The sequence below is a fragment of the Pteropus medius genome, unplaced genomic scaffold, assembly GCF_902729225.1.
Source record: "Pteropus medius unplaced genomic scaffold, Ma_sr-lr_union100, whole genome shotgun sequence".
NCBI lineage: Eukaryota > Metazoa > Chordata > Mammalia > Chiroptera > Pteropodidae > Pteropus > Pteropus medius.
The window spans coordinates 6,050,526-6,122,614 of record NW_024349505.1 but is presented as its reverse complement, the minus strand read 5'-3'; the positions used below and the strand labels follow the sequence as shown (position 1 = coordinate 6,122,614).

Sequence of the window (72,089 nt, the reverse complement as noted above, 5' to 3'; positions counted from 1 at the left end):
GACTGTAAAAGTAGATGCCTTGATTGTTTCCTCATTGATAAACCTGGAGAAGCCAATGTGATAGATATCCTTTAAGATCTAAACTCGGGCCGCTATTTGTTTATCTTAGTCATCAGTTTATTGTCCAGAGTGTTTTGTATAATCTTCATAAGTGCAGAAATTAAGTTGTTTCTTAAGTGCTTAGTGAAATTAATGGTGATGTTCAAACATTCACCTCACTGAAAAGCCAGGAAGTTCCCTGAGGACAAAGGCTCAAGGGCCTTACCTTTGTCTTTTGGTTTAATGAGTCCCCCAGCCCTAGTATAAAGAATGGTATGAGCCGGCAGTCAAAAGTGTTCAGTGGTTCTTATGACAGTAGAGTTTAACTTACAACTTGGTTTCACAATATGTACAACCTCCGTAGTCCGCGCTGCAAGGAACTGTCTGTACTTTTCTCGGTGGGTCACGAGGTCGAGGTCAAGTTCACCGACGCTTCTAGGGCTCCCTCCCTCCAGCGGGCGTCGCTGGCTGTAGCAAGGCGGTGAGAAAGGAAGTGGTCTTGGATCCGCTGTTCTTCTCGGAGGCTCTGCACTTCCGATCCGACTTCGCTCAGTGCCAGCGCCTGCGCCTGCCCTCGCGCCGCAGCAGCTTTTGGAGGGTCTCGCTCCGCCTGCGCGCACCCAGGGATGAGCCAGGCCTTCACTCTGGAAGGCGCGGGTTCGGGCCATGGCGATTGAGCGCCGAGCGCAGCTGGGAGAGAGCTCCCGGCGGGCGGGGGCGCTCGGCTAGAGCGATGAGCGCGCGCAGAGTGATCCGGGACCCCTTGAGACGGGATCCAGAGTAGCGGGTGAGGAGCGGGTGGAGCGTGGCGGAGTAGTCTGGGAGCAATGGAGGAGGTGGAAAGTGGGCGGAGGTGCAGCAGAAAACGCCCGGGGCCTGGTGGGGCCGGTCGGGCTAGGGGTGCGGTGGAGGGGAGGGACGGAGCGGCGTCCGGCTGGGCTGCCCAGCTCGCTCACCTAGTCCTGGCGGCGCGCCCCGAGGCGAGTCGCGGGGAGGGGAGCGGGATGTGTGGGCCTTGGGATTCCGGGACCGCCCTCTCCCGGTCCAGAGTCTGCGGGGAGCGGCAACGACGGCTGGAGCCGCAACGGCAGTATGAGAGCGGGCGCCGCTGCTCCTCGCCTGCGGACGCGCGGCCAGCGGCGGCGGCTCTGTCTGCGCGCGCCATGGGGGCGCCGTGGGGCCTCGTGGTCTCCCTGCATGGTCTGCGGCGCAGAGCCGGGGGGCTGCCATGGACTGCCTCTTTGCTGGCGGCCACCAGCCTGGTGTGCATGGTTCTGGCTACCTATGCCTGCTGGGGACAACTGCAGCCGCTGCCCTCGCCCGCCTACGCCCCGCCGCGTCCGGTGGGCGTGCTGCTGTGGTGGGAGCCCTTTAGGGGACGTGACGGAACCGTGAGGTCGCCCCCTGACTGTTGGCTGCGCTTCAACATCAGCGGCTGCCGCCTGCTCACCGACCGTGCGGCCTACGGGGAGGCCCAGGCTGTGCTTTTCCACCACCGAGACCTCGTGAAGGGACCCCCTGACTGGCCCCCGCCCTGGGGCGTCAGCGCGCGCACGGCAGAGGAGCTGGAGCTGCAGGTGTTGGATGACGAGGAGGAAGCTGCGGCGGCTGCTGCCGAAGACCTGGCCGCCTCGGGCCCCAGGCCTCCGGGCCAGCGCTGGGTATGGATGAACTTCGAGTCGCCCTCCCACTCTCCAGGGCTGCGGAGCCTGGCAGATAACCTCTTCAACTGGACCCTCTCCTACCGGGCCGACTCGGACGTCTTTGTGCCCTATGGCTACCTCTACCCCAGGACCCATCCCAGCGACCAGCCGCCAGGCCTGGTCCCTCCGCTGGCCCGGAAACGCGGGCTGGTGGCTTGGGTGGTGAGCAACTGGGATGAGCGCCAGGCCCGGGTCCGCTACTACCACCAGCTGAGCCAGCACGTACCCGTGGACGTGTTCGGCAAGGGCGGGCAGCGGCGGCCGGTGCCTGACATTGGAGTCCTACACACGGTGGCCCGCTACAAGTTCTACCTGGCCTTCGAGAACTCGCAGCATCTGGATTATATCACAGAGAAGCTCTGGCGCAATGCGTTCCTGACTGGGGCAGTACCGGTAGTGCTGGGGCCGGATCGTGCCAATTATGAGCGCTTTGTGCCTCGGGGTGCCTTCATCCATGTGGACGACTTTCCTAGTGCCTCCTCCCTGGCCGCCTACTTGCTCTTCCTCGACCGAAATCCAGCTGTCTACCGCCGTTATTTCACCTGGCGCCGGAGGTACGCCGTGCACATAACCTCCTTCTGGGATGAGCCTTGGTGCCGGGCTTGCCAGGCTGTGCAGAGAGCTGGGGACCGGCCTCAAAGCATGCGTAACTTGGCTCGCTGGTTTGAGCGGTGAAGCCACCCTCCCCTGGGTGTAACCCAGAGAGGCCAAATTGTAACTTTTCGATCCTCTGTTGTGCATCTCCTTGAGTGCCGAATCATGGCACTAAGTTTTCCAAACACACCATTTTACTTTATGGGAAGAAGGTGATTTACCAATTAATATTATTCAGCACAGAGACTGGATAGGAAGGACACTGGTTCTCATGATTTTTTGTGCAACTAGCAGTTGGGCTCCCTCTGTTGTTGATGGGCATCAGTGTTCAGGGCTAAAGGGGGTGCTTCCTCACCTTCTAATTAACCATTGTGCGGAGGGGAAGAAATAGCTTCACTACAAGAAGCTGTTGAGTCAGTTGCTCTGAATCTCATTGCCACAGGCCATATTTTTGGCCTGTGCTGAGTCAAATATGGTACACACTGCTCAACTCACATTTTACTGAGCCAATGTGCAGCAAACCCGTGATTTTATAAAGAGCCTTGTTGCAGGATAGTGGAAGGACTATGGCTGTAAGGGGTTTTTTTATTGTTTTTGGTTGGATTCCTCAAAGCCTCAGCTTCTGAGAAAGATGAGGAGGGTGGTCTTAGAATCCAGTTCCCCTACTCTATGAATGGAAACAAGATGCTGGATTGTCCTTGGAGAAGAGTTAAGATGAATATATAAGTGTACCTCACTTTACGCAGATGTATTCCTAAAAAGCTGCTTTTCAATCAAATCCCAAATTCACTGCCATAGGTGAGTTCAGTATTTAATAAAACCCTATGGAGAATCCCTTTACAATGTGAATAATCATCTCCTATTTTCTATGTCTATGTTTTTCTATAACCTGGATTTTCAAAAAAGCATGTAAATATTATAGAGGTGAAAATAAAGCAGAAACAACCTTCTCCCCTCTTCCCAGAAAACCAGAATGTGTTTACAAACAGAAGAGAAGGAAGCCACAGTGTCACTTTTCATAAAATCACTTACTTTGTGTCTTTACTGGACCTGAAATTTAAACTGGAATGTCAGTCCTCCAGGGGCTTGCATTACCTGTCTGCAGAACAATGAAAGAGATGGTACTACATTATGAAATCGTACAATAGGAAAAAAGTTTCATGGTATCTATTAATGGCAGTTTTTCTGTCAGTTTTTTGTTAAATGTTTAGTTGCTAGGGAATGGAATTACATTAGTGCCTGGGCTAATTTGTTAAAGACTAAATCTATATTTTTTCCGGGGCCAGGTTCTCCTCGTAGTCTAGATAGTAGTGTATATATCCTCACATTTCCAGGACTCTTGAGACTGTGCCATGGGACCAACTTTGAAAATATGAGCATTGACTTTTAAAAGTTTTTGAATGAGCAGCAGATTCAATAGGTGTTACCGTGTGCCCACTCTGTGCCAAACACTGGGCTTGGAGTGCCACAGGAAAGACAAAAATTGTAAGGCAAGTTCCCTTTAAGACTCTTACAATCTACTACTGCTAACAAGTTAATAATGAACTTTGATAAATCAACTGGCAGAACCTATTTGTTTTAGTGACGTTTTTAGTGATATAGACCATAAATGAAGTACTAGAAAGCCAGTTGATTTACAGCTTGAAATAATAGTTTATATTTCTCCTTGATTTATTATAATAAGGATCTTCAGTGACTAATTATTGTGGGTAGGGTCCAAGAGTAATTCGCTTTATACAGAGTTTTGCTGTAAACAGTAATTTTGCATTTGTCTACTACAATTAGCTGAATCATAAAGTTTTATCTCTGTGCATTTGTTGTAGACTCACTTAAAAAGCTCACTAAAATCTAAAAAGTGCTTCAGTTCTCTCATCTTTAAAAAGAGAAATTAAAATCCGTGGATAAAATTTCCTCATTAATATATTATAATATAGACAGAATTATAATTACAAAGGATCAGTTATCCAATAAAAAGGAAAAATTCTAATTTTAAAATGAGCGTTTATGAGATATTGGCCAATGATCTAGGTATTATTGGGAATCTACATGGGACAGTGGGAGAGAACTGTCTGAAGGTAATCTGGCTTAGATTTGAATTCCAGCAGTGTGACCTTGGGCAACTAGTAATAACCCTTCCTTTAAGGCATAAACTTTTCTTTCAAATTTATTACAAATTTAATATTTTTAGCACTTGATGACTCTAATTACATGAGTGCTTCTGAAATGATATTTGCATCAGGAAGACAATCTGATTTGCTTTCAGTATGCATAGGTCCTTTCTAGTTTCCAAGTCCTTCCCCGGCAGTAATTTAGAGATGCCAGGGCGGCTTCATGAATAAAGCCGCAATTTGGAGTCAGAACCTGAGTATGTGGTTCTGCCACTTTCTGCCCCTATGGTCCTAATTAGACAGAGCCTAATTGAACTCTCTGAGTTTTAGCTTCCTCATTTATAATGCATGAATGCCCTTACAAAACAAGGATTAAATGTGATGATGTACTCCAAGATGCTTTGTACATTGTAAAGCACTACACAGTTACAGGATGCTCTAAATTTTTAAGGCTCTAGAAGAGGGGTTAGCATACTTTTCTGTAAAGGTCCAGAGAGTAAAGATTTCAGGCTTTGCAGGCCATACAGTTTCTGTTGCTGCTACTCAAGTCCACTGTTATAGTGCACAAGCAGCCATTGATAATACATAAACAAATGGAGTACCTAAATTTGACTCATGGATCATAGTTTGTCAGTTCTGCTCTAGACTTTTAGAGATACAAGGAATTTGAGAACCTACCTGATGAGGGTTTCTTAAGAGGGATTTAAGAATTGGAATTTAAAATTTTTGAGGCAGCTATTCTTTGGTTCCTAGACCAGCTTTGCAACATTTCCTATTATCTTATTTTGAACAAGTTATTTAAGCTTTCTGTGTTTCGATAGTCTCATCTCTAATCGAAGGTAATCATGTATAATTTATGGAGGTGTTAGGAGAATTAGACAAGACACAAAGTACTCAGTACAGTGTCTGGCACATAGGAAACACCTAGAAGATGTTAGCTATGATTATTACCAGCCCATTTTACAGAAGGAGCCGAGGTCCAGATCCAGTGAAGGACTCACCTAAGGTTATAGTAGCAGTGGCAGAACCAGCTGTGCTTGTGCAAATCACAACCACTTTGAGCTTCTGTCTTGAACTTCAAAATGAGAGTGTTGAACAAGATCTCTTGGGACCTCTAGTTCCACTTGCCCTTATTCTACTAACTGGCACCCCAAAGCTTTAAGAACTAACTCACCTTCCAATGTGCCTTCCTTACAGTTTGGAAATGACTTACTATAAACAATAGTAAACTGACAGAAAACTAGGCATCACAGGAGGAGACTCTGATTTAGCATTAAAATAATTTTAAAGTGTCAGATGCTTTAGATATCAGGGAAGGGAACCAAGTCCTCGGTAATTAGCATGGTGAGTAATTGCACTGAATACATTTTGTCATTCTTGAATGTTTCTCAGGGACCTTTATGTTACACATTCTTATAACAAATCAAGTATTTATGTATACATGTTCAGGTTATTTTGACAAAATGATTAAAGTAATGAGATTGAAAATGACTCCTTGTTTATAATGTGTATCCCCACGCGCTAATGTGTTTAACCTTGACACATGGTAAGTTTCTTGGTCAAGGGGTTTCTTTAAGTTCATTGGTTCTAGATTGGTAACTGAAATGTAATGGCTTTGCCTCCTCTGAATTGCATCTGGTCCTACTCAGCTCATTCTTTTGTCTTCCTTGCCTGGCTTTCTCACTTTAACCTGATGACTCATCTCTAAGGGCACAAGTAGTATATACCTTTCTCTCATTCCAATTTATTTTACTAAGTGCTCTAATGCCCTCTGTGTACTGTCTCTAGCTCCTGTTCACTAAATTAAACAATGCCATTTTTTAAAGAGGTGGAATAACGTCTGGCAATGTGAGGGTGGGCAGAAGTATCTTTTTTAGCAACTGGACTCAAATTATTGAAAGGGGAAAATATAAAATTGGAAAATACTCTAAATATTTTCTCTGCCCTCACACACACACCACACACACACACACACACACTGCACTGCTGACATGCTCATTTCAGAACAGATTTTGAAAAATTAATAATAGCCAGCTTAGGGTAGGAGGAGTGACAAGAAAAGGATTTGGTAATGAATGAGTTAAAACAAAAGTGCACTACAGAGTAGAACAGATGGTAAATATAGATGATAAGTGAAGAGGAAAAAGGAAAAAGTAAAGACATTGGGGTAATTGAGTAAGAAGTGTTTGAAGAGAAAGCGAGATTAGAAAAAAAGGAAAGGGAAGATAAGGGCTCAATGACAATGAAGGAAGTAGGGTAAAGGAGGAACATATGCACAGAGAATGAGGGAATGGTGTAAAAGCCACCATTCTGTGACCCTTTTCTAAGAAACCTTTGTTCCGGCTTGAAATGCAGCATCTGTTGGCAAATGAGAAATGAAATCAAGAAGTCTGAACTCACTGGCAGGACAAGTCAGAAACTTAACAAGAAATGAACTAACATTTCAGCAGAAATGTAAAACTGTCCCATGATTCATTACAACAGATACTTGAAATCTTATGAATGCTGCTTTTTCATTTTGGAAAAAAATCCCATTCTTTGCAGTTGTTTTTTTTTTTTAAATTCCCAGTTGGCATACTTCAGTTGTACTCAACATCTACTGTTAGAGAGATTTATTACGTTTTTATATACCCATAGTCAACAAATGACTTTTTTTGAAGAAGAGCCAAAGGACTCAATACATTTAATACACTTACTTGTTTCATGTGGAACCCTATTATAAAACTATTTCAAGTTAAGTTATAAAAAATTGGATTTTTGAGATCTTTAAATTAGTGTTTTTATATTTTAAATATTTATTATATTTTGAATTACAGTTGGCATGTGATATTATATTATATATAACATTTATATAACTTACAAAGTGGTCATCCTGATAAATCTAGTATCCATCTGACACCATACATAGTTATTACAATATTATTGACTACATTCCTTATGCTATACTTTACATCTCCATAACTATTTTGTAACTACCAATTCATACTTCTTAATATCTTCCCCTTTTTTTACCCACTCCCTGTCCCCCTCCCATCTGGCAATCATCAAAATGTTCTCTTTATCTATGAGTTTGTTTCATTTGTTTTCTTTAGATTCCACATGTAAGTGAAAGCATATGGCATGGCATTTGTCTTTCTCTGTCTGACTTACTCCACGTAGCACAATACTTTCTAGGTCCATTCATCTTATTGCAGATGGCAAGATTTCATTCTTTTATAATATTCCATTATATATATGTACTACCTCTTCTTTATCCATTCATCCATTGTTGGACACCCAGATAGCCTCTATATCTTGACTATCATAAATAATGCTGCAATGAACATATGGAGTCACATGTCCCTTCAAAGTAGTGTTTGGGGTTTCTTCAGATAAATACCCAGAAGTGGGATAACTGGATTCTTATTTGTCCCTTGTATAGCCTTGTTTTAAAGTCTTTTATCTGGTATAAGTATCGCTACCCTAGCTTTTTGGGTTTTTTGTTTCCATTTTTAAGAAACATCTTTTACATCCCTTTACTTTCAGTTTGTGTGAATGTCCATGGCACCTTTTAAGCTGCTGTTCAGTGCTGGAACTCAGAGTGAGTGAATTCGTTACCAAGAAAGTTCGTGCACAGGCTCCTTAAGAAGATGTCTGTGATTTCAGTGACCCTATATCTCACTCAGCCATAATCTCCACTGGTTTATATAGCCAGAAGTTGTGGAGACTTCTCTTCTTGGCACTGGAACCCTGGGGCTGGGGAGCCTAGTGTAGGGCCTGGATCCCTCGCTCCTCCTGGGGAAACTCCATAGCTGAGATGTCCAATTTTCAAACACCACACATGGGTGGAACCAGCCTGTTCCGTGTCTTCGCCCCTCCTACCAGTCTTGAGGAGGTGGCCTCTTGTCTGTGTCCCTAATTGTAGGACTTCTGTTCAGCTAGACTTAAGGTGACTCCTAATGATGGCTGTTCTGTAGTTTAGTTGTAATTTTGATATGGTTATGAGAGGAGGCGAGTGCAGTATTTACCTACTTCACTCTCTTGACCAGAACTCCAAATTAATGTTTTTAAAAGTTACTGAATCTTACCTAAATATACTAAGAATAATATCCTATTAGACTATGAGTGTTAAAAATCTTAATCTGAATTATTTTTAAAAGGGGGAGAAATGGACTACTCAACAATACTTAAACATTTCTTGAGTGCCTTCTATGTTCAAGACTAGGGATTTGCTAGGACTTGGGGATGTAAATAAAACTAAGGCAAGGATTCTGCACTCAAAAAGTGTATGTTCTAGTGGGAGAAACAGACATGTTTACAGATAATTCTAACATATAAGTGTTGTTGTAATAAAGATATGTCATAGTAAGATGTATTAGATCATGTGCAGAATTACAGAATTTAAGGAAAAGAAAGCAGACTCTCAGTAGGAGCTTCAGAGAGGTCAGAGGATTACATGTCAGGAGTTAACTTTCTTCATCACAAACTAAATCTTCTTAATGTTCTTTCCAAAAAATACATATGTGACAGCCTCTGGTGTCAACACTTACCTACTTGATTATTTTTACTAATACTACAGTTAAAAATAACTGTCATTATTAAGCATTACCTTCAAAAATGACTATTCTCTCTAGGGATTTTGCTCTCCTAGCAACTAGGAACACCTGCTCCTATTCTACGTATTCTTGTTCTCATAATGTTAAGTAAACTTTTTAGAAATCTGTTCCACTACCTGAAACTTTTTCTGAAATACAATTAAGCATACCCATCTGAGTGATCAAACAGAAATACCTTTAGATAAAAATGAGTTTTATTTAATGATTTGAGCCTCCTTTTTTTGGAAGGTACAAATTTAAGGCTTTTAAACAAGGATTCTTTGCCGAAAACTGTAGTTCACTAATATTTGTTATTTATTAAGCTCCTACTATATGCAGGGTGTTTTCCTGATATTTTTTTCTGTTTCATACCCTTTACATTATAGGCACTGTGGTAGGCAGCCTCTTAGATGAACCCTTTTTGGTCCCTGCCTCCTGGTGTCCATGTCTTTGAGTAAATATCTCCCTTTGAGTTTGGTCTGGATTTAGTGACCTATTTCTAATGAATAGAATATGGCAGAAGTGAAAGGCAGAAACTTCTGAGATTAGGTTATAAAAAGCCTGGTTTTCCTTTTGGGGGGGTCCTTTCTGGCTTTCTAGCTTGCTTGCTGGGAGGGAAGCCAACTCAGGTGATGTGAGCTGTGGCAAGAAACTGAGGGAGGCCCTCTGGCCAACCCCAGTGAGGAACTGAAGCTCTCACTCTAACAGCTTGAGAGGACCCGAGTCCTGTGAACCAGATGAGCAAGCTTGGAAATGATTCTTTCCCAACTGAGCCTTCAGGTGAGACCCCAGGCCTGGCTGACATCTTAATTGCAACCTCATGAAAAACCTTGAGTCCGAGGTCCAGGAGAGCCACACCTGGATTCCTGACCCCCAGAATCTGTGAAATAACAACTGTCTGTGTTTCAGGATTGGTTTGGGGGTATTAGTAACACAACAATAGTTAACTAATGCAGACATTATCTCCACTTTAGAGATAAGAAAACAGAATCAAGGCCATTAATCACATACAATCATGCAGATAGTACTTGAGCAAGGATTCTAATGCATTCCATGTGATTCCAAGTCTTTCTTTCATTATAGCATTTTGTACTCTTTCTTTCATTAAGCCTAAATTTTGTAATAGCTGTGATGTGTGTATACCCCTGTATCCTAGTTTACATAAGTTTTTCACTAATCTTTAGCTGCTTATATGGGTGATCTTCTTAACTACTCTGAATTTGGATTTTCTCACTTGTAAAATAGAGGAGGCATATGTTTAGCACTGGCTTACCAGAAAGCTTGCTGGGACTTCAATGTCTAGACATTTAGAAAGAAGCAGGAACTAGGACTGGGAAGGGCTTAGACAAGGTCAGCTGACTCACTAGAGGCAATGACTTTGCGTAGTTCCCAGCAGCTCTTACCGTTGTTGTAGCCGCCAGCCCCTGAAAGACTCACGGACCACCAGAAATCAGTGAGTTAGAGGAAACACGCTCTTTATTCAGCCAGCTGGGTCTGCCAGGGGTACACAGACCCCAAATTAAGCAGCCCCGAAATGTAGAGGTACAGAGTTTTTAAACCCCAAATCCCATTCCTCATTCTGTCTTAAACACAAAGGTCTATTTTTCTCCTATTCACTACCTGTCAACCCACAGGTCTGATGTGCAAGCAGAGGTACAGAAGCAGAAAGCTTATTGTTAGAATGTTATGTTCCCATGGGCGATAGCCTATGTTCCTATGGGTGATAGCCAAGCAGTAATTTTCCAGCCAGCACAGAAGCAAGATCTCAGATGCTCCCTAAGAATAACAGCTTTGCAGTTTCTTTTATACATTTGGAATTAAGGAGGGAACATAGGAAGTTTAAATGAAGGTGAGGGAAAGAATGGTGGGGATTGATTCCAGGATAGTTACCAAGATTACTGCTCCCTTGAGTATGGTTACACCTCAGAGGGGTCTCAAAAAGAGGATTACTCTGACATTTCAAAGGTGTGTTGACCTAAATACACAAGAACAATGGGCAGGGCTTGCTTAAGGCAAAACCTTTTACTAAAGAAGCTATATGCCTGGGGCAGCCCCTCCTACAGGCCCTCCCAATTCCTGTCTTGGTTAAAATATGTCATTAATTTTGGCATTGGCAAAGGGTCGCTCTCATGCCAGGTTCCATCATGTCACTAGCTTTCTAGTTCTCTGATTCTCAGTGATGGAAGGGCAGGGAACACTGGTAACATGAAGAAATAATGCTGGCTCTAGAGTGATGTGGCGCCACGGCCATTGATTTTAGCTCCTGATTTATTGCAGCCATTGTTCTGGATTTTCTTGGATGCCCCAATTTACAATATTATGTAATGTATGCGTATTTATCTCTAGTTCCCAATTTAGGGTTTTAAAATGTGGTACTATAACTTTGGAGGACAGCCTCCCTGCTCATGGATTGGTGATTGAGTGTTTATATCATCTGTGGTGGATGCCCCCCACTTCAACAGGAACTTCTTTTTGGCTGTGACTGAATGGGAAGGAGAGGTGTATGCAAATTGGAGGGCCAGGGAGATGTTGCTGAACTGCCTGCTGCAGGCTTCTGATTGTTTCTTTGCTTTTAGAGAATTATAAGTTGAGAGCTTGACAAAGAGTTTATTCAGGAGATGGTCTCTTGAATTTAAAGTGCAAAATTTGAAAAAAAAAAAAAAAGCTTTGCAAAGGAATTGGGTAGCTCTCTATGACATTTTGATCTAAGTGTGATTGACATATTGACATAGTATGGATTTATGGATTTCTATTTACATGGGCTTCTCTGAAACCGAAACACTAGAACGTGTCTATCCCCTCCTAGATATCATATATTTCCTATCTTGTTAAAGTATCATTATTCTGGAATTACATTCGTAGCAAAATTGTCTTTGTTCTAGAATTATGTTTCTATGATTAATAGTTTTATTAATAATAGAACAGAAATAACTAGAAGCTATGATAAAATTTGGGCAATAGTTATTTCAATGACCAGAATTCAAAGTATTACACTGACTTTCAATACTATGTTAAGAATAACAGCTTGACAAATTGTTTGCTTTTTTTCCATACCACGTTAATGTGCTTACTTATATTACTTGAATTGTGTATTGTACCAACTTATTAAATTTAAAAGAATTTGGAAGAAACCATTGTTATGCCAAAAGTACATATTAAAAATACTCTTTTATTTTAGGGTTTTCCCTTATGTGTAGTTAATTTTTAAATTTACTTTTTGTTTCATTTATCTAACCCTAGTGTACCTCCAACTAATTCTCAGCAAAGCGTATCTTCCCCTCCCCATTCCTGTCACTTCTCCTTTTCCTCAATACAGAATAGGCAGAATTATAGTTTTATTTCAGTTATTTGATGTTATATGTGAAATTAAATCTGGGCCTCTGGAACCATGATCAAATTGAAATCATGATGAAAAGTGTAGAAACTTTGCCTAGTCTGATTTGCTTAGTCATCTTGATGTTTGTTGAAGCCTGTATGTCCTGACTGGTGCTGTCATATAGGGATCCACAACCAACCAATGCTAAAATATTTGAGTCCCCTCCAACCTGGTATATATTGTCTTCTACAGCTATTATAATCTAACTTTATCCATATAAATTACATATCTGGAAACAGTTGGTAGAATAAGTAGAAATCCAAATCAGTCGGTAAGTCATTAAGATTTATCAATGCACAAGAAACACAGAGACATAAGTTTATAGTTCCCAGAATGCTTTTCACATACTTATAGCCTTTACCTATTCATCCATCATTCATCCATCCACATGCATCCAAGAATCCAGTCAGCCATTCATTTAATCAATATATGTTTCTACATAATAGGTATTATGCTAGATTCTGTGGATACAGAGGTGAAAGTCATGGGTCCTGCAATGGCGCAGACAAATGAAGCAAAAATTTTCAAGTTGCTTGATTAGAGTCATGGCAAAGGAATATGTGGAGTGTAATGGGAGCATAGATAAGGGATTTCTAATTCAGCTCGGGTATGGATAGTGAGTGGAGATTAGGGAAGGTGTCCTTGATCTAGAGGCAATGTTTTGTGAATCTCAAGTCTTTAAGTATGAAGAGGAGTTACCACTACACATTAGAGGTGAGTATAAGAGATATCTATTTAAGAGGAATTAGCACGGGCAAAAGCTCATATGTGTGAGAGAAAATGGTAGATTAGAGGAACTGGACTAGAAGACAAAGGTGTGCTGGGGGCAGGAGTGGGAGGTAAGAAGGGTAAGAGGTGATTCTGGAGAAGAGAGCAGGGTCTGATAATTAAGAGCCTTGAAAATGAGGCTTAAACTTTTAGAGTGTTCCCTAAAAGGGAGAGAAATCATTGAATAAGTTAGTTTCGTTTGCCCAGAAATTTCAAAGAGGAGACATGGCCTTTGCCAGTGCTTCTTCCTCTTTTTACAGATTTTTGACCAGATAGAAGTCTCAAGAGTTTAGTTCACATATTCCATTTGCATGTCTGAAGCCTAACGAAATTTAGTTAGTTCAGTTAACTCACTACAGTGATTCTGGTGGTGCAGCACTGCCAATAAATGGCGTTTTAGGATCTAGGAACCAGCTCTGTGGCCAAGTTCGTCACCCCCCCAATTTTCCTCATGCCTCTCTGGATACAGCTCCCACTACCCCCATCTCTTGACAACCATTAATCTGATTTCAATTGCTATAGTTTGTTTTTTCTAAAGTGTCATAAATAAAATTAAGTAGTATGTAACCTTTCATTCTAGCTTCTTTTAACATGATGCATTTGAGACTCTTCAGTATAGTTACGTGTATCAGTAGTTCCTTTTTATTACTGAAGAGTATTCTATTACTTTGTATATTCTATATATAAGATCTTTATCACATATATATGTTATATATATATACACACATATATATTAGACTATATAAATATATACATACATACATATATATACATACATATATTAGACTCTATATTTTAGAGCACTTTTAGTTCACAGCAAAATTGAGAGGAAGCTACAGAAATGTCCTTTATATCTCCTGCCTTCATACATGCATAGTTTTCCCCATTATCAATATCCCCCACCAGCATGGTATATTTGCTACACTGACATGTCATAATCATTCAAAGTCTATATAGTTTACATAAGGTTTCGCTCTTGGTGTTGTACGTTTTGTGGATTTGGATAAATATATAATGACATATATTCACAATTACAGTTTCATACAGGGTAGTTTTACTGCTCTAAATATCCTCTGTTCCACATATTTATTCCGCCCACTCCCATAAGCCCTGGAGATCACTGATCTTTTTAGTGTCTCCATAGTTTTGCTGTTTCCAGAATGCCATAGAGTTGGAATACAGTATGTAGCCTTCTCGGATTGGGTTCTTTCACTTAGTAAATGCATTTAAGGTTCCTCCATATCATTTCATGGCTCGATAACTCATTTCTTTTTAGCACTGAATACTATTCCTTTATCTGGATATACTAGTTTATTTATTCATATATTGAAGGACACCTTGGTTGCTTCCAAGTTGTAGCAATTATGAATAAAGCAGCTATAACAACCATGTGCAAGTTTATGTGTAGGAAGTCTTTAACTCCTTTGGTTAAATACCAGTGAATGCCACTGCTGGATCCATATGGTAAGAATTTGGTTATTTAAGTTTATACCTTGACCTATGCCACTTAACCGTATTCTCTCAGGTTTTTATGTTCTAAGAAATAAGAAGAAATTGTTGGCTTAGTGGTTACCTCCACATTCGTCTTCTTCTATGTTATTGTTTAAATGTCTGACAATGCTGTCCTTTTACTTGATAAATTGAAAAGGAAATGGTTTTAGATATTCTTACCCAGGAACTAAAAAAGGTCAATGTGCCAACTTTGCATGATGCTATCCTTGGTTTTACATTATACTGATGTTTTGGGTCAGGACTCTTAGGAAGCCTAGAGTAGACTACCCAATACAAATAAACAGGCAAGTCCATTTATTCTTTTATTGACTCATATGAGAGATTAAAGTGATTAGCTCATAGCAGCACAGGTAGCTTTGCTCTCTAATTCTCAATCTGTAAAGCAAATCAGTAAGACTGACTACAAAGTTCCTCTTTATTTCCACGTAATGATGTGTCTCTTTGTGTTTTCAGGGCATAAACGCTTTGCCTGCAGTATTTTTCTGAGTTACACTTTTAAATGAATATCTATTTATCATACTCTATACATAATTAAATAGAAAATCTTCAGTAATTCAGATGCCACTTAAAAAGTTTCCAATTAACAAATTCATTGTCTTTTTTTCTTTTTATACTTTTCTATATTATATTTATTTTTCTCACCAGTCTTAACAGCTAAACTCCCTTTGCAGCCAAAAGGAATGAATGTCTTTACTCATTACATCTGCTTTGTTCTATCTGAACACACTTTATTTGCCAGCAATCCTCTGCAATGACTAATAAAATTCTAAACTTTTTTTCATTATTTCATAATAAAATAATAAAAAATATTATATAGCTCACTTGGAAATGAGTCATACACTACTCTGTTCCTTCTTCAAACATTTATCAAGGTCTTTTATTGCCTAGTAATTCTGTAAGTACGTAGTATATGCCATAAACTACAATTATGTAGACATTAATTTTAGCAACCTGCCATTCTGCTTGAAAGTCTGTTTGCATTCTCTTGGGATTATGGTTATAATATCTTACTTTGTTTATTAAGTATATTAGTCTAGGACCTAGACTCTAAGCAGTGAGCAAGTTGAATTAAATAAGCAAGATTCAAGTTTATTTCTATGTGTCATAATGCATCAGAATAACGATTTTTGTCTTCTTTTAACTAGTATCCTGCTTTCAGAATTGCTGAGTTATTTGGGAAAGATGATTAAAGAGTTGAAAAAAATTTCTTTATGGAGAAGTGTGAAACAATAAGACAACATAAAGCAGAGAAGACAAAACTAAGGGGAATTTTCTCATGGTCTTCAAACATCTTTAATTATCCAACAAATAGTTTGCCAAGTGCTGGAACCTGACTAGTTGCTGGGGATAAAGTAGCAAACACACAAAGTTCACATTCTCATGGTAGAACCATATGGAAGGAATCAAAAAATAAACAAGTAACCAAATAAATAAAATAATTTTCTTTAACACATGAGGACTCATTGTTCAGAATGTTATCTGACATCTTTTATCTTTGCTGGGGCTTAAATAACAGAAAATGGGTTTTGAACCATAAGGTAGGAAAGAAGTTTCATTAACAGGAAGAGTACATGGGTTTCTCTAAGGGGGAAAGAGAGCACAGAAAAGGTAAACTTTATCGTTCCTGTTATCTAAGCTGGCTACTTTCCCACACACATTATCCCATTTTCACAATATTTCCTGTGAGTTAAGTGTTATGATCCCATTTTATAGATAACTAAGAGGCTGTGTTACTTGTTTAAGGTCACAGAGCTCCCTACTGCAGAGCTACGGTTGATTCTCTCAGACTCCAAGGCTATTGTTTTCATTGTGCACGACCTGAGTTCAGGTGGATGGAATATTGCTGTTCTAAATCTTTGAACTTCATATAGGATTGTTTAGGTGGTTTCTTGCCCAAAAGCAAGAGAAAAGCCTATATGTGCGGCTTTTACACTTTTTTTTTTTCAGGGACAGAACCTAGTTTTCAAACAAAATTGTGTGTGGAACCCCAATGTGTAAAACAAATTAGAGCAGAACAGTCCCGTTGGAGCTGGGGTGCACTGTCAGAACATAACCCACTTTTCCCTTCACTGTAAACTCCATTGTGTACCAGGAACATTCTCTTTGCCTAGTGAATATTACCACAGTATCAGGCTAAAACAAGATTAGACTTGGTTACTTGGAATCTTACCAAATTTGAATTGTATCACCCTAAAAAAATCTCAGCTATCATAACTCCATTTAGGAAGACCAGACTTTGAGCATCAAGTCTGACAATAGGGCATATTGGGGGCAGAATTATTTGAGGCATGAGTTCCTTAGGGGAGTGAGTGGGAGCTGAGCCCACTGAACACTTAGGAGGCTTATATTCTCAGTTCTTCAGATTGAAGTTGACAGCTCTAAATTTGTAAATCTCAAGCATTAACAGACTCCTGGTAATGCTCCTTTACCTTATAGAGTTGCTAATAAACTATATCCCTCCATCTCAACCTCCAGTCTGAGAAAATTAAAAGCTTTAATTCAATCCTTACTGGAGTCATAAATTTGGAGCTCTTCCTTGGAGTAACCAGTGAGCAGCCAAAGTTTAGAGATTATAATTTCATTTTTTATTCTGGTAGGCTCCAGGGAAGAGCTGGAAACCAAAGGCAACCCCACACAATAATGGGAGACATACTAACTTGCAGGGGAGGAGGAAGAGCTTTGCTAATTAAGGAACTATTTCCTTTCCCAGTAAGAGTTTAGGCGGTGCTACCCTGCCACTTGTATTATTATTGTATTATTATTTTTTTTAGGTGAGGCAACCCTTGATTAACCTCACAGACTGCAAGGAACTTGTCAGCTTACAATCCCTTATTTATTTATTTATTTATTTATTTATTTATTTATTTATTATTATTATTTTTTTTTATGCCTACAGCACCTGGTCTTCCTTGGTGGTCTCCCATCCAAGTACTAACCAGGCCTGACCCTGCTTAGCTTCCTAGATTAGACGGGATTGGGCTTGCTCAGGGTGGCATGGTTGTAGACTCCCCTACCCATATTATACCTGTCCCTAGGAATAATACATGTGCTGCTCTAACAGGTTCCATAATTAAATAAGTGGACATACCTGCAGCTAAAACAGAGGGGACCAACACAAAAAAAATCTGTGCTGGAGACCCTCATCTACCCTTGGCTATCGATCCTGAGCCTGGGATCCACCCTCAGGTACCTTCGGCACACTTCCACGGGGACTTGAAGTCAGGGGCCATCCCTGACCTTCTTGTTATAGCTCCTGAGTATGCTCCCACATCATATCACTCAATTTGGGAAATGCATATGAGGGTGAGAGCAGGACTGCTTTATGCATTAGACACAGTAAGCACAGTGCCTAAGACCCACAATACTTTTGGGAGTACTTGAAAGAAAATGTTTTAATTTCTTTTAAAATCAGAAGAGAAAGAAATTTTTAGGTAGAAGAAAATGATTTAATATAATACAAATATATTCATTTTTTATTTTGTTGAGGTTAGTAAATTACTTTTTATTTAAGTATAGTTGGTATATAATATGATATCAGTTATATTAATTTCAGGTATACATTATAGTGATTGGACATTTTTATGCCCTACAATATGATTACCCCATTAATTCTACTAATCATCTGTCACTGTGAAAACTTACCACAATATTATTGATTTTATTCTCTTTCACCTTGTTTTAACTCATTCTTCCATCCCCTCTCTTCTGGTAACTATCCCTTTGGGCTCTGTTCCTATGAATGAATAAAGAACTTGTGGTATAGATATATAGTGAAATATTACACCACAATAAAAAAGAATGAAATTTTGCCATTCACGGCAACATGGGTGCACCTAGAAGATATTATGCTAAGTGAATTAAGTCAGACAGAGAAAGATAAATACTGTGCAGTTTCATTTATATGTGGTATCTAAAATATATTCATTTTCACACCACTAAGTCGTAAGATATAACTTTTAATATTGTTTTAATTAAAGAAAGTACCCACCAAGGTAAAAGTACTTAGGACCAAAGAAAGCAATAATCCACCCTGTGGTCTCTGGGTTGGGACTTCCTGCTGGATGTGGATCGATTTTCCCAGGGAAAAGGAAAGAAAACATTTGGGCGAGGAAAGTGCAAACCTAATAGCTAGAGAAGTAGGGAGGAACTAGGGAAGAAAGAAGCTTTCCATTGTAACCATTTTTCCTCTATTGTATTTTGTACATATGTAAGTAATATTAAATCCTTTTCTGGAGCACAATGGGAGTGTGTGTAGATATACCTCTGATACACCTCTGCAGCACAGAATAGTCAATGCTACTATGTTCAGGTCTCCAGAAGGAGTTAATTGACTTTTAGAGCATCTACTACAGACCAGGAGACAGATAATATGTTTGGAAAAATTTCCATTACAGTGGTTAAATAGTTAACATGTAGTGCGTAATGGGAATTTTTCCTTCTCTGGCCATTCTAACATATTTCTCACAATTTATTAAAAAAAAAAGAGAGAGAGCAAGATTGTTCGTGTTACAGATTAAAGAAGACTAAAGAGGCACGACAGCCAAATCGATGAATTATCCTGACCTAAGTGTACTCTGGACAAGAAAAAAAAATTACTTTAAAGGACATTTGGGGACAATTGTGGAATTAAATATGGAATGTAGGTTAGACAATAGTGTTTTATCCTTGTTAATTTTGTGATTGTGTTGTTATATAAGAGAATAGGAAGATATTCTTGTTCTTAACAAATGCACACTAAAATATTAGGGGATTAAAGGGCTTGATGTTTACAACTTCTTTAAAATGGGTCAGAAGAATATATATGTAATGAGAGAAAATGATAAAGCAAATATTTCAAAATGTTAACCAGTGCATCTTGGTGAAAAGTTCTTTGTGCTAGTCTTGTAACTTTTCTGTAAATGTGATATATTTCAAAATAAAAGTTAAAAAATAAGACTATTCAAAATTAATCCAGTAAGTATTGTTGAAATAGGGTCCAAAGAAGACAACACCATTGATGAACTAATTTCACAAGTATTTTACTATCTATACTTGTGCCTGGGGAATTAATTTGGTACAAGTCGGAACCATGGATACTGAACGAATTAGTTGATCTGAACATGTCTGCACTTACAGGTTGTCATTATTTACAGGTTTTCCTAATAAAAATCATTAAAAAATTTAAGATACAGCTACTGGACCAAATAACTGAAAAACTGATTTTACAGCTGACTTGCAGAATGAGTTAAGTCTTTTAATTGTATTTTTCCTCATTGATAAAATTCACATACCAATGCTTGGGACCATAGTCGGAATGAAATATGTTTTCAATGAGTGAATACTGTATTTTCTTATTGAACTATGCTAGTCTAGGTTCTCTCCAAAATAGAATCTGAGATAAGGGCTTGAATACAGGAAAATTATTTTGGGAAATGATTGCAAGGAATGGTAGAGAGGGACTGTGAAGAGTGTAACATGGAAGGATGAAGTCAAACTAAGGATGCACTATCAAGCTGATCACCACTGTGAGGTAAGATACTTGGTCCTATGAGGACCCTCTGTGAAGCCACAGAATGTGTCTCAAAATCACCTGCCCAATGGATGGAAGGAGGAATACTTATCCACCATTTTCCACCCCATACTGGCCAAAGGTTGCCTCTACTATGTGTTAGCTACCTCACACTTTGAGAATTGTTCCTGTGTCAGAATGGCTGAGCAGATGTGAGTATCCTGCTACAGCAAGAAAGCCCTGGGACAGAAGTGAGAGATATACAGTGCAGCTGAGGTTACACTGTGTACAGCTGGTCACCACAGCAAAGGTTGGAGTTAAAATGTAGGCTGAGGAGAATGTGAAGGGTGACACAAGACAAGAGTTGTTTAGGATTAGCAACATCACGAGCTAGCATATGCACATGAAGTAATTTGACACAAGTTCAAAAGTACAAAATATGAAAAAACACTTGTATTAAATTTATTTTTCTAAAATTTGTCCACCAGACATTCTTATGATAACTAATTATCCAATTTTTATTATATGCCAAACACTGCATCATTATTGTTACTTCATTTAATCCTCAAAACAACCCCGAGAAGCAGCCATATCTCAATAGTTCTCTTACTGGGGCAGTTTGTCCTCCAGGAGACATTTGGCAGGATCTAGGGACATTTTTGGTTCTCGCAATTAGAGAAGATGATACTAGCACCCAGTGTGCAGAGGTCAGGGATACTGGTAAACATCCTATAATACATTGGATAGTCCCCCACAATGTGAATTTTCCGGCCCCAAAAATGTGAATAGTGCCAAGATTGAGAAATCCTGCCATATCATTATCCTGTCTTAGAACTGAAGAAACTGAAGCCAAAGGAAATTAAGTACAGGAGGAAAAAAAAAAAATGACATAGATAATAGAGGCTCTGTTCATCCCTCTGGAGATCAAACTAAAGTTGCGATGGGAACAAGGAGCAGCAGCAAGGAAAAATCGCCTGGGATGAACAAGTCATATAACTAGGCAGAAATCCAAGAAATCACCCTGCAACGGCAGCAGGTAGGATGGGGCAAGGATGCGGGGTTGTCCAGTCTTGAGCAGCTGAGTGGTCGTGGCAGTGGTAGTGGTAGTGGCAGACTCCTCTTAAAGGTGCCACGTTCGCAAGCGGGTTTTCGCGGTGACGGACCTGCTCACTCTGAGCACCAGTGCCGATTCGGCTGCACCCAGGGGGCACCAGAGACTTACGGGGAGATATTGTCGGAGTGAGGGCCAAGGCAAGACCCTCTCGGTACAGAAGTGCCGGCAGTATCCATTGTTCCCTGTTGAGCCCTCCCCTCTCCCAGTGCACAGACACAGCACCACCATAGCCGTGATGTCATCAAAGTGGATAACTAACATTGCTCCACCCAGAGAAGTCCATGAAACCCTGCCTCCCTCAACTTGCAGCCCCACCCAAGACACATCCTGGTATATCCTCAGCGAGTCAGGTGCTCCTTGCTGAGACTCATACTGGAGGAGGCAGCTGGCCTCAGTTTCTGGTGTGGCCTTTTGGGGCAACTATAAGCACAGCATCTGTGGATTGCTTGCTGAATCTTAACAAGTGGCTCCAGAGGGTTAGAGGCTTGGGCTAAATTTGGCCTACAGCTGAACCCCTTTCAGGACTGTGCCACTAGACACCTACTTCACAAATCCACACTTACAATAAGACCGGGAGACGTAGGAGCGTTGCTTAGTACATGGAAACAGACACAGAAAGACAGCCATAATGGGAAGACAAAGAATCAGAAGCCATTTGAGAGAACAAAACAGAGATCCAGATATAACGGAGTCAAGTAATCTAACAGATGCTGTAGGGAGCTAAAGCTCCCAAAATTCAAAAGAGTGCATGGATTATCTCGGGAGGCCTGCTTGCATAAAAAAAAGGGAAAAGGCTGCTTCTGTGAAATTCCAGGAAGAAGAAGATTAAATATAGACAAAAGGAGTGTCAAAGGGAGTGTCGAAGGGAGTGTCAAAGGAAGTGTCAATTGTACCTCGATCTTCAGGATGTTACTTTAATTATGTTATCTTGGGATACACAAAGGAACAGATTATGTATAAAAAGAAGCATAAGAAATAAACTCGGAGAGACAGTTGTGAGATCTGTTCTCCCTCCTGCACCCTGTCTGTCTTCTCTTTTTTCTCAGTCCCCCCTCCCCCATTCAGGTACCTGGTTTGACTTGGTCGGCTGGTTTCCGACAAGATGCAGAGTTCAAAACTCTGGTTATAAAGATGCTCAATGAACTTTTGAGAAGTGTAGGGAACTCCAACAAAGAGATAAAAATATAAAAATGGAAATGGAAATTATAAAAGGGAACTAGTCTGAAATGAAGAACATGTTATCTGAGATGAGAAGTATATTAAATGGAATAAACAAAGGAATAAACAAAGTGAATAAAGAAAAGGATCAAGTGCCTTATCTAAAGGATGGGAAAGCCAAGGACGTGCAATCAGAATGGCAAGAGATAAGATGCCAAGACTATAAAAATAATTTAAGGAGCATATGGGACACTATTAAGGGTCTAAATATCTGTCTGATTGACATAACTGCGGAAAATCAAGATGTTGAACAGCTGTTTGAAGAAATAATGATGGAAAACTTTCCTAACTTGGTGAAGGAAATGGACATAAAACCCTAGGAAGCTCAGAGAACTCCAAAAATCAGGGATCCAAAGAGGCTCACACCAAGACACATCATAATTAAAATGCCAAAAGTTAAATACAAAGAAAGAATATTAAAAGCAGCAAGAGAAAAACAGCTACTTATAAGGGAAAACCCATAAGACTCACAGCTGATTTCTCAAAAGAAACTATGCAGGACAGAAGGACTTGGCAAAAAGGATCTACAACCAAGAATAATTTATCCAGCAAAGCTATCATTTAGAGTTGAAGGACAGATAAAGAGCTTCCCAGACAAAAATAAGCTAAGGAAGTTTATCACCACCAAGCCAATATTACAGGAAATGTTGGAGGGACTTCTTTAAGAAGAAAAAACATGCATCAAAACGGGAATAAAGAATGGTAACAACTACATTCCTATCAATAAGTACCCTAAATGGAAAAGAATCGAGTGCTCCAACCAAAAGATAGAGTGGCTGAAAGGATAAGAAAACAAGACCCCCACATATGAAAAAGAAAAGGATAGAAAAAAATATTGCTTTGATGGACTGAGAAGGTATTTAAGTCAGACAGAGAAAGATAAACCCTATATGATTTCACTTACATGCAGAATCTAAGGAATAAAAAGAACAAACTAATCAAAAACAGACTCACAAATACAGTGGACAATTTGGTGATGGACAGAGGGGAGGGGGATTTGGGAGGCTGGGAGAATGGGGTGAAGGGTTAAAGAAGTACAAATTAGTAGCTGAAGGATGGTCTTGGGGATGGAGCGCATGGGATAGGGAATGCAGTTAGCATTAAGATGTTGGCTAGGTGGAGGGTCAGAGGAGGAGGGAGCAATTGGGGGGATCATTTCATGAACTATATAGATGTCTAACCAATATACTGTATATTTAAAACTAATTAAAATTTAAAAAAAGGAAATTAAGTACATTTTCTTGGGTCAGATAGCTAGTAAGCGATGGAGTTGGCATCTCAACCCAGTCTTACTCTAAAGCCTATGTATACTCGTACCATGCTGTGCTGCCTACCTATTACAGAGAGTATTCTGCCTTTAAAAGTCACATGTGGAGGGCACAAGGTGACTGCTTTGTGTGTCATATCGTAATCATAACAGAGAGTTGAAAAATGCAGATAATGATTGAAAATAATTGATATTTCTGATGTATAACGAGCCAGTATTTGGAAAATTGAAAAAAAATTGATTGTTTCAAGTAACTTATACATATTCTCAGCCTTTCTTGTCACTCTAGTGCTATCTCATCGATATGAGTCAAATTTACCAGGAGGTGGTAAATTTAGAAAACATGGAGATAAAGATGATTCTTCTACTCAGAAGCACAGATTTTCAAAAGTAGTTTTCTTATCCAGATTCTGGTGCTAGATTGCAAATTCTTGTCTAGATTTTTATCTGCCTCTCCTTTCTAATCCCCAACTTTTGGATTCATTCATTTAAAATTTTTATGTTTTTTATTTGAGTGGTTTCACTGGCTGTCTCTGCCAAAGGCCATCATTACCTCTTGCACTTGTCAGCCCTCAAGGTTAATGATTTCTTGAGAACCTAAGAGTACTCTGATGGGGAATAAGTAGAAGGCAGAGCATAGCCTATTACACAGGACTGGGGCTCTATCTAAAGTAATGCAGATCACCTTGAAGGGAAGTGAATAGGACATGATATGGTGTGGACTTTATAGGTAGACTGATCTGAGCTGGAATCCCAGCTCTGCCACACAAGTTGTAACACTGTAGGTGAGTCACTTAAGTTTTCTAAGCTTCAATTTTCTCATCTATAAAATGAAGACAGTAATGTTGGCCCCAGAGCCAGGCATTCTTTAGGTATTCATTAAACATTAGCTATTATATTTATTTAATTTTAGGGCCTCAAGTACAGAGAGTTAAATGAATCATATTCTTCATTTCACTGTACATGATTCTCATGGGTCTGTGCAAGTTCTATACTGTATTATATTTTGCTTTCCTTTTCACTTCCCCCATTCCCACTCCTGTTCTTCTCCTTTATATAGGTACTCAATTTATTATGTCTGTTGGTTACCCTTGGGTATATATGTTTATTTGAAAAAAATTAGTACATATCCAAGTACATATGCCCCTAATGTTTTAAAAATTAACGTGTTATTTTGCCAAAGTATAGATCTCAATCCTTTCTTGCTTTTTCTTCATTCAAAACAATTTGTTGAAGATCTATTCATGTTGCTGGATATATCTCTAAGGCATCGTTTGTGACTGTTGGCCTAGTACTCCACTTTGTGCATCTACCACATTTATCTACTTATTGCCCCTCCTGACGGACTCTGAATAACTCTGATGAACTGTCTGTACTGTGTCTTTATAATTTTAGCACAAGCTTTTTGATAGATCCATGGTAATATTTAACAAAGTTCTACACATATTTATAATGAAAATAATCTTTGAAAACTAGGAATAGAGGGAGCTTCCTTAAAATGATAAACACTAAAAACCAGATATTTACAGCAAACATTGAATAAAATGGGGACATTTCAGAGATAGTCCCCTTAATATCAGGGGAAAGACAAGAATGCTAGCTATCACAGTAACTTTCAATAGTAGACAGAAAAAGACCAACATGATAAGAAAAAGAAATAAAAATAAGGGATGAAATGAAATTTTAATTATTTGTAGATAATATGATCAACTATATTCAAACTCAGTTAATCAAAAGCAGCTATAAGAACTGAGTTAAGCAAACTCAATAAATGATATCACCTTACAAAAATAATGATCATGTGTCTATACAGATAATTAATAAGGAAACATAGTGAAAACAAAATACATGGTATCTTGTTATCATGGTAGTAACAAAAACTATAAAATTTCCAAAATTAAATAATAAGACTTTTATAAAAAAAATTTAAATGTTATTAAAGGGCAGAAAGAGGGCCAGGACAACAAAACAACAGTACAAACAGCCCTTGGGCCTTGTGTAGGCTCCTCTGGCAGGGTTCAAGGAATTTTTCCGTGAACAGCTCTAAGAGGAGTATAGCCAAAAATAGTGGCTTTCTTCTCAGTACCAATATGAAGTGCGTACAGTTTTCAAACCTACACACCGATGTTCCCAAGAATTTGACCAAGCCTATGATAGCTATTTCAGATGACCCAGACACATTATGTAAGTGACTGTCAGTTTTGGAAAAAGGCCATGGCAAGGCTGTTTTGAACACTTCCAAATATTGTGCCAAGGAACTTGGTATCTTTATTAAAGTACGTGAACCTCCAAGGAAATCAGAGCAATTTACTCTCCTCAAATCAGTGCATATTTTCAAGAAGCACCGTGTTCAGTATGAAATGAGAACACTTTATAGATGTTTGGAGTTAGAACATCTAACTGGAAGTACAGCAGATGTCTACTTGGAATACGATCAAGGAAACTTACCTGAAGGAGTTGCCATGGAAGTTACAAAGACAAAATTAGAACGTTACCAGAACACATCAAGGAGCCAATCTGGGAAACAATGTCAGAAGAAAAAGAGGGAAGGAAGTTGTAAAGTCTCAGAGAGACAACTTATGCCAGCTTTTGAAATGAGGGTGGGCCAGCCGCGCACATTGAAATGGAAAGCGCTTCCAATTGAGGCAATTTTGAGTTCATCTAGCTGCTGTGTTGAGTCCACATGTCCTGATCAGTTGAAAGCAGCGGATGGAACATTAATGATACAATGAACTATTGTGAAAGAACCACATTATACTTTATAAATGTCATCATTTCAGCTGATTTTAACAAATGTGAGTAAACCATTTTGACTGCTATGCAAAAAAAAAAAAGACAGAAAAATACCTTGAATAAATGGAGTAATCTAGCATTGCAAAGATGACAATTCTTTTCAAGTTAATTCATATATTTCATACAATGCCAATTAAAAATTAAGCAGAATTTTTAAAGAAGCTTGACAACCATTTTAAAATTAATATGGAACAATAGTTTGTAAATAAACAATTGAAAAAAATTAAAGGGTAAGGACTTGCTCTGACAGATTTTATGAATATTATAAAGAAATAATAAGTGGCAAAGTATTGGTGAAGAGCAGATATAGATAAGTAGAATAGAAATGGAAAGCACACACCAGATCTAGGTATATATGAGAATTTGTCATTTGCTGAAGGTAGCTCCACAAACCATTACAAAAAGTATACACTGTTTAATAGACAATGTTAGGGAAAATGGCTCACTGTATGGAGATAAAATTAGGTCCCTCTTCACATAACATATGTTCATATATGTGTATGTCTGTATATTTATGTACAATCCTGAAAGATACATATATTGTCCTTGTAAACTTAGGGCAGGGAAAATTTTCTTTCCAAGAGACTCGAAAAGCACCAACCATAAAATTGAAAATTGGTATATCTGACTACATCAAAATGAACAATTTTGGTTAGATAAAGGACTTCATAGGTCAAAATTAACAAGTGATAGATTGGTAGTAGATATTTGCAACGTTAAAAAAAAAAAAGATAAAATTTCTCCCAAATCACAAAGAAAAACATGAGAAGCCCAATTTTCAAAACAGCAACAGGTGTAAAGAGACAATTCATAGAATAGAAAACTCCATATCTATCACATAGATGAAGAATTGTGTACCCACACTGAAGGAAGTATGATTCAACCTTCCACTCATAAGATGGGCAAAAACTACACAGTTGGGTAAGGCCAAATTTGAGAGTGAGAGTGATGGAAAGAAAAGGGAAGTCTGGGCCTCAGTCCACAGCCCCTCCCTCTCATCCCGCCCACGCCACCCCATTCCGGGCTGCACCCCCGCTCCCACTCTGCGCTCCTCTCCGCACAGTCCGATCCCTACGGGCTGTGCGTCGTCCCTCCACCCACGCGTGGGACTTGGGGCGTTTCCTCCCCAGGAGTCAGTGACCCACCACCTCCCGTCACGGCCATGCCATTTGGATGCCAATGAAAAAATACCCTAACTGAGACTTTGCTGCCTTGGAAGTCACTCTGGGCTCATCCGGAACATGAGTGGGCCCATGAGTGGGCGGGCCCGTGTGAGGGCGCGAGGCATCTCCCGGAGCTCCAGAGCCTCAGAAATGGGGCGTCCCCAGGCCTCGCCGGTGCGTACATCGCTTAGCGGGCATTGTCTGGCTTTCTCCTACCTGTATCCTTCATAGCCGCTGCCTTCATCTGCATCTCTCTCTTCCTCTGGCCTAAGAAGCAGTGGGTTATCTTCTGTCTCAACTTTGAATCTTTCCAGGTTTCTCACATTTCTTCCTTCTGGGTTCTTATCCTGAGTAAGATATTAAGAGATCCTTTGGCCAGTGAAGAGAACTAAAATTTGGAGGCAAGTGCTCCGCCTTTTTCTACTTTCTGAATTTTAATTACTTGATTTGGGTTTAAGTCTCCTGGTAAAAATTTCTATACCTTCAGTATTGCCATTATATGGCATATCATCTAATACCATTCCTTTTGCTAATTCATATATAAAAATAAGTAACCTCAGGCACAGATGTGGTTTTGATTGAACCACTGTTTCTTGAGCAGTCTCTGTGGGTAGGGCTGCTTGCTAGACTTAGGCAACTAAACACAATTGACCAGCAAATCAGCAAGTTTTGAGTGATGTTACTATGTACACTTAGTATTTGGAGCAATCTCTTGGACCAAAAGTATTCAAGTGAGTAGTCTGTGGTCATTATGCTTTTACTCACACAAAAAAAAGCTCTTCTCTTGACTTCATGCATTTTTTTTAGCAGGCCAAGATATATTCCTCCTTGGATAAAGAGAAGTAGTTACTGGGAAAAAAGAAAATATTAATGGTTCTCTTCATCTTTTTATGAACTAATTTTAGACCAGTTATTCAAGACTGTCATCATCTGAGCTGGTGACAGAGATCCTCAGGGCTCAGTTTATTTTCTTACCACGCACATGCTCACACTGGAGGTCACATGTCTGTGGGCCATGGATCATCAGGTGGTGTTCTTCTGTACCACCTTCCCTCTGATGAGCTCCCTGGATGCAAGGGTCACATCTCTGCCTCTTTATACCTCCAGGGTCTAACGGTTATATCTGGCTCAGAGTGGCTACTAATATCAAAGTTTAATAAATCAGAAAACTATAGCTTGTCCTTATTCCTTTTTTCGAGAATGAGCAATCTCTTACCATCTCTCAAGTGTTTCACCTGGTAATGTTAGCTCACGGCAATCTAATGACTGAGGACATAATATGGTTCTTATTTTGTAATAACATTTTGGTTTATGAATTAACTTCTTGAATCTGACCACATTTTTTTTTGCCCATTTTAGCTTACATCTGCTGATCTCAGTGATAATGAAGCATCATCTCACAGTGGCTTCGTGGGAACAAGTGGGATTTCACAGCAATGTAAGTGCAATAGTCTGTTCCATTCAATGCTGTTCCATCTGAATGGAACACAAGTGACTCTATTAAGCCTCACGGCAGCAGGAGCATTTCTTAAGCATCCCACTTACCTTTTCCTGGAGGATTCCCTGTGCGTGCTGTGTTTCTTCAGGACCCGAAACACAGAATCTGCTGCTGCATTTCCTGACAGCATGTGGCAGTTGGGAATCCACAGACATCAGGAAGCCAGTTTTTGGATTCTTTGTGTTCACTGAAAATTTTTGAAAGAATATTTTAAAATCCTTTATGACATGTAAATGTCAGTGCCACCACCTTGCAGGAATGGAAGAACCATGGCATGCCTGCTGCTACTGCTCTCTCCTTCCTTCCCCGCCTGTGTTAGATGTCACCAGATTTGGCCTCAGGATGTCCGTCAACATGCTACTTTAAGTAGCCACTATCACACAGTGTGAGTTGGCATACCCAAAGGGCTAATTTTCTAGGGTTGCTGTGACAAAGTACCACAGCAAGGTGGCTTAAACTATAGAAATGTGCTATTTCATAATTTTGGAGGCTGGAATGACAAGATCAAGGTGTCTTCAGGGCTAATATCTTCAGAGGCTTCTCAACTGGGCTTGTAAATGGCTGTCTTCTCCCTGTGTCTTCACCATGGTCTTTCTCCTGTATTCATCTGTGCTCTAATCTCTTCTTGTAAGGACACCAGTCGTACTGGATTAGACCCCATTTTAATGACTTCATTTTAACCTAACTACCTCTCTAAAGACCCTATCTCCAAATACAATTACATTCTGAGATATCAGGGGTTAAGACTTCAACATAGGAATTTGGGGGATACGCAATATAGCTAGCCTATAACCACTGCCGAAATCTGTTAGCTGTCTCCCTTGTCCTGCCCATGAATTGCTAATAACCACGTAAGCTTTGAGCAGTCTCTGTGGGTAGGGCTGCTGTGGGTAGATTCTTCCGGACTCTTAGGATCATCAGCCCTTCCACTCCTCTTATACCTGGCTCTCTTGTTTTCTGCTGGAGTTTTTCTAGCCCTGCACAAGCACCCTTTGTAATCTGAACTCACAGATGTGCATGTGGTCCCTCAGGAGAGCTATTATGCGAGGCAGTGCATCAGGTTCAGCACTGCTGCCACCATTCAGTCCTTATCCCAACTTTTCCTTAGGACTTCCTTTCCACGTCTGCTGCACATTCTTGTGACTAGCAAGTGATGGAAACCCTTCATCCTTTAAGGGTAGATTGAATTTCTACTTATTTATTTTTAAAAATTGTGGTAAAATATACATACTGTAAAATTTACCATTTTAACCATTTTTAGTTGTGCAACCATCACCACCATCCATCTTTAGGGCTTTTTTTATCTTGCAAAACTGAAACTCTGAACTCATTAAACAATAACTTCCCATTTTCCCCTCCCTCTGGCTTCTGGCAACTACCGTTCTGTGGTAGACTGAAGTTTTAGAAACTACCCAACATCTTTTGAAACCAAGAACAGTGAATGATATGAATAATCTAGTGAAGATAATTTTTAAAGTTAAATAAATTTTGCGATTTTCTTGGAAAACCCAGATTCTACTGAGAAAGGTATGAACAGCAGTTTTGAGCAAGTGATGGAGACATTCGAGTTAATTGCATCCAGTGACTCTATCAAAGGACAGTGGTCAAGTCAGCGTTCTAGAGATTTGTCATACTGTGAGTCATATTACTTTGTAGTAATATTCTGTATTTTTATATTTTCATGTTATCTTCAGAGAGCCAAAGTTGTATCCAAAAACTCAAAATTTCTTTGTACTCATTTAAAAAGATAATATTCATTTGGATCTCAATTTCACATTTTCCAGAACCTAACCAAGTAATATGCCCAAAGGTAAAATACTGGCTTTCATTCTCAAGGGAACGATCTAGCATAAAAATTTATGGCAGTGTTCTGGGCATTTCTCTTCTTGTTATTGGTGTGGACTTCTGCACAGATTGGGGCTGAATGTCTCACCTTCCCCAATAGTCTGTAACTCTTCTGGGTGTTACACAGAGCCGAAGGAGGGAGAGCTACCCTCCATAAGTGGATATAGAGTGAGACAGAGGGAGATCGAACTTTCACCTTAGCCAAGAGCAGAATCAGACAAGGATAAAATATTATGAAGTAAGACTAACTCAGGATCAGTTATTTCTAACAAAACATGCCATGCTTCCTTCACGATTATTTATTTTTAGGCTGAAGACTTCTGTATAATCATGATTGTTTTCAGCAATGTAGGCCAGTTTTATTGAAGGCTACAAAATTCTGAGTTTTGGTTGTGGATGCATTTTTTTATATAGCATTTGTAAACAATATCACTAGAATAAGATGAGATGTTACAGCATTCTTTTCATATTTTAGATAAAGGTGGCATGTCTTCTGGTGATGCTGGATGTACCTTCATGGAAAGAGGTGGGAAAATCAGACGGGACTTCATGGATTTGGGTGTGTGTACCAGAGAGAAGTTGGCCCATGTGAGAGACTGCAAAACAGGTACCTGGTCTTCATGTTACTTACTTGTTTAATGTTACCAAATCTTGCTTAAGGAATTTTAATTTCTAGATCTAAAATAAATGAGTTCATATGTTGACTTAATAGGTATTTATTTAACATGTGCTATATTAAAGATATTATCTAGACGCTAGTCGTTTTAGCCTTAATTCTCTTATTAATAGGAGTAATAACATTCCCCCAAAACTACATTTTATTTATTTATTTATGTATTTTTTAATGAGAGTTTATTTTAGCCAAGCTGACAGCACGCTGGGAAGCAAGATCTCAAATGCTCCTACATTTCACTTGTTGAAAAGATTTTCTCCTTACAACTGGGGCAGGGGTTAAAAAAGATATTTTGTCTCTTTCCCAACCCTTTTCCTATATGAGAATAATAACCTTTCTGGACTTCAGCTGTAGAAAGAAAGTTGTGGCCTGTTTCTGTAATTCTTAACCCAGACTTTAGGTTCACCCTGAAATTGCATCCAGAATTGTGGGCATATGCGTTTTCAGGGAAGTAAGTCTGCTGTTTTTATTGATCCTCAAAAGGCTTTGTGACTTCCTTCTAAAAGTTAAAACTCCCTGATTCAGATCAGTCTTTTTCAAACTTTTAAAACCATGAAGCAAAAAAAGATGTAGTTATTGTTATCCAGCATACACAAACTTCACACACACAATTAAAACAAGGTTTCATGAAACAGCGCTTGCCCTAACTATGTGCAAGGCATTCTGATCCAATTCTGTTGTTTTCTAGTCTTTTCATGAAACACGATCGTTAACCTCATATACTTTTGTAACTACAGCAGTAATGGGTCATGATTAGTTTGCAAATTCTGGTGTAGATGATCTGGAAAGATTTTGCCAGCTCTGACATTCTAGGATGACTTCTCTTTGTCCATTAATGTGAGCTGCTAAAATATGTTTCATCTCCTCAGGATCTGGAAGAACAAAAGAAAGCTTTTGTTTAATTAAAATAGCACAATAATTTCTTGCTCCGAACAAATTTATACCATAGGTAGAAGCTGAGGACATACTAAAGCACACACGATACTTTTTCTTTCTCACCACCTCCGGGGCTCATGTTTTCACATCCTCCATAAGAAAAGCAAAACAGTGTCTATTTGATATAATTCTTTTCTGCAAGACAAACACTGGATGATCCTCTGCAAGGAGAGGTGACAAGTACCTCATCTGTGCCCTTCTTGGCTTCTGTCCTGGAGGGAACTCACTCCATTTTGAGCGCTGACCAATTGTATTGTGACTATCTCCGAATTTATCCTGTAGATTTTGAAGAGACGAATAAAAACTTTTGTGGGTGATGGAATTCCAGGAGGCACACAGGGCCTCCCTGAGCCTGCAGAAGATAGAAGCCCAGAGGCCCCGTTTTCACGTAGGAAAGCTGTGTAATTCCTTCCTCTCCCCCCAGTTTTCCTCTCAGTCTCTGAGGGGCTTCTGTGGAATTTGCAGAGTAGCTTAACCACTGATTGAACTACTTCAGAATTTTCAAAAGTATGGTTAACTCTAGATTTCTAAGAGGTTGGGGGTTGTATTCATGGTGAGAACTGTACAGCTTCTTTATAATCTTAGCACATCATCATTTCAGAGCAGCATCTGAAATTTTACTTGAGCTGATCTGAGTTGCATAGATTCAGAGCCGGAGGGAAAGCTTTGGAAGGAGTCCTACAGTAGTTGAATTCAGATGCTTCTCTTTTTCCAGGATCTTATGAGGGCTTTACACACAGTCCCTTCTTCATTCCCTAACATGTGTTTATAGGACACCATAAGGTCATTGGGCTATAGATTATTAGAGCTTGAGTTGTGTCATTGAAGAAGAATCCTGTCTTTACAGCAACAACTGTGCAAATGTTTAAAATGTTGTGATTAATATTAACACGGTGTGATTTTTTTTGTTAAAAAATGTTTTTTTTATTTGTTTTCCTCAGGTTCCAGTGGAATACCTGTGAAACTGATCACAAATCTCTTTAGTTTAGATTTGCCCCAGAACTGGCAGCTATACCAATATCATGTGACATATATGCCAGACTTAGAATCTAGAAGGATGAGAATTGCTTTGCTTTATAGTCATAGGGAACTTTCCAACAAAGCCAAAGCATTCGATGGTGTCATCCTTTTTCTCTCACACAAGCTAGAAGAAAAGGTATAGTATGATTAATTTTTTAACACACATGTGCATATATTTAAACCCATCCATATATATTTGAGAGGTTAGCTGATTTTCATGTCAGTTAGAATGGGTGTTTCACTCACTCCTTTCCCCTTTCCCGTCCTGGGACTTCCTAATTAAGACCTCATCAGTAATTTATTTCTTAATTAAGAAGCTGAAGTTCTGGCATTTTTAAAATAAGAGCTGCAACACAAACACTGCTTTTTTAACTACTTTTTTTTTTTTTTAAGGCAAAGTGTCCTTGAAATAGACATCCTTTTTAAACTGTTCCTGAAATAGGCAAGACTTTAAGAAACACCTTTTAGCCTTTGGCTTCGGAGCTTTACATTTACTCGACTTTTTGCTCCTGCATAATTATGTCCATGTGTCCTAATAACTTTACATCAATCTCTGATTCTAAAACTGTCATTTTATTCATGACTTGTCCCATCATCTGAAATATGTTATTGATATCAATCGTAAAGATATATCTTTAATTGTGAGAACATTGGATATGGTAATTGCATGATTCATATTCTTTTATTCATTTTTTCACACCTTCGACATTTTTTGTCCTAAAACAGATATTGGTATTAAAGTTTTTATCATATGCTTTGTTCTAAAGTAATATTAAAATTACTACAAGGGAAAAAGAACTAGTTTCTGTATGAAAAACTAAAACGGAGCATTGGATTACAACTTTATTCTTCTATCCCTTGGAAAGCTTGATCCTTTAGTTCAATATTTCGATCAAAAGAGTATGAATGGCATAAATGTAAATTTCTAAGACTTCGTGTAAATCTTTGTGAATTTCCTCAAGAAATGTATTTCTGAGCTCTCGGGGGGCTTGTATCCTGTCATGAGATCCCGAGGTTTATAAGAGTTACTTGAGTGTTTATTTCATCTGGATATAGAACTTGAAAATTATGCCATCGTTAAATTTAAGGGCTTAGAAAATCTGGACCTGTAAGTTTAGAAACATTTTTATTCATCATGTCATTGATTTCTCAGTATTTTGTCATATAACCAGATGTTGATAGCATGCGAATATGGCCTCTTACACTTAAATGATATATTTCAAGTATATTATAATTATTTAAGATCATCTTGCTTGTAGATACATCTATAGTAAGTTGAACAGTCCAGCCTTCTTAAAACGTACCTTACCAAAGTGGAAAAATTTATTAATATTTGGATGCTAGGAATAAGTTAATATTATTTACTTCTCCTTCAAAATGAGTATGTAATATGTGCCACACATCTTATTATTGGGGATGAAATCTAATGAGGAGGCAGGTGAGTAAATAGACAGTAAAAACATGGTGTGACAAATCAGGCCTGTTGATTTTATTTCTTAGACACAGGTGATACTAGGTTTAGACGCAGTGTGAATCCTTATCAACAAATGACCTGCCACCCAGTGACATGAAAAAGAAATAGTTAAAAGAAATAATGTCCCAATGAAGATACAGCTATTCTCACCTTTTTATTCTGACTTTCATTTTGACTCAGGCTTAATCCCGCACTCCCATCCATTCTTACACATTTCATAGGATGCTTTTTTAGTTGAGAGTTCCTCCAATAATTCATTCATTGAGCTGCCATCTAGTGCAGTTCTAGAAGTCCTGTTCTGCTGCCTCCTGGCCTTCCACAGGCTTCCGGACCCCATCTGTGCATCTGCGCCACATCCTGGGTAGCTGTCACTGGTCACATCTCACACATTCATTCTACACTTAGAAAGAGCCTACTATGTATCTGGCAGGGTACTGCCACCATGGTGGAAACAAGGATCAATAAGAAAAGACTCTTGTCAAAAATTTTTCAATTTAGTACTGAAGTTATTTACAAATAAATGCAGTGCAAAGTAGATGAAATAAGGGCTATAATAATGATTAGTAGTGTTATCACGCTAACATTTACTGAGCACTTACCAAGTGTAAGGTGCTGCACTTGGTTCTTCTCTGGATTAGCCTTGCACATCTCTCTTGAACAGATCTAAATTTTGTCTCCCGCCTACCACCACTGCTACTATTACAGCTCCCAGGTAACATTTGTTGAATGCTTACTCTGCCAGGCTCTTTATATGCATGGTCTCATTTAATCCTTTCATTACCCCTGGAGCCTTTGAAAGGTTAACTGTCTTGCATAAAGTCTTTATACAAAGCTTGATGAATGGGAAGATTATTTCCGGCAGGAGCTTCAGTGGGATGATATTGAATTTCTTTTTTGGGGCAGAATTTAGATCAATGAAGGGATCGTTACGTGGGGGTTGGGGGATTCCTGGACAGAAGGACCAGAGGGAGCGAAGGCACAGTGATAGGAAGTGAGGGCATATTTTAGAAACTTTCGATCATTCGGATTTAGCCAGGAAGGAATAGAAGTTGTGGCTTCAAAAGGGAGAACTTTACATGCCCTGCCAAAGAGTAGAGAGTGTCTTCCGGGGTCCACTGGAACCTTTGAGAGAGTTTCCATGGGAGCTGTGTTAAATTACAGTTACGCCAATCATGTTCTATTGAATGGTTGACAGGAGAAAATGAGAAGATTATTTAAAAAATGTTGCTGGAATTATCTGGGCAGGATGTCAAAAGGGCTTAAACAAAGGTACAAAGCACTGCTATGGATAAGGTTAAGATCCATGAATTATCTCATTTAATCTTCACAGCCCTGGACTCACTCCCACTTTAGAGATGGGGAAAGGCCTTAAAAAGTTGAAGTAACTTGCTCCATATCATATGGCCTGCAAAAGGAGAGGACTGGGATCTGTCCAACTCCAAGTCTAGCGCTCTTAAGCTCTTTGGTAAATAATGGTTCTGGAACAGCTAAAATAGATTTGAGATATGGCTGGTGTCGAAGTGCTAAGACTGGCCAACTAATTAGACAGTGGATGGAGAAGGAGCAGAAGCGAAAAGTCACTCTGAGGCTAGCAGCCCAGGGACTGGAGGGTATGGGGTCCAACGTAGGAAGCATGAGGTGTTGGTGTTTGATGGGGGAGATGGAGGGCGTGCTGATGACTTTGCTCTCAGGTGGCTGTTACGCATGTTGTTCCCGGATAGAGGTCTTAGCGGGGACCATCTGTTCCCCACAACCACTCACTCCAACTTCCTTTGTTGTCTTAATCCTTTTTCCTGTAATCCCTGTAGCAGTTTGAGAGTCCCTCATCTCACCTGCCTGCTAGACTTCTCAATGTTGATGAGCTCTTCCTGCAGTTCTCCACCTTGGGTTTCTCTACAGTTTTATCTGAAACAAGAAATTGCCTCAATGACATATTTCATCTCCTGGGAAAGGACCCATTTCTCTTTATTTCCATGCAATGAACTGTTCCTACCCTACATTCTAGGTTTATCTAAAAGTAGTTAAAACTACACTTTAACTATAGAAAACATGGTCAAATACATAAGTGCTTGCTAATGAACTGACCTCTTCTAATTCCTTACTCTTCTGAAAAATCCTTGATCATTGATTTTTATTGACTGATTTGTTCATTCTTTTATTCTAAAAACCTGTACTGAGCCCTGTCTGGTCGAAGGAACTTTAAATTTAGTCGGGTGCCTGGTATATTCATGCGTTCATTATATCGTTAGCACATTGTTCCAGATAATAAAAACCCTAGGGGTTTCTCTAAACTTTTCAAAACTTAATAAAATCAGATTTCCTGTCTTTTTAAATTTCTACCACTTTCTCTTCTCTCTCCCCACGTTTGCTTCCCCTCTCATCTGTCCTCTCCCCCTTTGTTTTTTTACTTCTCTTTTATAAATAAACTTTTGAGAGGCTGTACTTTGAAAGCCATGAACCAAGGATGGGCAGGACAGACCACTAATCCATGAACCCCCTTAAAATGGGTACATTAGGTACATCATTGTGGTTTATACATATGTGACATTTTCTCGGGAGAATGTCTGTACTTTTATCAGACTCTCAATTTGTGGCCTGTCTCCTGTACCTCCCTCTCCACGCCGCCTCCCATAGTCAAGAAGCATGGCTATGGACTTCTCTTTGGAGTGAATTTTTAAACCCTGAGCCTGGTTTTGATTCTCTATTAAGAAATTACAGAGTAGAGAGATGTGTTGTTTTTCAAGGATTAGCAAGATACAGAGAAAAGAACCCTTCCAAACATAATGTATTGATTACATTATCACACACTAACGCCTGCAATTTTGTTTTTGTTAGTATTAAATTGCGATGGCTTTTCATATCTACATTCTGCATGCTCAGGGGTAATTTGTAGAGTGCATATTAATGATTTCTTTTCTCAGGTCACAGAATTGTCAAGTGAAACTCAAAGAGGCGAGACTGTAAAGATGACTATTACTCTGACGAGGGAGCTGCCAGCAAGTTCCCCCGTGTGCATCCAGGTCTTCAGTATTATCTTCAGAAAGTAAGGCGCCTTACACGTGAATTTAATTTAGGCTGATGTTGCCTGTTAGCATAGAGACTGGGTATTAAGAAGATCTACCATTTTGTAGGCACTGTGCCAGCAACAATGTCTTCTTTAGGGCAATCTCCATGTACTTTTGTGTACTTATGCAGTGCTGTGCACCACAGTGCATCACTGCCGCTGAGTGGCATTAATTGTTATTGTCTAGTATTATCTGAGTTGAGACAAAGAACTCAGTGTTCTGATGTCTCAGTGGTAGCAGGGAGTGTGCCTATGCCTTCTCTTCTTTTTCTGTACCCTGTACCACCTCCCACCCTCCACCCCCAGACTTAAAAGTTAGGTATGACTGGATTCGTAAACCGAAGTATTTGTATTTCCCCTGGCTGATTTATTTTAGATGTAAAAGGCCATCACCATCTTCTCTCACTCGGGGGACAGAAAGAAGGTGGTGACTAAGCTTTTTAATGTTCTTCACACCGATGCAGGATCATTTACTTCAAAGTCATCACAGGGGCTGTGGGGAACTCGATAAAATGCAGATTCTCTAGCCCTTCCATGGACCCAGTAAACAGAATTTCATGAGTGGGACCTGAAAATCCATGTTTTTAGCAAGCTTTCCAGGTGACATGTAGATGCACAAAAACTTCTGAACCACTGTTTTCCATGGCACTGGTGTGAATCAATCAGGTTATCTGTTAAAACACCTAAGATTTGAGCCCTTTGCTCAATAGTGGCCTCTGGACAGGATGAAGACAGAGGAATTTGGGGTTTTGCTGAGTAGGGCACGGAAAAGAAGTTCTCCCACTCAGATACGTTATTTTCTCATTTGAGTCAGACTTCTTGCCGGGTATCTTTAGACCTTCCCTGGGCCCCGGTTCCATGCTGCATAACGCTCTTCAGAAGCCAGTCTTGAATGTGCCCTCCTGAGAGGGGACTATTTTAGATCAGCTGATATTTTGAAGGTGCTTTTCAGTTACAAAGTTTTTTCATTTGTATTTGATCTTACTTGATCTGCACTCGAGTGCCCTAAGGTGGGTACTGTTAAAATCTCCATTTTATAGATGAGGAGGCTGAGGCTCAGTGACATTTAGCAGCCAGAATCATGCAGTTGGAACCCCTGTTTTCTGACTGACACACTCAGGTTTCCTGAGCTGGGCAGCCTCAGATCAGTGATGTGTCAGATTCCAAAGGTGACCAGAATTAGTTGCCAAAGAGGCAGCCATGTTATTTGGTGGCACCTGGGGGGTTTGAGTAGCCTCCTTAGAAACAACCTCATCTCAAAATAAGGAAGAGGACAGAAGAGTCTTCAGACATGGCTTGCTTACCCCAGCCATGCTAACCAGAATGTTTAAACCACGGTCATAATTGCTAAGTGACCACGTATTTATCATTGTAGCGAAACCCAGACAAATAAAAATAATTTCAGTTGTGTCATTCTCAAATACGAAGAAGTGACCATTCTTAAATATACACTCATACATGATAAGTATCTGAACTTTCCAGTGCTATGAGAATGAGAGTTCTATACTTTATACTTTTTTTTATCATTATGTTCAGCATGGGTACAAACTTAGAATTACACTGGTATTCACTGATGTTTACCGAAAAGTAATAAAAATGTATACTTGCAGGATCTTAAAAAAGTTGTCCATGTACCAAATTGGACGGAACTTCTATAAGCCTTCTGAGCCAGTGGAAATTCCCCAGCACAAGTAGGTTTATTTCTATTTTCTGTTACTCTGAAATTGTTATCATATATGAGCACCATAATTTATGATGCAATATTATACCATTATGCCTCCAATGAGAGAGACTGTGATATGAAAAGTAATAGAATTTTTTAATTTTCAAATTTTTTATAGAATGGTGAATGTCAGCATGAAACTAGCAGCCAGATTTCTTATATTAGTGTGCTAGATCATTATGATAAATCCTAGAAAGAATTCAGAAACTGAGTTTCCTGTGTATGACAAGTAATAATGAAAGCAGAATAAGCTATATTATGTTATACTACATAGCTGGTGCTCTGTTTTCTTGCTGAGCGGAAGTTAGCACAGCCAGGGTGGTTGATGTGAAATTATTAGATAAGCAGAGGTCAGACAAACAAGCCAACCAAAAAACCATCCTAGTGAAAGATAGATCTGTTAAGAACACTTGAGAATTTTCACCCTAAACCGAGAAGTAGTGGCTGCAGGGAAAGTGCTCAGCTATGTCTTAAACTGGTTGTCACTCAGCTCTCCAAAATGTGTGGTCACGCTAAAGACAGGGTCAGCTAGTAACCCAAAGACAGATATGTAAACAAAGAGAGAAGTGCATAAAAGGTAAAAAATGGGGGCAGGGTATTTGGCCTTCTACCAGGTGGAAGAAAAATGGCAGGGTTTCTGTATGATGATTCAGTGTGTCAGAGTGGTCTATATAAAGCATGCTGTTCCACCCTGTCATTTATCTCTTCACCTGAATTAGAAGTTCTCTTAGGTCCAGTGTGTGCGCTGGACTGGAGTAGGTGCTCAGTACGTATACTTGGCCTGAAGGCTGGCTTAGTATCACAGTGAATGAAGTCCACAAAATATAAACCGAAATGATTTTTTAAAAATATTTGTCTATTCTTTCATGCCATTTCCATCATTTTTTCAAAATTTAAGACTTCAGTCTATGATATTCATTGTAGTCTCTGCTACAGCTTCTCTTGTATGTATATGTAATACCACTTCCATTATTTCTTAATCTCAATATCAAGTCTTTCTGCTGTCTTTACCACTGAATCAGTGTGCTTTTCTGAACCTAACTATTTTGATGCTGGGACAGATCACTCCATAAACATATAAATTCTAAAGATGTAGTTCTCAACCAGGGGCAAGTTTGCCCCCAGGGAACATTTGGCAATGTCTGTTGACAATTTGGGTTGTCACAGCTGGGGGGCTGCTACTGGCATCTGGTGGATAGAGGCCAGGATACATAAACATCCTACAATGCACAGAACAGCCCCTAACACAGAATTATCCAGTCCAAAATGTCAGTACTGCCAAGACTGAGAAATCCTCCACAGGGATATATTTAATCTTAAACGTATGTTTAAAGACATGCCAGCTGGAAATATCTGAAGTTTGTGGTTAGCAACGGAAGAAATCAGACTGAAGAAAAAACTATTTCATAAAAATCTAGAGAATTGGAATGTAAAGCCATCATTTAGAAATGTTTGTTTTTCTGATATAATGTATTTTTAAAATTTTATTTGTTTTTTTAAGCTTGTCCCTTTGGCCCGGGTTCTCCATTTCTGTATCGCAGTTTGAAAGTCGGCTCCTGTTTAGTGCTGATGTGAGTTATAAACTCCTCCGGAATGAGACTGTTCTGGAATTCATGACTGGTCTCTGCCACCAAACCGGCATGTCTGGCTTTCCCCAGATGTGTGAAAACCAGCTGATTGGGCTCATTGTCCTTACAAGGTAAAAGCCTGCGTTTAAGGATACTTTTCCTTGGAGAATGAATTATTTATGATTTTTGGGAACAGGAAGAGCATCAGGATGCTGGCCTGAGCACAGATCTGATCAGTTCACTCCCCTGTTAAGAAGACCTGGCCCGTCTCAGTTGTTTAGAGTTTAGACTTTCTCGAGTGAGTGCTGTTTGGAGCGTCCACAGTCTGACACGGTCTTGCACTACCTCTTGCTGTACCCCTCCCCTTAGCCCCCCAGTGGGGTGCACTTTGCTCCTTCAGTGTCACTGCCTAGATTCTCCATCCCTTGTTCTGCCTTCTAAATTTCTACTCGCACAAAAGCCCAGCTCAAATGTTACTGCTTTTCTGAAGCCTCCACCTGTCCACTCAGTTGGAATTATTCAATTCCCTCCCTTGTGCTGGTCCCATAGCATGTTGCTTTTAGCCACCTCTTTATAACCATTTTATTTAATTTTATGAGGTTGCAGGATAGAACATTAGTCCCATGTCTCATCGTCTTCATAAGATTGTGAGGTCTCTAAGGACTCTAGGTTTGTCCATATGTAATTTGCCTTCGATGCACATTGAGCTGAATTAAACACAGATGAGGTGGCTTCCTGAGTACTGAGAAGCTTACCATATATGGCTGCTAGTCCATAATACTTCTTTTAGAGGACCTTCTGGCCTTCTTGCAGTGGCTCGAAATTTCCACTGAACCTTGTTTTCCTGGCTTATAGAGCAGAGAGGTGGGACTGGTTGAACTCTACACTACCTGGGATGAGAAGGCCACCTTCTTATTCTCCTGTCATGATCTTCATGATTAGTTTATCACACTGTTTTCAAATCATCTTGCAAGGTACCAAGAACCCTGGAGGTTTCTGTCCCAAGGCTGGGGCAGCATGAGGAGATATTCCAGGCCACACAGCTTTGCAATTTTGCCGAAGGCCAGCCCTAGATGGGAGACTGAGCGGCATACCGGAGTTGCATGGTTGATCAGTTGCCTTTTTGTGCTTTTTATCAGAAAAGCTATCTGATACCAAAAAAATCCTGATGGGAAAGTTTTGAACAATGTTTGGCCTTCCTTCGTTTAAGAATGATTTACCTGAAGTCAGAGTGTTTATCAGTGAGAAAAACAGTTTACGGTCTAATGGCTTTCCACTTTTCTGGGAATATGGAGGACTTTCTGTATCTTCAAGAGTTAATTATTACTCTTCTGAGATAATAGCTGACCATATTTTTAAAATGTGACTATTCTTGTGTTACTGTCTTTCATAGTTTCTGAAATTCTGGAGTCGAATTTTTTAAAAGTATAGTGAAATCGTTGCTTATCTTGTATGATTTGGAAAAAAAATAAAGATTTCTTGCATTTACCAGGTATAGTAACAAAACCTATCGTATCGATGACATTGACTGGTCAGTGAAGCCCACGCATACCTTTCAGAAGCGGGATGGCACTGAGATCACCTATGTGGATTACTACAAGCAGGTAGGACTTTTCCCCCTTCATCCTCATCTCCCTCTTAGCTCAGAGAAGTCTCCTTATTTCTTTCCAAGTCCAACAGGTGCCCCAGCTGTCAGGCTGAGTCTGCCTCCAACATAATTCTCTGACTTGTCCCTTCCCATTCATCTCTGCCTTCCTTGGCTTGACTCAGACCCTCACCCTGTCTCCTGTTGTCCTTCTTCCTGTAGCCTGAGTGATCTCCCTTAAAAGCATATCTGATAATATCACTTCCATGCTTAAAATATTTCCATGGCTCTCCATTGCCTTAGGAGCCAGATCTAAGCTCCTGGGCGGTGTTTCCAAGGCCCTTTATGATCTGGTCACTCCCTGCCTCTTGACTCTTGTCTCCTGTTTCCTTCGTGTTTTTGCCGTGCTCGATGTTTGTGGTTCCTTGAGTTGGTTATTTCTCTGTGCATTTTCATGCATGTTGCTTCCTCTTCTTGGACACCCCTTCATAGCCAGCCAATCACTAAACACCCTTCAATACTCGAACATTTATTAATGGAATCACCTGCTGCCTGTGGGAACTTCACAAATACACAAATATCACCGTTACCCCTGCTCCCACCTTCCATCTTCAATTCCTTTCGGACACTCCTTCTCTTTAATGTTAATCATATTCCAGAGATTCTGAAAAATCTCACACAAGTTTTAAAAAACAATAAAACAAAGTAAAAATTCTTGACCTTTCTGCACTTTTAAGAAAAGCCGTCTCTTTTTTCTCCTTAGCTAAGTTCTTTAGAAGGTCATGTACACTAGCTCCAAGCACCTCTTCAGCTCTTCCTTTCTGAAGCCTCAGCAGTCTGGTGTTCGATTTTGCTGCTATGGAAATAGCTCTCTAAAGGTCAAATTCAGTTACTGTTCTCATCCTAATGGGCTTTTGGTGGCATTTGACACGAGTGACCCCTCCCACCTCGTTGAACTGCCAGCCTTGACTCCTGGGGCACATCCTAGTGAATCTCCACTGGTTAACGGTTGTTTTTTCTCAGTTTCTTTTGAAGTTTTTTTCCTTCCTTTCCCCCAAACCTTAAATGCTGTTATTCACCATGGTTACCTCATATAGGATCTTTTCTTTGTGCTTTGAGACCTCTCATATATAGTATTTTTGCCTTGCTCTCATTCCTAAATTACGTACTCATCTCTATTTTTAGATCACTTTGCATGAGTATCCTGCAGGCATCTCAGACTAACAGAATTCATACTGAATTCATTGTCTTTCCCACTCTTGTTTCTCCTTGGGAATTTTGCCTCTAAGGAAACTATTTCGCTTCCTTCCTCCTTCGCCATCATTCAATTGTCACCAAAATGAGTTTTGCCTCTATTACCCTTGAATTCTCCCTGGAACCGTGCTCCTCCCCAGTCCTAGTCACTGCATCAATGCAGAACCTCTCACAGAGTCCCATCTGGGGAACTTCTGTCACCCTTGTATGATCTCCTTGTCCCAGCTCTCTTCCTCACTGTGATCCTCGTGGACACCAGAGAGATCTTTCTGAAATACTGCCCAGAAATGTGGCTAAGAACATAAGCTCTGGAATAAGATGGTCCTGGCACTAGCTGTGCATCCTTGGGCAAATCACTAAATGTGAAGTGTTCTCTATAAAATGGAGTCATCTGTCTGCCATCATGGCGTAGTATAAGCATTGAACGAGATAACAGTGCACGCAGAGCATTTAGCCCTGTACCTGCACATTGTGGACACGGGGTAAACGGTGGAGACCCTGCCCTTCTTTTCCTAGCATCCCCTTCTTCATTTCTGGCATCATACAGTGTGGCCCCATGTCAGTTTTAGCCTCATCTCCCACAACATCCCCACTACGCACCCCTATGCTGCCATCACCCCAGTCTACTTGTCATTAAATGTTCCTCAGCCTCTGCTCATGTTCACTAGATATCTTCATAAAGCCAGACTGTACCTTTCCCCTTCACTGCCAGGTAAAATCCTAGCTTCAAGGTCAAATGTCATCTCATTTGAAAAGTCCTCTTTGACTTTGCTTCCTGTCACAGTCACAGAAGAGCTAGATATTCTCTTCTCTAAGCATTTGGACCACACATCACGCTGCTTCTAGAACACGACTTCCTTGTAGAATGGGTATGGCATTTGGTTAATCCTTGATACATAGTGCCTAGCAAAGCATCTTGTGCATAAAATGTGCTCCATGATTTGTTCATTAAACACAAAGTTTGCTAAATATTTGTCTTTCTTTTCTGTGTGGTTAAATTTGTTCTTCTTTGAACAGATGTATTTTAGGACCTGTGACATTCTGAAAAGGGAATTATGGTAAAAATCTCACTCACTTTCTTTGTAATGAGTCATGTCACCGCATTTATATTGTAATTAGAGAGAAAAAGAAACAAAATTGTGCCAATTTCTAGAATGTCCTTCTTTCTGTCCAGGAAAAGAACACTAAATTATTATGTAGTCAACTTTCAAAGTAGAAGACATATTGATATTGACCTTAACGTTTCTTTTTATCTTATCATGAAAGATATTTTCAAACTGTAATAAAATTATGGCAAGGGAGAGGGTAAGGTTCACCTTATACACAGCTTAGAGGGTGGAATTCCTGGCCATGCTCTAGGTAAATAGAATATCCTCTTCCTGGAACATGCTTCAGCTTTGCTCGAGCTGTTACCCGGAACTCTTTATTCCCCTACATTTTCTTCAAGGTGCTCTCTGGACTCTGCGTCTTTCATGAAGCCTTCCCTGATGTACCAGCCATTCATTGTTTCACTACCACTGCCATTTCTCACTCCCGCCCAGGGACCCAGTACTGAGTGGTATAATAAGCAAAAGTTCCCAAGTCTTATGGGATAAGTCCGGGATGTGCTAATGTCCAGGAATGGGGTCTTGGAGATAGAAATTAAATTAAATATTTAATTTCTCAGGGTGTTCCTCATTTGTGAGGGGGATGATGATAATATCTGTCTCAGATGTTTGTTGTTAAGATTAAATGAGAAAATGAGAAATGAGAAAATGAGGCAGGGACTGTGGCCTCTTTTATCTTTGTATCCACTCCAGTTCCTGGAATGTAGTAGGCACAAGACATGTACTAAATTAATGAAGTCATGTATAAAAACTCTCTTTCTATAAACTCTCTTTCTACAAACTTCTCCAAGCTTCTTAGCCATAACATAAGCTGCAATCACCATTTTAAATTGTGATTTTCTGAATTGTTTTTATTTTAATGACTGAGTCCTAATTGAAATGGAGAAACTCTCACTTCTTACTTAATTATGATTATTGATGTCAGCATCACATAGTGCCTGGGCCTTTTGTAATTTATAATTCCAGTTGTTCTGTCATTAGAATTGAGTAAATTATACTGGAAATGAATGTTAATTGAGACCTTTGCCATTGGAAGAGAAGTGAATTTTTGGCGAGGTGAGAATGTTGAAATTCAAGTGTAGGAGGGTAATGGGGATGAGGTAAGAGCCCATTTAAAACCAGACACGATGCTAGCGGTTTATGTGGGATACTTCTGAGCTGCCGGCCTCCTCATTTCATCAATGAGGAAAGGTAAGTAACTTCTCCAGTGTCTCAGTCCAATTAAGTGGAAGAGCCAGTGATCAGATTCACATATGTCAGACTTCACAGCTGCGTGCAATCCTGAAAGTTAAGGACAGTCATGCTCTTATGGGAAATCCGAGGTTGGCTCAATATAACCCTTGCCTTCAACTTTCGTATAGATATTTTTAAATGAATGCAGATGCTCAGAGCCAGTTAGTTATGCACAGGACAGTTTGCCTCAGTCATCAGTAGTGGAAATGCTGGCATTGGGTCAGCTCCGTGGGGTCATTGCGCTGTGTGTGGAGCCAACTGGAGGTGGTTCCGACTCCAGATGAAACCCAGAAGAAAACAGAGAAATGATTAAAAACAAAGCAAAATGACATTGCACTATAAAAGATAATTAAAATCATAAAACTGGCCCTCAGATATAAAAGGTAGAGCCTGGGAAGAAGTAGAAATGAGTAGGAAACCATGGGATTTTTTTTTTCTTCATTGAAAAATTTGCTTATCTGTTCATTTTGGGATTACCTTGTTTATAAGCGAGGAGGCTCATTTTACAGTGTTTCCATATTAACTTTTCTCTCATTAATCTTGCATTCTGTAGCAATATGATATTACCCTATCTGACCTAAATCAGCCGATGCTTGTTAGTCTGTTGAAAAGCAAGAGAAATGACAACCCTGGGGCTCGGATGGCCCACCTGATACCCGAGCTGTGCTTTCTAACAGGTAATGTTTATGTCTTATATTCTATCAGTTCTTGATCATAGGCTTCTGATCTCTAGCAGTGGGCAGAACCTCCTTCAGTTAGCTTAATGCCAGAGCATTAATTCAACCCATTGATTGATTGAGGACGGTCCCTTAAATAATTCATTTGATAGTAGAGAAAGTGGGAGAATAACGTGCCATTTGGAAAGTGCTTGGCACAGTAAGTTATAAATTTCCTTTCTCTCATGTATTCCATTTGTTACTTCAATGTAAAATAAGCCCCAGATAGTTTTCTAAAACAAAGCTGCTCTTTACCATTTTTTGAACTTCACTAGTTTAGGAAGCGATGCGATTTTGATTTTTGGGGGGGTGTACTGTTTGTGCCAAAATGATCCTTATTTTCTTTGTGCATGAGCTTCCAGAAGTTAATCTTCGCTATTTAGTAGAATCTGAGTAACTGTCTCGAGTAGTTTTACTCATGCTCATTTGATTAACAGGGTGGGACCAAGAGAGGCAGATTTTCTACTTTTTACATTTTTGAATTGCTTGAATCAGTTATGGTGTGTATGTTTATTTTGCTATTAGAAACACTCATAAGGATATAATCCTTAAAAGGAGGGATGCTGATCCTTAGTGGAGTTCTGATATTCTACACCTGCACAGTTCCATATAGCCTGTAGCCACATGTATTTTTGGGGCACTTGAAATGTGACTAGTGTGACTGAGGGACTGAATGGAGATGTGCTGTAAGTGTAAAATACAGACTAGATTTCTAAGACTTAATATGAAAAAAAGGGAAAGTAGCTCAATAAATTTTTATATTGATTACATTTGAAATGATAATATTTTGGAATATATTGAGTTAAATTATTAATATGCTATTTAAATAATTTTATTTGTTTCTTTTTTTATAACGTGGTGACTTGAAAATTTAAAATGACATATGTGCTTGCATTTCTATCGGACAGTGCTATCCAGATGCTAAATCTGATTCAGTTTAAGTGAAAAAAAAGCTTACACTGTCCCTTAGATGGGCTGGGGTTACATTGTATACTGTTCATTTTTTCACTTTGTTTTCATTCCCATTTACTAGGGCTAACTAGCCAGGTAACCTCTGATTTCCAACTGATGAAGGCTGTAGCTGAAGAAACGCGTCTCAGTCCTTTGGGAAGGCAGCAGCGCCTGGCCAGGCTTGCTGATGACATCCAGAGGTACTGGGACACCTCTCTGGGACCAGAGTGCACCCTGCTTCAGGGCCTAGTTTATACAATTGGATGATGTATAAAACTCTCCATTCCTTGATGAAAATGTCTCATTCCTATTGATTCAGAGCAAGGCACTTTTGAATTGTGTTGTCCAGAGCCAGAGGTTCATCCAAGAGGCCTCAGGTCAAGGGGAGGTGGGTTAGAGCCAGGCTGGCAGAGGTACCACCTTGCTTCAGCTAGACAGCTCTGCTTTCATCCATTTAATACATCGAGGCTCTGGATAAAATTCTGAATGAAGAAAAGGGTTATAGTTTAGAAAACAAAAAAAACAATTGCTCCAGGCACCCATATTCAGGGTCAGAAATGTTCAAATCTGAATAGAGTAGCCTCAGCACACTGGTTATTAGGAAACCCCACTATGTTTTTTTAAAACTGAGGAATACCTTTGTGCCCTTCGGTTCAGCCCACCTCATTCTCAGGTGGCGTTTCTGCCCTCATTTGTGACAGTTTGCTCTAACCTGTGATGGGAAAGTCGAGCTCTCCCTGATTCTCCCTTCTGACCTCCCAAAACTCCACTGTGTAGTACTGTAGCCTCATGTAACTATTGGATCACATTTTGGATATATTGAGTTAATAATATATATATCGAAAAAATAATTTTACTTGTTAATTTTTACTTTTTTAATGAAGCTACTAGAAATCTTAAAATTATATATATGGCTTGCTTTATATGTCTACTGGGCAGCCTTGTTGTAGAATGGTCTTTTTTTCTTTAAAGATGAAAAATGTGGAGGAGGAATTTGAAAATTTACAAAAAAAGGTGTGTGTATCCTCTGTAAAGATTTGTTTAATAAATGAATGAATGATGTATATTCTTTCAGATGTTTTCAAATGCATATAATCCTGTTCTCTTTAGGAAAATGGCAAAGTATGTACATCATGTTTTGTAACTTGCTTTTTCTTGAATGTTTCCATATGATAAATGTACATTTCTATTTTTATGCTAGTGGTTTCATAGTTTTCTATTTTATGGCCACACTTTATGTCCTGGACATTTCTCAGAGTTATATCTACTCAAGAATAGCTTATTCTTACATTTCCCTGGTTCTCTCCTCTTATACCGTGCTGTGGATTAGTCTTCCTGACGCATCTACTTACCACCTTCCAGTAGTACCGTTTATTTCAGCCCAGTGTCCTGACCAGTGGTTATCTCATCCATCTCATCTTGGACAGATAGTATCTGAAGGAAAATAATTAATTCCAAGTATCTGACGTGACCAGATCAGGCATAACATGAACACATGGAAATACTGACTCATTGCGGAGAATCAATGGTAAAGAGGTTTGAGCTCCCTCAGGGAGAGAGGGGAAGCTTTCATAGGTAAATAAAAGCATGAATTTTATCAGTGTCTTTTTTGAGTCCCTGGCTTACCATGTACTGGCTACTGAAATAGAGGCCAGGATACAAAGTCAATATGGTTGTTCCCTTCAAGGAGCTTACAGCTTGACAGCGATAATCATATATCGTAAACCAAAGACATAATACATAAACTATGATTAAGGTTTACTAAGTTATAAACTTAAAGTACTATGCAAATATAAAGTCCTTATTATCGCTCATACTAATATTCTCCTCTTAGTCTTTTTCCACTGCCCTTTCTATCCTATGAATCTTCTAAAGCATAAGGTCCTTATGTTCCCTTTCTTTACCATCCTTCATCCACTCCAAAGCAGCAAATTCAGATATTCCCAGAAGACATCTCCACATCCAGAGGCTTCACAATATCTCTTTGTTTACAAGTTTATTATCAGGAATAATGTGCCAGATGCCTTGGTAGTACTTTCCATGTATTGCCATATTCAGTCTTTACATCAAATCTATGAAGTAGCTAGTTTTCTTATCCCTACATTTTGCCAATAAAGAAACCACAGCTTAAAAAGATTTAAGAGTTTGCTCAAGGAGTTAAACCCTGGTCTGTGTAGCTCAAAGGCCCATTTTGCTAACTAATGTGCCATGCTGGAAGCTTTTCCATCCCTGTAAATTGCAGATGGGCACGGCCAACCCATAATTCTTTTGGGCAAGATAAAAAAAAAAAATAGTGAATATAAGTTGGGAATCCTCAAAAGAAAATCAGTCTCTAAATAATTCGATAAGTTATAGTTCTGTCTCTAATGATTAAAATTTTTTTAGAAAATAAATACTTTAATGACTAAAACTCTACTCTCAACAGAAACAAGGATGCTCGTTTTGAGCTGGAAACCTGGGGACTGCATTTTGGATGCCAGATGTCTTTGACTGGCCGGGTTGTACCTTCAGAAAAAATACTAATGCAAGACCACATAGTAAGTGCTGTGATTTTATTTTTATTCAACGGTATTTGCTTGAATACGTGCAATTTCAATCATATGCCAGAGTGAATAAGGGGGCTTGTAGTATTCATTTAGTTCCTCCATGGCTATTTTTCTGCAGTCCTTCTGTCCTAAATCTTGAGGTCTCTCCTGTTTTCCTTTTCAATCTCAGCATACTTCTATGGGCTTAGCGGCACCGAGAGGACATGATTTTAGGTCAGTCAGTGTGACGCGTGCATTAGAAAATAGCATTTCAAGCCATTGCAATCTAAACATGCCCGTGTATTATTGGGTGTTGTAGTACTCTTACATTACTTTAAAAAAAAAAAAAAAGAAATCCATAGTACCTGGGGAAATTCTATTAACTGGTGGAAGTTAATTTCAACAGATTATATTTCCTGATACCATATTTGTTTTTTTTTCCTAAAGTAAAATGCTGCTCAATTGGCATTAACATTAAGGAATTCACACAGAACCCATCCTCAGTCATAGCATTTAGAGAGAAAGACACTCTGAAAATTGGAGAGACCAATCATTGCCTCTTTTGGGCTTCAGTTGAAGAAATGAATCTATTTAATGCAAAAATTGTTTATTACTTTTCTACTTTTCCCTAGGTCTATTTTGCCCATTTAAAAATCGAGTTATATTTCATTTCATTTTAAAGGCTCTCTTTTTGCCTTTATTTGGTACAATAAACCAACATGTCTAAACTAATGTAACTGAACAAAGAATGTTTTCTGTTGGCAGGATATGGATTTTTTCATCATTTGTTATTGACAATCCATTCCAAATTACCAAAAGCCTTATTGGAGAAACTGAGGAAAAACTACTTTTAAAAACAAAACAAAACAAAAAATTTTGCAAAGTTCTAAAATGTGGGCCCCGATTAGGATTTTGGTCAGGAGTCAGTAAAGAGAAGCTCAGTTTCGGTTTCACATGTAAAGCAGGATTTAAATATTCACAATGATCTGTGTCATCATCATCTTTATAAGTAAAGTCATATTCGTCAGAGCTTTTGTGTGTGGGGGGGGGTAGGGAGGTTAGAATGGGAACAGGTCTCTGTAGGAGAAGGGGGCACTGCAATGGAAGAACCTGGCCCCTAGAAGTGGTGGTGGACTGTCATCAAGTAGACATGGCTAGATCATCGATTTCTTGGCCAATTCTGCTTTCTGAAATTGGGTTCTAGTAACTGAGCAAACTGAAGGTTCACAGGCCTCAGAACAGGCCTTGGACATTTGTCCTTGGTCTCATGCCAGCCCATAACAGATTGGAGTGTAGGCGAGAGGGCCGTGGCTCTCATACTGGCTGTAATGGAAGAAATTAACCTTGGGGCTCGGTTTAGAACCATTCATGGAGAGCTAACCCTTTCTCTACATTCTCAGGCTAAGGTCTCCTCCTGGAGCTGAGTTCCCACCTGGCCACCTAATGGCAAGGTATCCTGACAATGGCTGGTCGATGAAAGTCACAGTGCTTGATAGAAAGGGCCTGATTGCAATGTCAACAAAGACCAGAATTCTACACCTGTCACGGCCAATTGGTTCCATGACCTCTCTCAGCCACAGCTTTGGAGTTTGTAAAACTGGGAGATTACAGTGTGTAGATGAATCACTTGGGAACTTGTTAAAATGCAGATTCTGATTCAGTGAGTCTGAGGTGGGGCCCAGGACTCTGCATTTCTAACAAGCTCTTAGGAGATAGTCATGCTGCTACAAGATAACACTTTGAGTAGCAGAAGATTAGATTACAATGTGGTCCTTTTAAATTCTAACAGTGCAGCTCACACCAAGGACGTTTCCATTTAATTCCAGCCCATAGATATAAGCAGAAGGCTAGTGTCCAGTCTAAAGTCTGCCTTCTTCGGTGCAGGGAACTTGTTTTTCCTGGTCACCTGGGGAACCTTCCAAGAGTGAGAAAGGAGCTTGTATCCTGGCCTCATCCTTCCTCTCCAAGATGTAGCATAATGTATATCCTTAACTTCCCTGTGGGTTTTGTTAGTTTTAGTATGATGACCTGGAATATCAGTAATCAGCATTTCCTATTTGAGATATCTAGATGTCTAGAGCAAAGAGACCAAATTAGATAGCCCACTTGCCTATGCCATTGATAAAAAAGGTAAGAAATTCTTAGAACTAGAAGGGAAACTAGAGACCTTTGAACCAAATATCTTTCTTTGCACACAGTAGGGACCCATGAAGTAAAGGGACTTGTTCAAGGATCTGTAGCCAGGGAGTGGCCAACATGGATTGATGCTCAGATGCCTGCACTCCCAGGAAGCACATGTGTTTTGTTCAGATGGTCAATGCTTGTATCAGTGTTTTGAGTCTGTGAATAGCAAACTATACTAAATAGTTTTCTTCTGACTAATGTGGACCATCTTCACACTGTCTTTATTTAATTGCTTTTTGAATAAATGTTTTCATGATCATCATATCTTCTCAGTGTCAACCAGTGTCTGCTGCTGATTGGTCCAAGGATATGCGAACTTGCAAGATTTTAAGTGCACCATCTCTGAGTAAATGGTTGATTATATGTAGTAACAGAGCTGAAAATGTGACTGAGAACTTTCTGAGTTGCTTGAGAAGAGTTGGAAGTTCCATGGGATTTAATGTGGACTACCCCAAAATGTGAGGATATACTGAAAATCATCCCAACTTTTTAAATATGTATTTCTTTGGTTTGGTTAGAAAATAGGAAATAAGCGCTGATGTAGCTACAAAAGTCTTTATGTCAGTAAATTTTCATGATATAAAGTGCCAAGAAAATACTTATAAGTAGGTAGATTTGTAATCATTTCATATAGTTAAAATACATTTTATGTTGTTTTTTGTAAAACTTTGTTTTCACAGTTCTTTAGGCAAGAGTCTCATTACCTCAAAGTCTTTACAGTACTGGTTAAGGTATAAATCCTTAATTAATCCATATGTTGCTTCCTTAACTTGAAAATTTTTTATATCAGTTATTTATTAAGCAACATCAAAAAGGATATTATTAAAAACTAAAAGTTGCATTTCCTGACTTACTTGATAAATTTGATGCTTTAAAATTTAATGTAAAAATTGATCTGAAATAAACATTTCTGATTCTGTTACTACAGCATAAGATTAGTCATTGAGATAGTTTTCTGATAAAACCAAGGTCATTCATTTCATTTTTGAACATTTACTGAATATCTGTGATATGTTAGAAACCGTGCCTGTTACTGGGGATGAGAAAGATAAGTCACTTGCAGTTTAGTAGGAGAAGAGCCATATTACAGTCACACTCAAAACTAAATACCGTTTCACTTTTGAAAAGCCATAAAGTTGATCATGCCTCTTTTTATTGAGCTTGATATACTTAGTAAAGAGCAATAGATACTTTTTAATCTTTGTTTTGGTGCGGGTACAAATGTCCTCATTGGCAGGGTGGGAAGTTATTTTTGAAAAACATGGTTAGTAATTAATTATATCAGCAGTGCAAGCATTGTAGAAAACCACCGATATTCCCAGTCTCATTTTACACTGTAGTTTAGAATTCTCTTCTTATCAAATGTGTTAACAAATTGCCTGGTTTGAGTTTCACCTGCTCTAATTTCTCTTAACCTTTGAGCTAAGAAAGCAGTAAAAGATTAACAAAAGAAGCCAAAGTCAGCAGACCCTAGCTGGCATCCTTCTCACACCAATTTCATGAACAAGCTCATGTCCATGTTCTGTTTCTGGCCCATTTTATTTGAAAGCTCATATTTTATTCCATCCTTTTCTTTCCTGTGTATCCATTTACCTGTTAGATTTATATGCATAGTTTCTCCCATCTGAAACATTTGTCTGATGAGTTTAGAAGAAATGAACAGTAAAATAGCAATTGAGTCTGTGTGTAAGAGATCGAATTGGAAAAATCAGAAGCATTTAGTTGTTTCAGCAGAGCTGCAAGCCATTTCTACATCTCAGTTGGAATCAGCAAGCATAAGACAGTCCTGCCCCTTGCTGGGCAAGTTTTAAAAGGCCACTGGGCATTGAGACTGCAATCATGTACACATAGGAGAGGCTGATTCTTCATAAAGAATTGGATTTATAAATTCTTGTGTGTGGGAATTATTTTTGTAGCCTCTGGTCCCTAACATAACATAAGCACAGAACAGATCATTGATAAGTACTTGCCGACTTACTGATTAAAGCTAATATTCCAGGCTCCAAACAAGCTGCTACTTGAGGAAAAAAATATTTTAGTCTGAATCATCCAGATTAGCTGAATATCTTGGTGTCATTACTCTGATGACTTTTGAAACATTAATTTTAAAGTTCTCTGGACATTCAGTATTAGAGAATCTTAATTCCAGTCTAACTTGAACCCCGTTTCAGACACTTGATTATTGAGACCTGTGATTTCAAATGTTCAACACCATTTTCAACAATAATTATTAATTGTAGAGATTCTATACAATTGAGAAAATTCATTTTCTATAAAACTATTATTAAGTTAATAAAAATGATTATTAAACATTTCTGGCATCTTGTAGTGGGAGAAACAATTTTAGGCTCAAAAGGTTGTCACTTTTTTCTAATGATCCCCTCACCCCGCACCAATAGTTAATGTGGTATAAAAATCCATTTGTGTTATTTTTTACTCCATATGATTATGTGTGACTAAGAAGGAAATTATATATCTTCAAAATTAAATCTTTTTATGTAGCATAAAAGTACAAGAAAATCCAGCTGCATTTCTTAGCACTATACAGAAACATGCTGATCCTGATGTTCAGTTGGTAAGTACAGGATAAGTTTTGGGTTTTGCTGTATAATTTTTATTTATTTTTTGTTATATCTTGAAAGAAAGAATCTGAACATATTCTCCCATGATATGTTTGCAAATTGTTGTACATTTCCCCAAGCACCCAAGAAAATACTAATCTTAGTAGTTTAATCAATAATTTATTTCTCTGTCATATTTCTATTATTTTAAAATACTTGTTGTTACCTCTATATTAGCCTCTTGGATGTCTACATATTTTCCAACTTGTTGGGGGGTCATCTTTTAGTTAAGATTTGAGATAAATTGACTCTCATCTTATCCCCTAAGTGTTGGGCACCCACCGTTCTCCCCAGTGTTTTAGGAGAGTCTTGGAGCGTTTGTTTTTCTGTTTCACCTATGGATCCATGTTCTTGCTTCCTCTAAATTCTCGCCCTCCTCTGTGTGTTTCATCTTCTGTGAGCACCATGTCCTCCTGGGACAGCCATTTCCCAAAGTACATGTGTGTCTGACTTTGCAGAGGTTTGGAGCCAAGGCATGATTACATCATACCCTAATATTCCAGACAAGTGAAAACTGACATTCCTCTTCTTAAAAATCTCTCAACCATTTCTATTTCTTGGAAGTATCTACTCTTCTCTGAGGTCTCAGCCTTACACTATATTGCAGGGCTTTTCCTGTCCCTTCTCTTTGTCTTACTTCCCTGCCTCAACCATCCCAACTCCCAGCATTCCTATTCGTATCTTGTGCAAAGCAGTTTAGCTTTTTGTTTCTCTTTTAGTCAGACACAAAAAAATGGTCCTTAAGAATGCTAGGTTAAACAAAGAGAATTCCCATTCTAAGAGCATTTGTTTTTCATTTAAAAAAATAAAATCAGACTTACAGAAAAGTTTCAGTAGTACAAAGAACTCCTGCATACTTTTCACCCAGATTCCACAATTGTTGACATTTCGTATTTGCTTTATTATTATTATTTCTCTACCTCTACCCCTCTCTCTCTCTCTCTCTCTCTCTAATCTTTTTCCTGAACAATTTGAGAATAAGTTACAGTCATGATACCCCATTATCCTTGAATACTTTAGTGCATATTTCCTGCAAACAACGTTACTCTCCTACAGAACCATAGGATAACCATCAAAATTAGGAAACAATATGACTAGCTAATCCACAGACTTCATGAATATTTGTCCTAAAAATAAATATCCTCTGTAGTAAAAGGATCAAATGTGTTGCACTTAGTTGTCCTGTCTCTTGAGTTTGTTTGAATCTGGAACAGTTCCATAGTCTTTTTTGACTTTGATGACCTTCCAATTTTGAAGAGTATAGACCAGTTTTGTTTTTTTTTAATTTTTTAAAAGTTTATTTGCGCAAAAATCTACTCGAATCGGGCAGTACCCAATTTAGCAGATAGAAAAGAGCTCTGATCAGCTGTACACATGAAAGACTTTTATAGGCAGAAGGGAATGGAAACAAGGAAGTTATACAAGACAAAAATGTGATTTGGTTATTACAGAATACTTTCCTTTATGAGATAGAAAGGATCTATCAGGCAGATTACCTAACTAATGCTGATCAGTTAATTCCTGATTTTCTGGTTTAAGATTCTACTACTGTAAGAGCCAAACTGTAATTAAGTCTCGGTTTGGTGATGTGGGACTTAGTATATACAGCTCCATTTTGGGCCTATTATATTGCTTTTAAACAGTTAACAAATGATATTTAGAAATATCCTCTTCCCCACTATCCCCAAACCAAAGTTCATCTTTTTGTTTTTTCTTGTGGGTATGATTTGAGAAGCACTTCATCAAGGGTACTTTTGAGTCCATGTTGAATAAAAAAGCAGGAATAATGATGAACAAGTATTTTTTTCTGTGTCCAGTTGGAGAAATAATGAGCAAGTTAGCTTACATTAGCTGAGCATCTTATTCTTACAGAAAGGGCCATTAATATCAGTGATTAGAGAAAGCAGTTGTTTACATGGCATCCTTTGAGGAAAGACTGTGGTTTCAATGAGCTTGTCCACTGGCTTTTCTTTGGGCTCATCTCCAACTCTAATCTGTCCACCATCACTAACCGCATTTGTAAAATTAATTTATTCGAGGAATTGTTTGGCTCACAGGATAAGTGGATTTTTTAAAAAAATAAATTTATTTATTTAAATTAGTTTCAAGTATGCAGTACATTAGTTAGACATCTATAATGTTCATAAAACGATCCCCCCAATTGCTCCCTCCCTCCCCTGGCCCTCCACTTAGTCATCATATTAATGCTAACTACATCCCCTCTGCCATGCTCCCCGTGCTCACTATCAACTACTGATTTGTATTACTTTAATCCTTCCCCCCATTCTCACAGCCTCCCAAACTCCCTCCCCTCTGTGTGTCACCAAATTGTCCACTATATTTGTGAATCCGTTTTTGATTAGTTTGTTCTTTTTGTTCCTTAGATACCACATATAAGTAAAATCATGGTATCTATCTTTCTCTGACTTACTTCACACAGCATAATAACCTCTAGGTCCATCCATGTCATTGCAAATGGTAGGATTTCCTTTTTTTTTTAATGGCTGAGTAATTTTCCATTGCATTTATGAACCATAATTTCTTTATCCAATCATTTGTTGATGGGCATTTAAGTTGCTTTCATATCTTGGCTATTATAAATTGTGCTGCCACGAATATTGGAGTGCATAGATATTTATGAATTATTGTTTTGGCTTTCTTTCGATAAATACCCACCCAGAAGTGCAATTGCTGGGTCAAAAAGTATATCCATTTTTAATTTTTTGAGAAACCTCCATACTGTTTTCCATAGTGGCTGTACCAATTTGCAATCCCACCAACAATGTATGAGGGTTCCCTTTTCTCCACATCCTCGCCAACACTTGCTGTTTTTGATTTATTTATGATAGCCATTCTGACAGGTGTGAGGTGATATCTCATTGTTGTTTTAGTTTGCATTTCTCTGATGATTAGCGACCTTGAGCATCTTTTCATATGTCTGTTAGCTGTCTGTATTTCTTCTTTGGAGAAGTATCTGTTCAGATCTTCTGCCCATTTTTTAATTGGTCTGTTTGTTTTTTGTTGTTGTTGTTGCATTGTATAAGTTCTTTATAAATTTTGGATATTAACCCCTTATCAGATGTATCATTAGCATCTTCTCCCAAACAGTCGGTTGTCTTGTTTTGTTGATGGTTTCCTTTGCTGTACAAAAGCGTTTTAATTTGATGTAGTCTCATTTTTTTATTTTTTCTTTTGTTTCCCTTGCTCAAGGAGCTATATCTGAAAAGAAATTACTGTTGGAAATATCAGAGAGTTTACTGCCTATGTTTTCTTCTAAAAGTTTTATAGTTTCAGGTCTTACATTTAAATCTTTAATCCATTTTGAGTCTATTGTATATGGTGTAAGAAGATGGTCCAGCTTTTTTTTTTTTTTTGCATGTATCTGTCCAATTTCCCCAACGCCATTTATTGAAGAGACTGTCTTTACCCATTGTACATTCTTACCTCCTTTTTCATATATTAAGTAAGCATATAAGCATGGATTTATTTCTGGGCTCTCTGTTCTGTTCCATTGATCAATGTATCTGTTTTTATGCCAGTGCCATGCTATTTTGATTACTGTAGCCTTGTCGTATAGTTTGATATCAGGTAGTGTGATACCTCCAACTTTGTTCTTCTTTCTCAAGATTATCATGGCTATTAGGGATTTTTTATGGTTCCATATAAATTTTAGGATTGTTTGTTCTAGCTCTCTGAAAAATTCCATTGGTATTTTGATAGGGATTGCATTGAATCTATAGATTGCTTTGGGTAGTATGGCCATTTTAACAATGTTGATTCTTCCTACACATGAACAGGCTATATACTTCCATTTACTTGTATCCTCTTCAATTTCTTTTTTCAATAACTTATAATTTTCTGAAAACAGGTCTTCTACCTTCTTGGTTAATTTGATTCCCAGGTATTTTACAGTTTTCGACGCAATTGTAAATGAGATTGTTTTCTTAATTCCTCTTTCTGAAAGTTCATCATCGGTGTATAAAAATGCCACTGACTTCTGAATATTTATTTTGTAACCTGCTACTTTACTGAATTCATTGATCAATTTTAACAGTTTTGGGGTGGAATCTTTAGGGTTCCCTATATATAGTATCATGTCATCGGCAAATAATGAGAGTTTTACTTCTTCCTTTCCAATTCGGATGCCTTTTATTTCTCTTTCTTGTCTTACTGCTGTGGCTGAGACTTCCAATACAATGTTGGAGAGGAGTGGTGAAAGTGGGCATCCTTGTCATGTTTCTGATCTTAAGGAAACTGCTTTTAGCCTTTCTCCATTGAGTATGATGTTAGCTGTAGGTTTGTCATATATGGCCTTTATTATGTTGAGGTATGTTCCCTCTATTCCCACTTTGCTGAGAGCTTTCATCATAAATGGATGCTAGATTTTGTCAAACGCCTTTTCTGCATCTATTGATATGATCATATGGTTTTTATCTTTCGATTTGTTAATGTGGAGTACCATATTAATTGATTTGCGGGTATTGAACCAACTTTTGTTCCTAGAAATAAATCCAACTTGATCATGGTATATGATATTTTTAACATATTGCTGAATTCAGTTTGCTAATATTTTGTTGAGGATTTTTGCATCCATGTTCATAAGAGATATTAGCCTATAGTTTTCTTCTTTTGTAATGTCTTTGCCTGGTTTTGGAACCAAGGTAATGGTGGCCTCATAAAAGGAGTTAGGGAGCCTTCCCTCTTCTTGAATTTTTTAGAATAGTTTGAGAAGAATAGTTGATGATTCTTCTTTGAATGTTTGGTAAAATTTACCTATGAAGCCACCTGTAGACCAGTTGTTTTATATAAAGTCCCTTAATTTATGTTTGTCCGATATTTTCTTAGGATTCGGGTTATGCACTTTCAGCAGAATCACCACAGCAATGATTCTGTGTTCTTACTGCATCTTAATAAGGGATACCTCAGTCAAGTTTTTTTCACTGTAAAGTTGCTCTTTTTCTCTTTGTAATTAGTTTTTATTTTTTGGTAGGGAAATACTTTGAGACTTTGTAAATATCTTATTCTCATCAAACTTTGATGGTTACCAAATGGTGGCTTTCTAATTCTGTACTTCCCTCTACATTTATTAGATGGCATATTATAAGGAAGAGCTTTTTCTTCTCATTTCTTTATTCATTTATTTATATCAATATGGATTCATGGATGCCTATTTTATTTACTAATTTATAGTCCATTACTACTATTATTTATTTTGCTCCCCAAATTGTCCCTGACTTTGCCAGTGGGAGCCCCATTCAGGCTTGACTTCTGCGTCTTTTTGACATGTTTCCATCTTATTTGGACCACTTCCTTATTGTCTAGCACAATAAGATTTTCCAGGTTAACCCTGAAGTTTTGTTACCTGGCCCCAGAATCAGATATTTCTCCAATGAGCCCTGATTCTTTGGAGTAGAGAAAAGCATTTAGAAATTAAGATCTGAGCATTGGATGTGCTTATTGGCTACTGGGGTGTCACTGCTCCCAGGCTTTCTCAATGTACAAAGCTAGGAAATATATGTATTTATATGTCTACGTATACATACTCCTATATATGTAATGCACAATTACATCTGTTTTATTACTAGATGTATCTATCTATCTTAAAAACATGTGCTCACACCTCTAGTTCCAATCCAACACCACAGGAAAGCATTCTTAATTTCCATATTTTTCCCCCTTCCCTGATAGTGAGAAACATGGCTGCTGTTATTCTCCATCCCTGAGGTGTAACCAGTATCACTGGCTCCCACCTTCTTTTGGCCCTGGCCTCGTTGGGCCACTGCCTTGTACTGCCACCTACCTTGCTTGGCCGCAAACTCATATGAAGAAAGGAAGGAAGGGCCCTAAGAGAATTTAAGTATAAATAATTTTAGCCCTTGACATTATTTTGACAGTTCTATTGGTAAAAAAAACTCACTTTTTTTTTTCTTTTTGCTAATCATGATAGTGCCTATCTTTTCTATAATTTGGGGAGTTTTCAAGGTAGACAATAAAAGATAGGAAGTAGGCCAAGAGAGGTCCTTCTGTGAGCAAAATACCTGAAAAGAAGTAGGGGCAGTGACAGAAATGGGTGGAATTAAAATACTAGGGGACCTGAAGCTTCTTTCTCCTTATTTTCCCTCTTCCCATATCCCAATCTCAAGTCCTGGTAAATGGAAAAAAAAAAAAAATTTTTTTTTTTTTGTTTGTCCAGTGCCTATTGGAAAAAAGCTCACTGTGTAAGCTAATTCTCCACTTTGCTTATCTGTAGGTGAAGCTGGGGACAGGAGCTGGAGAGCCACAGGAAAAGGTCACGGCAAAGAAGGAGGAGGTAGCTGGAGAAAGAGCTAGGTTAGAGAGGAACTTGTGGAAACTAACAGAATGAAATCAGTAGAGAAGTGAGGAGGAAGGGAAAGCCAAGGGAGATGGGTAGGATTAGAGTGAGGCTTGGTGGAGTTGATGGCTGGTGAGAAGGCATTTCAAATGGCCTTTGATTAATTGTCAGTGATTTAAAGGCCATTTGAAAATTCAAAGCTATATAGGCATGTTCATGTTTGCTGCTCAGAAACTCAAGGGCAAAAGATGTTTGGAGAATCCATGTATTCATTTATTTTTTAAAAGCTAAGCATAAGTAAATTATCTTTTTTTTTTTTTTTTTTGCTCTTAGGTAATGTGTATTCTGCCTTCTAATCAGCAGAACTATTATGATTCCATTAAAAAATATTTGAGCTCCGACTTTCCAGTCCCGAGTCAATGTGTGCTTGTTCGGACCTTGAATAAACAGGGAATGATGATGACTCTGGCCACCAAGATTGCCATGCAAATGACCTGTAAACTCGGAGGCGAGCTGTGGGCTGTGGAGATCCCTGTGAGGAATTTGTTTCTCTTTTCCTTTCAGTAATCAATCAAGTAATTTTAAAAAAATTAAGTCAAAGTAGGAGCTATTTTTACATGATCGCAGAAGTATTTGATTTGTTTGTTTGTTGGGTTGGTTCATTGTTTGTCTGCTGTGGGTGCTGGTATTATACAAGCCCACCATGAGGGTTTGCAGAAGGCGAGGTGGGCCCTTGTTCTCAAGGAGCTGGTAACAGAATATTTCATGAAAGAGAGTCTAATTTGGCATATAGACTTGGAGGAACTTGATTTGGAGCCACTCAACCGCTATTTAAAATCTATGCTCCACGGCCTTTCTTTACCTGCTTTCAGAAGGTGTTAACTCTCAGAGTAGCCTTTCTCCCTGCTTGGGGCCTCCCCAGACCTTGGGGAGCTGGCAAAGCCTATGATTCAAACCTCCAAATATGTTGGGAACTGAGAAAACCCTCTTCTCTTTCCTGAAATATGGCCACTCCGGGAGGAAGTGAGGGGATGAGAAATGAGAGAATGTTGCTTATTTTCTTATGTTTCTATAACCCGGCATATGACATTAGCCCCTCCTGGAGGCACGTAGCCAATTGAGGATTTCTTAGATATCTGAAGAAAGGGGAATGGAATTCCTCTTCAAATTTCTTCAGCCCAGAGGCAAGGGATAAATGGACTGGCCACTTTCCCAGAATCTCTTGAGCTACTGATGGCCCTTGGCCACCTCCGCAAAGGATGGTGGCTATTTGGACTATAGTGAGTCTCCTAAGCAAAGTGTGGACCACATCCTTCTCTCTATCTTTAAGTCTCTTTTGTTTCTAGTTTAATAATCTGTCTCATCTGGACATGTATCCTGGCACATAGCTTAACTTGAATAATTAAATAACTAAGGACAGTTTTTTAAAAACTTCATATTAAGCCATTATTTGGGGAAATAACACCTCATTCCATTAAATCATGAAAAATTTAATTTCACAGTTAAAGTCCCTGATGGTAGTTGGTATTGATGTCTGTAAGGATGCATTCAACAAGGGAATGTTGGTGGTTGGATTTGTGGCCAGTATCAACCCCAGAATCACCAGGTACTTTTAAAATTACCCTAACGTATTCTTCCGTTATTTGACTATTAATCGTGGGTTAACTATATAGCAAGGAATAATTTGTATTCTTTGCTCATTTTTAAAATATGAATGTTTATGGTCATAATACTTACACATATAAATGTGATTGATAATATTGGGGTAATATGTAATCTCATTAAAAAACTATTTTTATACATGCATTAGGACAGGCTATTACTCATATGCCAGTCATATTCCTAAAATGATGGCCGTGTAGAAATTTATTTTCTGAACATCTGCACTGTATTAGGCACTGTACTAGGAACCTTACATACATGATGCCAGCAGTTGAGAATCAGATTTCCTGAATTATATCCTGTCTGCCATTTACTTATTCTGTATAAATGCTCAATACATGCTCATTATTGTTTTATTATTCTTAACTCTCACAGACACTTGATATGGTGATTGTTCACACAGCTATTAAAAACACAGGCAGGATTAGGGATGACCCGTTAAAGTTGTTACAGTTAAACACGGTTACAAACACGGGGGTAGTAGTGCTTGTTAAATTGTAGTTCTTAGAATTGTTTCAATATTTGTATCTAAACAATGTTTTGAGGCTGTAGGAGCTATTTGCAAAAATGTTTCTTCCTAGACTGAAGCCGTTTGATTTGCTCCATTACATTTATGGTCAGGTACATATTTGGAATTGTGAGAAACAGGAAAAGTAGCAGCATGCTTCTGAGTTCATTCCAGGCTATATGAGAGCCCTGTTATGTGTGTCACTTCCTTAAGCAGATAAAGGACTACCAGCTGGTCAGCAGTATTCCTAATTGCGTCATTATTGTTGCTTATATTTAGATAACTATAATAATGTTGACACATACTTACCACTAAGTCATGACTTTCATTTTCTAAGTGCTTTTAATTAACGACTTTAGCAAGAGAACCTGCTTCTGAAATCTAAGTAAATTAATCATGTTAAGATTTTAAATCTAAAAGGCTCACCTCTAAAAGTGGGAGTTTATGCTTGAGAAATCTTTGAATATATTGAAAGTAGATCTATTGCTAAACTAGTAAATTCCTTTATAATAATAACATAGTTCTTCCGTTAGTGCTTATTATGTGCCAAGTGCTGTGCTAAGGACTTTACATATATTATCTAATTTAATTTTTATAACAACTTTATGAAGTAGTGACTACATTACCATCTTGTAAATTTCCTTGGCATAGATGAAGAAACTGAAGCTTAGATTCACACACCAAAGTCACAGAGCTGATGAGTATACCAGCCAAGATCTGAACCCAGATGTGTCTGATGCCAGCACAATGCTTGAGTTGCTCTTTAAAATAATTTTCGTTCTGGGTGTAGGAGGGAGCTTTTTAATACAATTGTGATGATCTAGCATATATAGAATTATGAACATTGATTTTATTCATAATGTCTCTTTCTTAATTTAATCCTAATGCATGTTTGTAGTAGAAGGTTTAAAGTTGAACTCTACTTTTGTTCTTTGCTTACTTTAGGTGGTTTTCCCGCTGTATCCTTCAGAAAACAACAACTGATGTTGCAGACTGCTTAAAAGTTTTCATGATCGGTATGAAAAATGTAGTGGGCGTGGGCTCCAAGGACTGTTTCTTCAGACCCAAAGTCCACAAGCGTATACCAGACCACATAGGAGAAAGCAAACTCCCCAGGCCTGCCTGAATCAACTGGGAGCGAGTTGGAGACCCTAAAGCTGTGTCCTGACTCAGGCTAACAGTCAGACTGTAGAGTTTACATTGTCCTCTGTGTGTGATAAATAGAAAGCCAGGAGGAGGGAGAGTTTTTCATAGCTGCTGGTGGCTCTGGCAAGTGGTTTGAAGGCCAAAAGAAACTTACCCTAGAGGAACTAGTATTACGACAGAGCAGTGTTAAGTCTAGAAATAGGAGAGAAACCTTTGGGACAGGATATACTGGCAGATGAAGTGTGGCATAGCAGGAGAGGATGGGGAAGAAGGCAGGCAAGGAGGAGGGGTGCCCTCTTCATAGCCAGATGTGGTGGAAAGAGGGGTCCTGTGTTCCCACTCCCTCACCATCCCTGACAGATCTGGCTTTGCCACCCCTTTGTGGTGCGCTTGTGCATCTCACTCCCTCCCCTAACCTGAATTTTCCTATCTGGAAACTTTGGCCGGGGGCCGTGGGAGGGGGAGGGTTGTAAATATTTTTTTTCCTAAAAAAGAGAATTTGGTGATGATACGTGTTGATAGTGGACTTACATATGTGATCATCTTCCATTGAACTAAATTGAATTTCCTGTACAATAAACTCTTCTAGAACAATTATACAAAATATACATGAAAAGACTTCTTGTATCATATTACTTTCCCCTCACTTCAAAACCTGTTTTGTTTTATTTTTTAGTAGTTCTGAGAAGTTTCTCTTGGGTAAGAGTTACCTTCTGGTCTCTGCTCTTCAGGCAATTTCTAGTTAGAGTGCATGGGAGTGTTCTCAGTTCGTATTGTCTGTGAGACTTGGAATCTAATCCTTTTGAGTTCATATAAAGAGATGCATTGAGAAGAACAGGCAATTCTTTTCCTTAGGTTTTTATATTTATGTTCATTAGAGAGGAAAATGATATAAAATTGTCTACTCTATATTAAGAGAATTTAAAGGCTTGAAGAAACTAAATTAATATTAATTTGATTTTGGGAATTTGTATATCTATTGCATGAATTAAATTTTAATTTATTGCATAAATATTAAAATTTTTCTAAAGAGATATACTGAGTTTAAGAATATATTATGCCATGGAAACCATTATGATTCCTAAATAATAGAGGTGCAGGAATGTCCTCTAAAGTTATCCATGTTTATATTATTGCACATACATCCAAGTTAGATCTTATCTATTTTGCAGGAAATAGCAAACTTACTATTTTAGCATTGAAATATATTGGAATTTTATTCTTTGTTGGCATCAGACAAGTCATTCTTTTCTTACTAACACCAAATTCTGCAGGAGCACTCAACAAATGGTACAAGCACAATCATGGTTTGCCAGCACGGATCATTGTATATCGTGACGGCGTAGGGGACGGTCAGCTGAAAACACTTATTGAGTACGAAGTCCCACAGCTGCTGAGCAGTGTGGCAGAAGCAAGTTCAAACACCAGGTATTAAACTGTTCTTTCTCCACACTCCCAATTATAGCACATTCATTGTAACTATTAAAATTATTCTATGCCAGCATTTTTTTTTTCATGCAGTTAAGTTTTACTCTGTTTCTGCATCATTCAAGTATAGCTGAATGGACTGATTTTCCCTAGATTGCAGTGTGGTCAGGATGGTCTTATATAAATAGCCTGGGTGATGTGAGGTTTGGGGGCCCAGGTGGGAGCACCTGGAGGAAGGCAGGTGACATCCTCCAGAGCAGGTAACACTGAGATTCAGCAGGAAGCCCTCGGGGCTGCTGGCAGGTGAAGACATTCATATATAATAACATGCCATGGGCAAAAAACAAGCTATGGTTTCAAATTCAAGGCCCAAATCCACACACAGGGCTGCAGCCTCTGAAGTACGGAGGACACTGATGTGCAGCTGGGGGCTATATGAGGTGCCGAAGGAACGTGCGAGTGCTATGGACGCTGGTTGCCTGTGGGAATCAGTTCGTCTTGAACACCAGGCATCTTGCTTCATGTCACATTTCTAGATTCAGTGTTTCAGCACATTTTCCTCTGATTATGTCGAGTGGCAAGTGCAAGAAAAATATTAGAGCTGGAAAATCGGGGAGGATGATCATCTTAAGGTGGCTTCTTAAAATATTCAGAAAGCATCTTTCAAGCAGTGCACAGTGCTCTCTCTGTAGGATTCACCACGATCAGCCCAGCGTTGCAGCCAGAAGCTACGAAGGAGCTGAGTTGCGACCTCATTAGTGACTGGTAGAGAGGAGAGAGAGCATAGTAGCTGGGGGACAGTATCACCTTCAGCTGCATCCAAACTGTCAGAGTCAAGATATCTCATTTCCCACTGACCTTCAGTGAATGTATTCAGTATGCAATTTAGGGATAGCTGACAGTGCTAAGGAGTTAGTTTTCTGAACTATGACATCACTTTTAAAACTCTCAATACTGAAAACATTAATATATATTTTTAAATAATTAAATTTCATGGTGACCCTTGCATCTCAGGGGTTCTTCCATGACGGTCAATATTTAGCCTTGGCCTTGGCTTTATTAAAAATGCTGACTTTAATACTTGGTCATTCAGCATTTGACTCAAATGTATATTTGGTCTGTCCATTCATCCTACCAGGCGTGTGTTTTACAGGGATCAGAAGTGGTGATTTGTGGAGTAAGAGGGACTTGTGGTTCTCCCTTTGCTATTTAGAAATTGAGAAGAGTGAAAATAGACTATTGCTAATGGAAAAAAAAAATCTTGTCTCCATGGATAATTCTGGAAAATCTTTCTTTAGAAGTGTTCATTGAAGGTCGTTGCCTTATCAACCATCCCTCCCCATCTCCTTTAAATGATATACACTAGTCAAGTGAGTGGACGTACCACACTTTTGAAATGAGAATAATCCCTAACTGAAAAAAACTGTATGTATCTCTGGGGGAGGAGAGACTGGAGGTGGTTTTTATTTTCTTTGTTTTTGCAGTCTTTCTCTAATGAATTTATCTATCTATCTATCTATCTATCTATCTATCCCATCAAAAAAATTGCCAAGAAAGAGAAATAGAAAACTGTGTGGCTTGATTTTAGTTCTCTCTCTCTTTGATTTGCCTTCTTCTTTTTTTTTTTTTTTGTCTTTCTGGTTCCAAGCTCCAAACTGTCAGTGATCGTGGTCAGGAAGAAGTGCACGTCACGATTCTTTATGGAAGTGAACCACACCATACAGAACCCGCCACTTGGCACCGTGGTGGATTCGGAAGCGACTCGTCCTGAATGGCAAGTGCTGCCAGAAAACCGATGTTTAACAAAACATTCACTGTGCGTTGTTCGGGTTTGGCCCTGCTCTGTGTGCCACCTTCCACACGATCGTTTCATTTTGTCCCTCAGGTATGACTTTTACTTGGTCAGCCAGGCCGCCTGTCGGGGAACTGTCAGTCCCACCTACTATAATGTCATCTATGATGACAACGGCTTGAAGCCCGACCACATGCAGAGACTTACATTCAAACTGTGCCACCTGTACTACAATTGGCCGGTGAGTGACAGCTATTTACTTATGTGAGTACTGATACTCAGGATTCCCAACTCAGGAACTGTCACTCAGTTCACTTTTGTATACCTACCCCTAGCACAATACCTGACTTTTCACAAAGGAGGAATGAATGAACAGACGAATGAATGAATGACTTTTTGAGTCCACAGTGGGAGAAACCTAGTCTGTATAGAAACGAAATAGCAATAACTGTTATAATACATTGGGATTTACAATTTCCAGAGGGCTTGATATATACTTTATCCTGTGCGAGCCTGGGAGGAATCCAGGGTACTATCATTCTCACTTTACGCTGAGGAAGTTGAAGCCACCCCAGACTTCCTCTGATGGGGAAGTAACGGGCACGGCTCTGTTCTGTGTTCCCGTGCTTGAGGCCAAGTTCTCAAAGTCCAAGGCCGAGGTTTGCTCTGAGCCCCTCGTAATATAAGTCATAGGAACATAGATTAGCCCTAAGTGTGATGGCTCCCAGCTCCCAGCACCGTGAAGGCAGACTGTTCACCCACCCCATTCTGCTCAGTGAACTTAAGTTTCCAATGAGCAAAGGTGCCCTTCATTGGTTGAGTCTAGTTGCTGTTTACTCACTAACACTTTCTGTTGTATATGTAACTAGTAGATGAAAAATCTCAGTGAAAAAAAAAATCAGTTTGAAGAACAGATTATCCTCTTAATTACCATTTGTACTTTTTCTTCCCCAGGGCTTAATCAGTATCCCAGCACCATGTCAGTATGCCCACAAGCTGACCTTCCTGGTGGCACAAAGCATTCATAAAGAACCAAGTCTGGAATTAGCCAATTCTCTCTTCTACCTGTAATGACGTGAACCGCTGGCATCACGACATGAGAAATCTGAGTTGTCAGTATACTTTGTACAAATCTGCTGTGAGCATGATCAAAGCTGTGACTGGGGAAAGGAAATAGAGCTTAGTTTTAACTTCTGGGAAAAAAAAAAACAAAACCCAAAATTTAAGATGGTTCGAAAGAAATGTATGTTGTTTTATTTTAGAGAGTTAAATTGGGTAAATTCTCATTGCGGTATATGGAATTAAAATGTACCATCACCTGTAAGTAATTCCACAAAGCTAAATATCCTCTAAGAAAATAAGTATTTGCATGATGTTTTATACTTAAACTTAGCCAAAAGGCCAAGAAGCAACTGCGTGATGTTTTGATGGTAGGTAAACAGGGTCTAATTATTACCTTAAATTCTGTAGTTTTCTTAAATAATGTTGTAGAGCATTTCGTAGAGTGGTTTAAATGGTTATTAGAAAATAAAGAAAATTTAGAGCATTGCATATTGTGTTTATTATTATTTGAATTTTAGTTGAAGTTACATGTGCACCTCATTATTAAAGTATTTTTAGCAAAGATTCTTACCTACTAGGCCACATCACAATTGCTCTTTGAGTTATATTTCTAAAATTGAACATATCACTTGCTTTATTGATAGTACTTTATTTCACTTTATGGCAACTACTCTCGTTGACGACTTTGCTTCCCACTGCACTGGGATTGCACTGCATCATAAGAGAACTTGCACAGGCTCCCATTCCACCTTCCGATTTAATGGCACAAACCCTGCCACTCACCTTATTGTCATAAATAAATCACGTCTGTGATCTGTGGAAGGCTCTCCACCTGTGTTCTAAATCCCATTCCTCCTGTGAAGGGTTTTGCTCTAGCACTTCTTCCTTCTCCTTTCTGCATCATCAATTTCCCCCTCGCGCTGGATCGTTCCCATTGGCATTGATAAATATGCTGTTACTTCTCTCATCTTAATCAACTATTTCCCCCTCCAGCCACCACTTCATTTCTTTGCCCTCTTTACAGAAAATAGTCTATGCTCGATGTGTCAAATTCCTTACTCCAATCACAATTTCACAACCACCACGTCAAAATTGCGTTTGTCAAGGTCACCGATGACTTCTGCTTTGCTAAATCTATCAATTTTTTGTTCTCACCTTACCTAGCCTGTTACAGCATTTGACCCAATTGATCATTTCTCCCATCTTGAGGCACTCTACGTGGTCACTAAGGGAACACAGGCACCTGCTTTCTCTCCTACTGCGTCGCTCACTCGTTTCCAGTCTCTTGCTTGTTTCTCCTCATCTTCTCGTCCTTTCCACATGAGATGCCCCAGGAATGAGAATATGGCTATGTGCCAAAACTATTTTGAGGAAGGAAAGATCAGAGTTCTAGGTCCGTTTCACAAGGGAAAGACTGTGTGGAAGGCTGCAGGGGGAGGGAGCGCAGAGGGCCGAAGGTGCCCTCCGAGGAGTATGGAGAAGCAGGCACCAACGCAGAGATCATAGGAGATGGAACTGAAAACATTCTTTTCCTATTTGAGAGTTTCTTTTCAGTCCTGGCAACATGGTCCATTTCAGTAATAAAAACGAGAACTATTTGTGGGGTGTGAGGGTGGAGAGAGGTCATGACCTTCCAGGTGCAGTGCCAAACACTTTACATTCACATTTACTCTTCACAAGAACTGTATGAATTAGGCACTATAATGACCATTTCACAGATGAGAAAACTGAGGATTAAAGATGCCACGTGACTCACCAAAGTTTATAAGATGAATAAATTGTGGAATTTGTCCTTGAGTGCGTTTGACTCCAAAACCTGTGAGATGAACTACAAGACTGTACTGCCTTCATAAAAGTTATAATAAGAATTTTAAATGTTTTCCCTGAGTTTTTACATGAGAGATTGCCTATTATGATTTAAAGTTGGAATTATATATCAGGTAGAGAGAGGCAAGGCACTGTACCAATCCAGAGTGGGTGTGCTTTTGTGTTTATGTTTTCTTCCTTCAAAGTACAAGGGTTCTGTCAAGTGCCACCATCCAACAGCTGGCTTAAATAAATCTATATGTGACATTTGGATTAATGGATACAGGAGTCTCTAAAGCTCCATACATACCCTTTTAACTATTAAGTATTGCCCAAGGTAATGGCTCCTTACCGTTTTATCCCACCAGGGGGCGCACAAGGACTGTTGTACCAGCAGAGCGTTTCCCTTTGCTGGTGTGGTGCAGGCAGTAGTGGAAGAATAGCCGACTTCAAGTAAGCTCCGCGGGGGCGGGGACGTGCAACATGCGGGGAGCAATATGAGGTTAGGAAACTCTTGAGCTCTGGTTCTAACGCTGTTAGCTGTGGGATGCAATAACCTTCCATCTCTGAGACTCAGTTACCCAACCTGTAATATGAGAAAGGGTTGGAGTGGACATTTAAAAGCTTTAAAAAATATACAGACACCTGGGTTCACCTCCAAGAATAGTGATTTAATTGG

At 39.1% G+C, this 72,089-nt stretch overlaps 2 protein-coding genes and 2 pseudogenes across 2 annotated transcripts; 3 read left to right on the top strand and 1 right to left on the bottom strand.

Moving 5' to 3' along the window:
- The first annotated feature begins 449 nt into the window (after positions 1-449).
- On the top strand, positions 450-5,932 carry FUT4 (fucosyltransferase 4). Its single transcript, XM_039882018.1, has 2 exons — positions 450-2,548; positions 2,582-5,932. The coding sequence occupies exon 1, from the start codon at positions 867-869 to the stop codon at positions 2,415-2,417; it is 1,551 nt and encodes a 516-aa protein (XP_039737952.1). The 5' UTR covers positions 450-866; the 3' UTR covers positions 2,418-2,548; positions 2,582-5,932.
- Positions 5,933-12,939: 7,007 nt separating this feature from the next.
- On the top strand, positions 12,940-26,321 carry LOC120618130 (28S ribosomal protein S10, mitochondrial-like; annotated as a pseudogene).
- On the bottom strand, positions 17,562-17,680 carry LOC120618150 (uncharacterized; annotated as a pseudogene).
- A 1,486-nt stretch (positions 26,322-27,807) lies between the features above and the next one.
- On the top strand, positions 27,808-70,078 carry PIWIL4 (piwi like RNA-mediated gene silencing 4). Its single transcript, XM_039882017.1, has 20 exons — positions 27,808-27,891; positions 29,077-29,155; positions 31,536-31,667; positions 33,611-33,825; positions 38,085-38,206; positions 39,838-39,918; positions 41,452-41,649; positions 43,011-43,122; positions 47,250-47,373; positions 48,446-48,563; positions 50,789-50,900; positions 53,346-53,530; positions 55,575-55,647; positions 62,340-62,540; positions 63,509-63,612; positions 65,122-65,192; positions 66,597-66,750; positions 68,399-68,524; positions 68,636-68,783; positions 69,497-70,078. Exons 1-20 carry the CDS (start codon positions 27,808-27,810, stop codon positions 69,611-69,613), a joined length of 2,556 nt encoding a protein of 851 aa, XP_039737951.1. The 3' UTR covers positions 69,614-70,078.
- Positions 70,079-72,089: the final 2,011 nt, after the last annotated feature.

Bases quoted from the DNA above. Each gene is read 5' to 3' on its own strand.
- FUT4 (XM_039882018.1), top strand. From the start codon at position 867: ATGGAGGAGGTGGAAAGTGGGCGGAGGTGCAGCAGAAAACGCCCGGGG.
- PIWIL4 (XM_039882017.1), top strand. From the start codon at position 27,808: ATGAGTGGGCGGGCCCGTGTGAGGGCGCGAGGCATCTCCCGGAGCTCC. The intron at 38,207-39,837 runs GTAAGGCGCCTT...GTATACTTGCAG, and splicing joins TTCAGTATTATCTTCAGAAA to GATCTTAAAAAAGTTGTCCA. The intron at 41,650-43,010 runs GTAAAAGCCTGC...TGCATTTACCAG, and splicing joins GGGCTCATTGTCCTTACAAG to GTATAGTAACAAAACCTATC.